The sequence below is a fragment of the Melospiza georgiana genome, chromosome Z (assembly GCF_028018845.1).
Source record: "Melospiza georgiana isolate bMelGeo1 chromosome Z, bMelGeo1.pri, whole genome shotgun sequence".
NCBI classification, from domain to species: domain Eukaryota; kingdom Metazoa; phylum Chordata; class Aves; order Passeriformes; family Passerellidae; genus Melospiza; species Melospiza georgiana.
In genome coordinates this window covers 49,959,144-50,024,491 of record NC_080465.1, presented here as the reverse complement: position 1 = coordinate 50,024,491, position 65,348 = coordinate 49,959,144, and the positions used below count along the sequence as shown (strand labels likewise).

Below are 65,348 nucleotides of genomic sequence, written 5' to 3'. Positions count from 1 at the left end.
CTCTGCTTTGTTACCAGGGAAAACATGTCTCTCACCACTTATTTAATCTTTGGGCAAGGAACAAGTACGTTGGCTAAGAAAAGAGTTACTATATTAAGAAAAATACTCAATAGAAAGGGATAACCAGCCTGAAGTCTGACATTCCTTAGAAGAAGTGGCACAGTTATCTTCTTCAAGAGCATCCTAAGATTGAATCCAGCCCAAATAGCTCCAGTGTAATTTCTGAGACCCCACAAGGGAGCTTTGATACAACAATGAGTTTTGAATAGAAGAAGATTCCTATGTGTGGACAAGTGAATTGAGCCCTTAGGCTTTTAAGTCATGTAAGTACTTTTGAAGAGTCATGGAAACGAGGCATAATGAGTCGCATCTTCTTATTTCTCATGCTCTATGCACATTTATTTCAATCTAAAATTATACTGTGCCAGGAATGCAGCTTTCACTGTGGAGCTGGGTAATATTTCTGACTTTCACCTAGAGAAGTATTCTGTAGTCAGTAACAGAACAATTGCGATATGCACCATGCCATTTCAGTAAGTGAAGAGGCATTAACAGATCATTTTTGGTAGCAACATGTCTCTCTTTCTTATTCATTAGTTACTTGTGTTGATTTATACCAGGATTAATTATTGATACAAATACTTCATCCATATTTTTTATGTCATGAGCAGGGAAAAAGGCATGGCTGTGAATAATCCATAGAATTGTTTATGAAGCACAAATTCCCACAAACTCCTCAGAGACTATCAGATATCCACCTGGTGCTGGTCCCTGAGTGCTGGATTTCACATTTAAATCTCTGAATTAACAGATGCGTACAGTCACAGAGAGGCAGAAAGACCCTTCTTAATACTACATCTGAGGAGGCTCATGGACACTGTTTATTTTCACAGAATGGTGGGGTATCTTGTGCTTGTGAAATTTATTCCAAATCTACACTTCTTGAAATGTTAATAACCAGTATCTGCACAAAATTCAACTGCCAAGTTTTAGTTTTTTAGTTTCCCAAAGCACATCTTAGAAAGACAAGTACACTTATGAAATCAGTTTCCAAAGAGAAAACAGCTACAATATTGAGCAGAAGTCTCCAAATCTGAAAACCATACTCTTCTAATGTATGCAACCCTATTAAAAATTACATTTTTAAGTTTTGTCTGAACATTTTGGCAACTGAGATCCAAACATCTGAAATTAACTGAGGCAAATAAAATTTATAGAAGCCATTCTAATTAAAACTAAAAATGGTAGATTTCAAAAAAAAAGGAACTTAATTTAAAGCTTACCATATTTTTAAAAAACTGCATTTCAGATCCTTCCATTTCCTTCACTAGAAGTGGAGATTGTATAATAATATTATATTTTCAAGCTTTTTCTCCACAACTACAGACAGTAGAAATATAGGCTTCTATGAAGCAATCATGTTATGCAAGAACTTGGGGATTTTAAGAAACAAAACAAAAACAAACATTGGAAAACATGATAAAGTCATTAAGAGTCAACAAGGCTGCTGCCAAGCAGAGAGGATTTTATTTATTCAGAACTATGTCCTACGAAACCAAAGTCTTATCTGCGTTTAACAATACCTCTTTTAATTAGTCCCACATAGGGCAAATCATCATCCTCACCTAGAAATGGTAATTCTAGCTTAAATGTGTTTTAAAGGTATATCCTGGTTTTGGCAGTGAAGCGAGAGTCGTATCTTCATCAAGAATGTCAGCATACCTGCATCTTTGGAAAGGTAATGTAAAGGACTGTACTCAAGACCAAAAAAACCATTAAATTCCATTGCTAGGAAATACAGTAATGTCAGTAAAATCTATCTATCTGTATAGACCAGACTGGAACACACCATTTTTGGAAGTACCACAGAAACCAAATTGTTATTTAGGATTTGCTTTTTGCAGGGACAAGTAGCCACAGCTGCTTATAAACAGTTTTAATAGCTGTTTTTCACTGCAGTAGCAAATCATATAAGAACATACCAAATAATTTTTATTACAGTCTTGTAAAATATTCAACAGCATATTTCAAGCCCAAAACCTATGTTCTCACTCTTTATTCTGATGATGCTAATAACAAAAAAAACCCCAAACACCACAATATTTTGACATATGTGATCCCCAGAAGGAGAGCTGAATATGTCTGTCACTGTGAAATCTTCATCTTTTCTAATGAAATTAAATTATTTAAAATCAGTTTTTCAGTAACTCATAGAAAAATGCTTGCACAAACTATCTGGATATTGAAACCAAATGAATGTCATTATTTGCACATACAATCACTTGCTGTGCTGTCTTGTCTCAGGCAGATTGTGCACTGAATCCTCAAAGGTTCTGTGGGTTCACAAACCCTGCAAATCACAGCTGAGATCTTTGTTTAAAGCCTCCAATGGGCGAACAAGTGGCTCAACAAAGCAGAGGGCGTGTAACAACTGCTGCTCATGAGGAAGGTCTGACAGATCCACCATTACATTTATTTTTTCCTCTCCCCAGGTTGCAAAGCAGCACTGCTGCCGCTAAGTAAATCTAGGCAGAGGAAGGAGGTGGGTTTTGCCCTTCCACCACTTATGTGAAGGCACATATCCCTAAGCCACTGAGTTCAGTACAAAGAGCTGTGCTGGGGCTTAAGAGCCAGAAAGGGACCCTGGATAGTATCCTAAGGCAGGCAGGGATACAACAGAACCTGGTAATACTGTATTGATAAGCTCAGCAGGGTCACAGCATAGATGTGAGAGTGTACCGTGAATTTATCAAGGATCCTGGCTTACTTTTGGCTCAGGCCAACCACCTCTCTTCCACAATCCAAAATTGCATTTCCAGGATCTGCACAGGCCAAGGATCATCCCCAATAAGAATACAGTTAATGCAGTCAGGAGGAAAAGCCAAATAGACACAGGCTTTGGCTTCAAAGAAGAGCCCATTTTATTCATTCACAGACATACAGCGTTCAGGTCAGGTTTACACACTGTCTGTGTGAAACACCTCATTTATATGGTTCTAGAAATTACTTGTATAACTTGCAACTGATGGAATGACATAAGACAAAGCCACAAATGAGCTGTGCATGATATTCATCTTAATTTTCCAGCAAAGGCAAGCGTGTACCAACCTGAATATGTTCCTTACTCCTTTAAAAGTACCACAGGGATTTCTCTTGGAGAATCAGGAAAGAGACAGCAGTTAAGTGAATATATTCAATTAATATCTTGATATGCAAACAGTATACAAGCAAAACACTAATAAACAGAAAATGTGCTTGTTATTAAAATAGTCAAAATTGATTGATTTCAGTAACTTCAGTGAACTTCACAATCTGTGTTTCTGAATAGGAGAAATGCCAGATTTGGAATAAGTAGTTGCCTTATGGAATCTTGGCGTTTTCTCCTGCTCAGAAATGCAAACTCTGAAGTTCAACTGAGCTATGTAAATCATCATGTCTTATGCTCCTCTTATTAGGCAATTCTGTCTTGATATTCTGAGTAATGAACAGTCTCAATGGTACGTGGAATCAACATGTTACTTCAAGAGCAAAGCACTTTCAGTAAAAAATTGCTTAGAATAATTTCTTTCATCCTTAAATTAAAGAGCCGCTGTCTGCACAAACATAGCTAGACAGACTGAAGCAAGGAATGAGAAGGAATGAAGTGCTACTGGACACACCTCATGGGTTCTTGATATTACTAGGAATATTCCAGGTGCATAGTTCAGTCTGAGATGCTATCTACACATTGGGATGTGGGCAGATAATTCACATTTCCTTTCTTGTGTGTCACTGATCTGTCTGCATGAAAACAGGTTATCCAACTTCCTGAGCAAAAATAAATCATGAAGCTCTATTTTAGAAAAGATTACAGAAATTTTGTCAAGGTTAAAGCAAATATCAAAATAGAAAAAGAAAGAAAAAAAAAAAAAGGAAGAATGCATGACAAAGTGAATTAAAATAGCTTTGGATAATGCTAAAATAGATGGACTACTAGTCTTAGGAAACAAATAAAAGGAGCTAAATCACAGATGCTTATGTGCCTTTTTTTTTTCCTTAATTCCATAAAGGTGGTTTTCCAGCACAGAATTGATTAAAAGCTACCTGCTTGGAGCATCCTTGTGGAAAAAAAAGCACTCTAGTTTTACACAAGTAGCTAAGCAGAGTCAAAGCTACTGCCTTGCTACTTCAGAGCAGTATGATAATTGCATTGTCTTCATTAGGATTTTGCAGGCTTAGTTAGCAGGAAGTAGTTGATTCACTGCGGTAGAAAGAACCCAAACAAAATAGAAATTAGTGAAGCTACAGCTTTGGAGTCTTCACTTCAATGCCAGCTGGAGAAATCTGCACCTGATTTGAGCATCTGGGTCAGCCCAGGAACTCTGTGCAGTATTAGTCCTCCACTTGTGAAAGATGTAGTCCCTTTGTGTGCACAAAGCCTGGTGTTCTACTGAAAATCCATTCTCTTGCAATAAGATAAGCTCTCTAATTTTTCTCTTGGAAGAACATTCTGTCTTGGGTAGAACTGTTTGAGAGTCTCAGCCACTACCACTTTGATGGCTTTAACTTAGGATTTGCACTGCAAAGGAAGTGGGCAATAGCCTCGGCAAAGGTGAAATCCCAACTTTAGAAATATAAAGGTCACCAATTAGAAAGGCACGAGAAAACTACAAAAGTTGCAAAATAGTTGCATTTCTGAGGCTAATTTTAGGAAGGCAGTTTGCTAAGATCCATTAATTAATCCAGTAGACTTAACTGCAACTGAAGAAATCTGTCAAGAAATTATCTTACCTGTCAAGAAAATATCTTACCTTAAAATTAAGCTTTGATCTAGCTTGCTTGGCCCATGCATGGACAAAGAGAAGACTGTTCCATTTTCCTGTAGACACAAGGATTTGTGGGCCAATTGCCTTTTTTAAACACCATCTTTATTTCCATCAACGTATCTAGACTGCTTGTATACCTTTAAAAGATACTGTCAAGAAGTACTTTACTATGGAAATCATATACATCCCTAGAAATTATGATCTTTAAATTAAAAAAAAAAAGTCACACAAATTTTAAAAAATATGTAGAAATTAAGACCAAATAGATGGAAGTTCTGAAAGCTTACTATAACCATCCTGCTAGTTAACAGTAGTAGTTTGAGTAGTGGTTGTAGTTTGCACTCAAAAACCATAATTCTGTAGCGTTTTAGCTGCTGTAAAGTTTTTAAGTGGTCTTCAAGTCCTTCTTGGACAGGTTACATGGCAATTGTATTCTAATTTTGGAAACTTATCATCAAGAAGTGGTGAATGGGACATCAAACACCTACAATACTACAAAGAAATACAATTTTCCTCCAAATATTTACATGGGATGATATGGAAATAAAAGGACCTTTTGTGATTCCTTTCTACTGACTCCTCTCCGCCTACTTTTGCTATAAAAAGGAGGATGCCAGAAAAAAGCATGACTTGGTGAATTGTGAAAAAGGGAATGACTAATACAAACCCAAGAAGTTGGATTAGACTAGAACCAACTTCCAATAAAAACATTCCCTAAAAAGTCTGTGTTTGGAGCTTATTTTTACATCAAAGCATTTAAACTTTCACTGGTACTTACAGCTTCAGAAATCCCAATGTCGCATTTTTCCATCAATAAGCAAATTTTAGTTTCTGACTTACAGCTTTCAGCTGGTTGACATAGCAAGGGAAGAAGTGAATGACATTCTGGAATATCTCTACCTTGTAATTCTTGGTCTTTAAGACCTGGGTGAAAAAGCTTTCATGAGGCTTCCCTATAGATAAAATTATTATTTATAATGACAACCTCTGATCAGACATAGCATTGCACACATTTTAAAATAAACAACTTATTTTCTCAAAAAGGAAATTAAAGAGATAATTCACTTGGGCATCAGCAAAAATCATGCCATGACTCCACAAGGGAAATTCGTAGTTTGCTAGAAGAAGGTGGGGATTACTGGAAAGATGATAAGGCAGGTAAGGAAAAAAAAAAAAGACAAATGGAGGGAAAATGAGATAGTCAAAAGTGGTACCAAGAAATAAAATATCCCATCTGAGTGCCTCTTATCCATCTTGTTTAATATATTTGTCGACTTTACCTTGAAACAAAATCCAAGTAAACAGATGCTGACAGTAAATGTTAGGATACATGCTAGTACTACAGATAGAGACATAGATACAACCCAGAAAGAATTACATGACCATGATTAATTGGCTAGTGAAAACAGACAAAAGAATGAGACTGCAGCTGAGGAACAACTAAAAGTGATACAAGACAATAGTGTGATATGAACAAACTTCAAGACAAACCCAATCGCAGAACAAGATACAAAGAGTAATGAAGATCTTGAACAGACTTTTGTAAGAAGCAAAATGCAAAATAAGTCCAGATCATCTTAAGACGGAAGTTTATCAAAAAAGTTATGGAATATAGTTGCCTGAAGTAGGAGGAGATTGGGTGTGCCAAAAGATTCTTTTTAATCCTATATACTCTTGGTTAAAATGACCAAAACATTTTGACACTATTTCCAAAAATGTGATTTACAAGGACAATAACCTGCATTAAACAACTTTATATTAAAATTTATTTTCTTGTTCCAGTTTTTCATGTTGAGAAGCTATCACTGCAAAACCTTTAAAGCATTCCAGGAAGAAGTTGAACACAGAAATCCAAGCAGTGATAGAAAGTTTTAACCTGATGAGACAATGGCCAAAACAGAATAAGTACGTGAAAGAAACCACTGGCTTGGCCTTTGCGGGGAGACCTTAAAGACTAAAAGGTGTGGTGATGAACAAGGTCATAAAGATAATTAATCAATGCAAAATTCAAAATAATTTATATAAGCATTCCTGAAATCCACCCTGCTCCTCTCCCCTCCATTCTGTAGCAAATTGGTAACAATTAAACAAAGGTCAGTACCAATATAGAAGGTTGTAGGGGTTTACCAGATATATAATTTTCCTTCTGGAAAATCAAACATTGCTCATTCTAAAACTACAGAAATTGTGAATGTGGCGTATGGACTTCATAAGTTGCAATTTTCCCAAGAATATCCCTAAAAATTGAAATTCAGAAACATGTGAAAGCATGCTTCCACATTGTCGTCTGTGTTCCTAAAGACAGAAAACTAAGAAAAGGGAAAACTCCTTCTCTGTTTTCACTGTACTTTAGGAATCTAATTGTTTTCTAAAGTGCAAATTGCAACTTTGTCAATAAAGGGGATATTTCAAGAGACTGAAAAAGTTTGCCTTTGTTTTTTCCAATATATAAAACATGGCAAGTTTTATTTATATTTTCTTCTGAAAGTTGTATTTATTTTTTTTGCAGTTGTTTCCTTGTGTTTTGAAGGGGTTTTTTAGGTCATTGGAATTAGAGGCCTCAATTCAGTGAAGTATATTAGCACATTCCAAGTTTATTTAGGGCTATGAATAGCTCAATTGAATGCATGAAGGACTCTATATAATATCAATGTCAAAAACAGATCTTGATTTTAAACATATATGAGGCAATATTACAAAGTATTTTACATTAATATCTGTTAAAATGCATTTGGTTTTCAACATGGTAATATAAAAAAGTTAATATAAATTAGGAATACATTGAAAAATCAAATATGAGGCTAAAGGACTTCCTTGAAATTTTTTGCTGTCAGATACTACTTAAACAGTTGTTACACATATCAACTAAAATAATCTTTGCGAACAGATATAATTTTTTTGCCATTTCTAAGAATCATGAGAATTGGAAATATGAGACATAAGATGAAATTTGAAAATTTTGCTAATGTCTTAATTTTTTTTCTGGGAGTCTTTGTTATCATTCAGAATGCCAGTGGTCCTCTCTAGACCACAGAGATTCAATGGAAAACCTTTATTATTACGTCCATTTTGTTCATAAATGTACTCTTTTATTTCATCTTGCACTCTCTTTTCAGAACAACTACCCTCCTCTTCAAAAAGGAAAACCCTAATAGCACTTTCCTCTAGTGAATTCCAGTAAAAGAAGGCAAGCAATAATAGTATGGATTAACAGGCATTAAAATGAAACCATATGGAAACATGGGCAGAGGATTTGAGCAGGAAAAGTACTGTTTAAAAATTAATCTTTATGTCTTAAAAGGGATTGTTAGGAGCATTGCAAAAGTTCTGAAAACTCTTAATTCAATGCTGCTACAAAACCCGTGTTATGAAAAAGTAAAACAATGTTTATGTTGTGAGACTGGCTCCTCTTAGAATGACAGCCTGGGAAATACACTTTGTGACCTAAATCTAAACTAACAAAAGACCCTGAAGAACACTTATTGTATCTGTCATTTAAGTCACAATTTCTGTGATCGCTGACACGTACATGTGAACAGGGAATTTATTACCTTCCTGTAATACTACTACTCTTTATCTTTTTATGAGGAAAACAGAAAATGAGGAAGAGTCTCCACTGTGTGACATGGTAAATAAAGTAATAAGAAAGAAATATGAGAGCTACAGTAGTATTTAGCCTGTTGTTTATCAGATGGGGAGAATATTTTACTTAAATCATAATTTTTAAATATTTAAAATTACAGCTTTCTCCCTGCTTTTCACAGCACTTCATTGATATAAAATGGAAAATACATGAGAAAAGAAGTCTGAAAGAAGGGGAGCTTTAATGATACTTCCCAAACTGACATGACGACTACAGAGGCACAAGAGGGATTACAAATCTTTTTGGTGAACTGTATCTCCTTTAAACTTGTTTCTGCTTTCCTCATGGAATTGGATAATCTCTCCAAAATGAATTTTTAAAAAATAATTACTCAAAGGAAGAAAATCGCTAGTGTAAGAGTTAGAGGCCAGAAAAAGCATGGGAAGAAAGGTAAGGAAAGTGATAATAAATAAATTGATACAGTAAGAAAAGAACTAGTAAGAGGTAAATTCACAAGCCAATTAACCTACTAAATGCTTAACTGTGTCAGTGGAGAGCAGGAAGAAAAAAAGTAATGATCATACCATTTTCATGAAAGAGCCTTGCTTTAACAACAAATGGATGAGTTCGAGCTCTCCAATTAAATCTTGACATGTTAATATCTGACTCAAAAGGCACAAGTATGACTGATTTTGCCATCCAGATCAGTTACAGCTAAACTCAACAGGGACACTGAATTGAGTTGAAAAGACCTATTTCTGTATAACAGTCTCTGTTTCAGATGAAATATGAATTTATTTCCGTGGGTTTTCCTTGTGTTGAATACAACTGGTTTTGGTGAAAACATTCAAAAGCCTCTTTTTTCAAAGCAGCTGGAGCTATTCAGCATCTACCTGTAGTTGATTCCATTCAATAAATAGGCAAGTTGAAGGGAGAGACTATCTGCAGTGATCAAATTTCTCACAGAGCAGTGGTGCTCTTAACAGTACTCTTGCAAAAAAGTGAGTATAAAATGAATTTATGCATCCAAATTAAGATCAGATCAGTAAGAGAATAGCTTTAAATTGCCCAGAGTAAAGGAAAGAAAATGAAGTCACAAACTAGATTAAAAATGTTGGTTTCAATACAATTCTGTACCTTTAAATAAATTAATAATTAACAAAGTAAAATTCCTCATAATTTATTTTCCTAAATTTTCAAACGCAGGTATTTATTTTGTTTACTTATGATTCCCATTTTTATAAAGAATCAAAATCCTTTACATAAAAATCTTATAGATATAAGTGATATACGAAATATAGAATGTATATTAATAGATACAAAACTAGATATAATATAGCTCTATAGTATATATTAATAGAATATATATCTCATAGATATAAATAAATTACTACTTTTCACCAATATATCAAGAAACATTTCCTAATTTTGCATGAAAGGGAAACAGAGCTCAGAAAAATGGGACTCTACACATTATTATAAAATATAGTGTTTCCAGCAATATTACAGAACAGTGATTTAAAATTCTTTTATTCCACATTAACCAGTTTAAGTCAGGATTTTTTTTTATACTAATACCATGTAGTATTTCAGAAAGCCTCTAAAATCTCATCATCTGAACTCAGCGTTCTATGCAAAATGTCAGGTAAAAACTTCTATAACACTTAGCAACAGAGAAATCTTTCTTGCAGCATGAACTACAAGGACAAGGGAAGTCATACTATGTCAAGACTGGAGGAAATAATTTCCTGAAGACTTAATTTTCCAGGAACCTCACAAAAAGCTAAGAAGGAAGAATGACTATCATTATCAGCGAAAGAATGTCTGATCTGGACAACTAAAAGGACTAGAATCTTTAACAACTGTCTTACTTTTATTATTCTAAGACTCTTCCACTAACAAATACCACCATACCTAGGATCTTTCAAAAATCATATGAGAAGGCAGATGGCTATAAAAATTCAAAGACTGATATCTGTTTTACCTCCAGTTAAAGAAAAAAAAAATGAAAAAAAAAAAAGAAAAGAAAGAAGACATAGAAATTACCCTACAGATGTTAATAATTGTCTGGGGTGGGAGTCGGGGAATGGGAAGGCTGGCTTCTAAGTAAACAATGCAAAAAAAGACAAAGAGGTCCCTGCTGATGTACAACAATAAAAGCAGTTTTCTCAGCAGTGTCAGCTTAGCAAGCCTGAGGGTCTGTATTTTAAACCCCAGTGGCCTGACGTCACTCACCCTGATGGTGTGTGTGAAGGAAGCTATCTCTCTGCAATGACCGACCTGAAAAGTGTTTTCAAAGCCCAGTGGGCCAATGTCACTCACACCGACGGTGGATGGTGGGATCTCTCAGGGTGGCAGCCTGGGGGAAGTGAGCTGCAACACCAGCAGCCGACCATCACTCACTCTGATGGCAGGGGGTCAGCTGGGATTCTTTGGTGGCCTCCCGGGCAATAGTTAAAAAGAAGATTTTGGTTCACATGTCAATGTCTAACTTGAAAGCAGCAAGTATAAAAAGTGATTTTTTTTTCTTTTCTCTTTTTTTTTTTTTTTTTTAAATTGTGTTTCACTAGTGGCAGCAGTGCAGCCAGGAAGGGGAGTTTCTCTGCAAGGACGTCTGATTGCATGTGAAGCTTACAATGGGGCTGGCTCTGCCTGGTTTTAATTTTTTTCTCCTGTATGAGCTGAGATATTTTATTCTCCCATACCAAAGGGGGAGAAAAATTAAATCCAGACAGCTCCAACTGCACTTTACATCTCATATGCAATCAAACAGACTTCGAGAATACCATCAGCTTTTTTACCAACCTGCCTGCCATATAGAGAATGTAAATAAATACTAAAATCCCAAAACATCATGTTCTTATGCTAACTCATCTTGTAATGCAGAAACTGACATTTGGCACAAATTCTGCCATTAAATTTACCCTGACACCTAAAGCGTTGTAAGCTTTGCAAAGGATTACATAGGAATAGTCTCTGTCCCACTGCAAATACTTAAAAAACCCTACAAGCATAAGTGCAGTTGATATTTCATCAGCAAAGTAAATTATTTGGGACAGAATGAAGCCAAAAGAGTCACTACTTACAGAGAAAGCTCTTTACAAAGATAATATTTTCAAAATAAAATTCTAAAACAAAACCATAGTATTTTAAAAACTAAACCTTAGTCCTATGAAAGTAAATTAATTATTTATTCTGTGTTAAACTGTCATGCTTAGTTGTCAGAAGGGTAGAATCTAGAGATATCCAACATTGAAATCATAGCTTCTGTATGTAAAATCAATGCAACCTACAAATAAAATGGAACAGGGAATTCATGCAGCTCTAGACAATATAATCAGCTTTCTTGCATTTTGGATCCCTTTACCACCAGTTCTTTGCCCCATTAGACTGTCGAGATTGAGACTGATGCTTTTGTTTCCTACATAGTTCCTCTCTGCCACCCAGTAGAAAACAAATTAATCCAAAGCAACAATACATTAAGGAATAGCTCATGAGTTGTGCTGATCACTGCTAACGGTATTTACTTGAGACTGTGAAATTATTTCTACCAGAACTGGTTTGTTTGAGCATGAAGTAAGGCTGTGCAATCTCAGCCTAGCAGAAAAAATACTAAAAAGTTAAATTTTGCTCCCCGATTTTCACAATGTGCGCAGCTTGTATATGTGAAGAGAAAACATGACTCTAACTCTCACAGTTAAGCTAATAAGCTTTCTCATAGAGTGAGACAATAGGAACTGTGAGCATACTGTACAGCACAATAAGTGCTGGCACATGAACTGTTTCAGTCTTGAGGGACAGTGCTTCAGAGTATATCAGTGACAGAAGATTAGCTTGCAGCCAGATTTATGAATGAAAAGTTTAAGCCTTCGTGAAAGTACTGACTTCAAGTGATAGTTCTGCAGTCACCTCAAAAAAATTGCACTGAACTGTTTTGAGGAACATGGCATTTAACACTCCATTTTCTAAGACTACTATGCACAAAAATTCACTAGTTTAACCTAAGACGTGGTGATTAAAAAAGGTGTTGTATAATATGTCTGAATACATTTACACAAATTTAAGCCAATCAGATAAAACAGTACACATTTAACCTGCGTAGGAGTATCTTATAGGTCTGCTGATAAACCTGGGCTAGTAGTGGGAGACAGAAAAATTCATGTCTCTCCCTTTCTCAGGCACCAGACTGCAAGGGACTGTTGGTGCATATTAATTTCACAGTAAACTGTGCTTGGAATTGCCACAAATGCTGTTTCTGGACAGCTATAGTTATTTGTTTTGAAATAGTCTCTCACCATTTTGTGACTACTATACAGAAATACTTCATCAACAACTGCTATGGTTACATTTAAATTAGTAAATAAACAGTCTAAGGATCCTTTTGTACCCCTGATGCGGCTCAGCTTTCACGGCACAGCTCACACCCGTGGAGCTAAACTCTTTCTCCTCTTCTCCCCTACTCAAAAAAAACAACCCAAAACCCAGAAAGGCCTCATCCACACGGCTTATTAGGAACAGTCCCAGGCCCATGCTCATTCCCAGACTGTGCTCAGACATTGTTTGGGATGGTGCTAATTAGTCAGGGTCAAAACGGTTCCAGGGGCTGTGCAAGCAATTAGCAGCACGTTCACTTGCACACATGCTCAAGCCCATCAGTTGTGATCTAACACAGGACCATCCTGTCCCTGCAGCTGCCAAAAGCAGCTCCTGAATTTGGCACCCTCCTTTGGCAGATTCAGTTCATAACGTGGCAACTTAAAGTTCCAGCTGCCATGTGCTACCTCTGTCCTTTCCCCAGCCAGAGGAGAGGCAGCAGGGAGGGCAGGAGTCTGGAGAACTGGGTTACACGAAACACAGGAGCCTTCACACAGTGCCCAAACCACTGGCTTCCTCCTTGGCAGGAAGAGAGGACACAAAGCTGGATCTACCCAAAAGGTCTTCAATTGAGCTATGATAATCTGTCAGCTGATAGTCAGACCCAGACAATTTACCTCAGTTCACAATAGAGCCCTCAAAGGCAACTGGCTTCACCAAACCACTGGTGCATTTATTAACAGCTATAAAATCTTCCTTAGCTTACAAAAATGACAGAACACTCTTCCTGGCTGAAGCACCATAAGAGAAAAAAGTTTGGATTAGATGAAGTAAATCTGAGTTGGTGTGAATGCTGCCATCATTCATGCACTGGACAAAGACTTTGGAAGAGAGAAAAACTAACAAATTTTGTGAGACGTAGATATTCTTGCTATGCTTCTCTGCAAGTGACTGAAGCTTTGATGTGAGAGACATGCATTATTAGGCTGATAACTAGTACAGCTGTGAAAAAACCATCTCATATAAATGTGGGAAGCAGTTTTTCAAGCCTTTCCTTCAAACTCATTGGACAAAAACTGCTAGGTTCAGAAGTTTGGGGTTTTCCCACCTGCATTAAACAAAAGACTCCAGTTCACCATGTCAATGACGTGTTCCAATTCACCATTACTACAAAATTACTCCTGTTATCTGTCTTACTACATCTGACTTTGAACATACTGACTAACAATTGAAAAAATAATTTTAAGTACTCACGTCTGTAAACCCACCAAATTTATAAATTGCTGGTGTTACTGTGTCTCTCTACTGGGCTGCCCAGACAGGTTTTTTGCTTTACTCCTTTTTCTGCAGCATTGTTTCTGTTTTATAAGGGAGAAAACAGCACACACTTTACATAAAACAAAAATATTTGATGGGAAGAAAGAATAGAAAATTATGCACTTTACAGTGGAAAGTTTGGATGACTTGCAACCGCCTAATACAAAGACTGAAATAATGGCTCTAGGTCTGACATTTCATTAGGACTATATAGTGTATGGGTGTTGCTCTGAAAATTAATGTTCTGTTGATTTGATACTGCAGAAGACATTTGCTGAAAGTTTGTTTAGCTTATCATTTGAACTATTTTTCAGTCTTCCTTCATTTAGAGCAAGAAAATGTTGAATTTACTCACTTGTGCAGAATTTTTGTACCTGACCCTGTCAAACTCTGCTGTCAAAATCAAGCACGAGGCTTGCTTCTCCTGGAGCAAAGCAGAAACAATTAGTCAAAACCAACATCCCCTTCTGTACAAATTTATTAGCTCTTTTTTTTTTTTTATTCTAAATATTTTCTCTTTTTAAAGTAAGATCAAAGCTGAAACATCATTTAAGTTTGTTTTTTTTTAAAGAGTTCATCAGATTTTTAATATAAAAATAGAGTAATTTCAAGAATACCATCTATTTTCACCATCAGAACCAGAAACTTTTCAGTTCTTCACAATGTTGCAGATCGTCCTCTAACACTGCTTCTGCACCATGTGTTTTTGGAAACTTTATGTCATTTGAGCTTTTGGCACCAAACAGAATCATATTTGACTTCTGATTTATAGCCATCTGTCTTCAGCCGCGTACACAGAACCCTCATTATTGTAGGGCATGAGTACTGTTATTTGCTTCCAGTTTACAGTTAATGCATTATAAATTCGACTCCACTTCAAGAGACCAGCAGTTGTGTCAGTCTTCCTTGCTATAGGAGGTAAGGCAGGAATTGGTTTAAAAACAGAAAAGAACTCCTAAAAGTGCCACAGTACCATTAGAGGCTTCCTTATCTCAGTGAACTAAGAATGTGAATCCATTTCAGACAGCAAATCTAAGAAGTATGCTTTTAGCAGGTGCAAGAAGATGTACCAACACTTTCAAGTCTTTGTACAGAGTGCACCACTTTGTCAGCAAAATTAACGGGAAAGAATGGGGCCAAAATTACCTGGTCCCACAGCTTCTGTGCCCAGGACGGAGGGCTCCAGGCACAGGGAACCAGCCAGCCCAGACACCTGCCCTCCCTGGGGCTTGTCCTGCCATCCATAGCCACAGAATCTGCAAGTTAAGGGTTGGAACAGATCTTAAAGATCATCTAGTCCCAATGCCCCTGCCATGGGGCAGGGAGACATCTCTGGTTCCATAGTCCAGGTTTCTGAAGGCTTTATATCCAACTCGGCTTTGAACACTGCAAGGATTAGGGAATCCACAATCTCCCTCGGCAACCTGTTCCAGTAACTCGCCACCCTCACAGTAAAGAATTTCCTTCTAATAGAGAACCTAAATTTCCTGTCTTTGAGCTTCTGCCCATAAAGAAGATGGTGTCACAACCAACGCTGCCAGAAAATGTTTCTGGGCCAAACATGTAACTGGGAAAAAGGAGGCCTGCACCCCAAACACCCGAGTGTCGCCTTCCCGGAGCTCCGGACATCACTTCTGCTTTCCCACCAGGCCAGCAGCGTACTTCCCTCCTGCCTCTCCCCGCCGAGCCCTTTCCCCACCGCTCCCCATCCCAGCCCCGTTCCCTGCCCGCCCTTCCCACCGCCTCTTCCCGCCGCCTCTTCCCGCCGCCTCGTTCCGCCCTCGCCTTCGCGTTTCCTGTCCGAGTGGAGGAGGTTTGGCCCTGCGGCGCCGCCGTCTCCCAGCGGCTGCGTTGAGCATCATGGCGGCGTCTCTCTCAATGTCAGCGGCGCTGAGGGGCCTCGTCGCCAGGAGCGGAGCGGCCGCGGTCCGCCCGCCGCCGCCCAGGTAACGGCACCGCGGGCTCCCCGCCGGCCGCCCGGGGGGCACCGCCGCACCCCGGCGCCCGCGGGGGCCCGAGGAGGCCGTCCCGGGCCTGTACCTCCGCCGCGGCCGCCCGGGGAGCTAGGTCGGGGGGGGGCCGCGTAGGCCTTGACGCGGGTGGGGGGCGGCCAGGCTAGCAGCAGGCGCGGGGCCGGGGCTTCCCTCGTGTCAGTCCGTGCGTGTCCTTGTCTGTCCCCGTGTGCCCGTGCGTGTCGTTGCCTGTTCCCGTCTGTCGGTGCGTGCCCTTGCCCGTCCTTGCTGTCTGCCTCGCCGTGACCGCCCGCCCGATGTCCTTGCCGTGCCCGGAGGTCGAGTTCTGCTCGTCACGGCCTCTCTGCTGGGGAGCGTCACCTCGCCAGCAGTCTTCCCAGAGATTTGCACCCCACTACATTCTTTTCTATCGTGTTGCATTTCCTCGCCATCCCTTTTCCGAAACAGTGTTACCTTTTTCATAGGCTGAATGTATCTGTTTTTTCGCCGATTTTCTAAAAATAATATTGGAAATGTCTTTATAATCTTAGGTGGCATTTTGTTATTTGTTTCTTTAATGCAGAGACCTGTGTTAGAAGTCCTGTACGTGACCCAACCACGAGTTGAAGATGCGTGCATGTTGTTACTGTTGTGCATCTCACAGGCCCAAGGCTTGTGTCAGTCTAGCCAGGACAAATAATGTAGCTCACTGCCTTTAGTTGTGTTTTGGAGGTTTTGCTCTTTGTGCTCCTTAAGTCTTTAGATATTAATAGATACAGGTTTGCTCTAGTAATTTAATTTTTTTTAATCTCTTGGGGTTTTTAAATATGTGTCTATAAATATGTGTCTGTGCCTATAGAAACACGCAGAGAAAACTATATGTACATGCAGAGCAAGAACTATAGATCTACTGTTTTTGCACGTTTTTATCCTCTGACTTTCCTATTAGATACTGCTGCCTTCTTCCTCCTAAAGTGGCACCTGTTTTATGGTGTTGAAGGTTAGTTGTCGGTCTCTTAAAAATGCTTTGAAATCTGTGGGTATGAATTAAGGAGTTGCTCTGCAGCAATCCAGAAACTTACTGTTCATGTTCAGCTGTTACCTTCTGCCCTTCTCCTCCTCTGGTATTGACAGAACGATTGCCTGTCCCATGTTGTGAATTGCATCAGTCAAGTAATTCCGGCTAAAAATAATTTTGTTTGTTGTAAAGTCTTACCATGCTATATTTCAAGTAATTATTTCAGAAAAAAAATAGTAGGATGTAGCAGGGCTGGGTATGAGAAGCGTATGGAAATGTGAGGTAGGTACACTTCAGTTGTGATTTCTTCTTTGAAACACTGAGTTAGATTCCTTGCTTGCCGCAGAGAGTGAAGCAAAATTAGTGTCCCTTAGCGTTTTCAGTAAGGGGGATGTTGAGGAGAGTGGCCTGAGTGGGACTGAAACTTATGCTTCACATTCTCTAGGATGGTGACCTGATCATAGGTGGGCAAGTTTCTTGAAGAAGAAGGAGGGCATTATGGGTTTCTCCCGAAGTTTTGTGCACAGTTTTGTAATCCCTGTTGTTAGAATGAGAAATTTTCCGTGGAATAAGGAAAAGACACTTCAGAATAAGATTGTTTTGGCAGTATGAGGGAATGTTTAGGACTGTCATTTATTGTATAAGTTTTGCAAAGTAATTATTCCCTGGTGAGGTAGGCACTGAAACTTAAATCTTTTTTCAATTACTGTTTGATATAAAATATCTTTATATGAAAAATATTTATATGAAATTTTATTCTTAACCAGCCTATGTAGTGTCTCTACTTGGGAGTGAGAATCAGCATACATAATTACAGAAAAGCATTTAGGGTTCTATGTTTTAAATTGAAAATGTCTTCCTACGGCTCATTGTGAGGTGATAAATCAGATAGAAGTAGACAGGAGAAAGTGTATCTCTTTCACTTTGTATTGCTTCTCATATGCAAGTGTTTGTCTTCCTTTGACACATACCCTATAATCTTTCATGCAGAGCATGTAATTCTTTGTATTTCATCAGAAACCTAAATAAATTTATGTATACAGATAGATGCCTCAAAATTTGCCATTGTACAAGTCTCATTTTTAGCTTTGGTGTCTCACATCTCCTGACCTCACAGAACTGAACATTTACCAAAGATCACTTAAGTTTATTTTCCAGCTGAAGTGATCGGCACCTATCCAAAAGACTACTTCTTGGAGAAGCCAGTAGTTTGCTGCATATCTTGCAATTGGATATATAAATCCTGTAATACTGGTTTCCTTTCAGAAAAGTATTTTGACAGATGCAATTTGGTACAAGGAGTCCCTTTGGAAGTATTTGTCCGTCTGATTTTTTAGGGGAGTAATCTCTGTCATTGTAAAACTGTACAAAGAGTGTGTCATAACCAGTGTGCTAGATGTGTATCTTTAAGTAAATACAGGTGTTACAATTACTAACAATAAAAATTATTGGTGTTCTTAGGAGATGACCTAAGAAGATTCTGGAACTGTCAACTGTGAGGGCATTTGAATGACTGTTATATCACTCCAGCCCTACACTTTTGTTTACTTAGATTCAGAGCAAAGTTTGACTGTTCGGTAAAACTTAATGCAAGTTTCATGTTACTTGCTTACATTAGGTTGTGAGAGTAATATATCTTATTGTTTGGACTGCAGGATTGAATTTTAAGCATTCAAGATGTATCTTTATTTGCAGTGCATTTTTCTGTAGATCTTTGCGTGTGAAACTTCTTATAGTGCTCCAGTTTTCAGAAGTTCAATTAAATTATAATGTGGTCACTTCCCAAGAGTTACAAGAGAGATTCTGTTCTGATTTCTGTTAGTGATATTTGGTTCTTAGAAATTTTATGACATCATCTAGCACAAATACTGCTTTTATTGGGACATACTTAGGCACTTTAATGTACACTTGCCCAAGCTGCCCAATGATTCTAAATTGGTACTGGCTTTTTCCACAATATGGACATAAGTGTTCAGTCTGAAATTAAGAGAACATGCAGCAACATTCCGCCTATCTTTATGAAATCCTGAGTGCTTGTTTTAAGTCACTTAAGCAGTAGTTACTGAGTCCCTAGATGATTGAGAAAGTAAAAGTGTCTCCTTTACCCAAAAACTGTTTTGAACCTTTCATGCTGTAAGATCTGTGAAGTTTTCAGGAGGCTTGAAATTATGTTGAACATGCTCTCACTAGTTTGACCTAAAAGATTGCCGTGTTTCCTTCCCTTAGAAATATGGACAGTTTTGAAGCTGGAAAAGAAAACGTCAAACAAATTCCTGCTGAACTGGGAATCAGATATTTGTTTCTAAGACCCTTCAGAGTGTTTTTTTGAGAAGCCCTTTCTGTCACAATATATTTGAGTCAGAATTAATTTCTGTTGCTATAGAAGAATGTTTTGTGTGTAGGTGTAGTATGGCCACATGCTCTCTGCATTTCATAATAATTTTTCATGTCACTTTTTAGTGGTTTTTTCAAAATGTGTTACCTTCCTCTTGTGATGCTATTGTAAAGACTCTGAGTATGACAGCAAAGGTTTTGCTGGTTCATCACTGTTAGGGGTTCAGGAGGGTGCCCATGCACAAAAAACTCAGGATGCAGTAGGAATTGCAAAGCAAGTCAATTTTGTTAGTCAATTTTGCATAAATACATACCAAGCCCTGAATGTTTGAGAAGCTGCCGAGTAGGAGGAGATGGAGCGTGGTGCTCAGTCAGGGCGGGTGGGTGGACTGTGCACCTTCAGGACATCCCCTGGATGAAAACGGCATGCATCATGTCCACCCCAGAACCACCCCTTGTATCACCTCCTCAGGAGTGGCCAGTTCCAGCATCATCTCATGCAGGGCCAGCGCATGAGAGGAGATCATAACAGCCCATGTTCACACCTCCATGCCAACAACAGTTTTATTGTGTGTTATCCCCATTTCTCGGGATGAATCCCACCAAGTGACTGATACACAGTTTCATTACTGAAGGTTAGTCTTACCAACTAATCATGACGTCTTTTACATTATCCTGTCTTCCCGTACCACAGCAGACAAATATGTCAGGCCTTAGACTTGTCTTCTGTCTCTGACACAATCATAAATGGATATCTGAGGTTATGAAAGTAAAGAATTATGGACACTTGTGTAGTACGAAGCCTATTATTCAATAATTTTCAAAAAAACTGAGGAAATCAGGGATGCCATTTATATCTCAGTTTTCAGTTACTGTCTTTATAAGCAGTCTTCCCCCTCAGGAAAAATAGGGAGTAGCCATTTTTGTGGCAAAATAAAGGACTTCTAAAACAGAAAAAAACTCCTGTCTTAATTTTTTATCCTGTCCTTCCATGAAAAATAGAGAAAATGCTTACTAACTTAAAAAAAATAATAGTTCTGCAAGATAATAGCTTACTCTCTTGTGTTATTGTTTGGTTCTTCTTCTTTAATGAAATAATATTGACATTTTTCTTGCATCTCAGTACCAAAGCACACGTTAAAATACGGCTTAGTAGACTTTGCGGAGCTAGGTGTGGGTAGAGACCAGCAGAGAGCCGTTTAAAGATGTACAAAGCCCTGACTGGCTAACAGAAACACTATTTCACCAGTGTTAGTGGTAGCCAGTGTGAAGTTTCTGTCAAGTCTGGAATAAGCAGCATGTTGCAGAAGTTGTATTATTTATTATTTCATCCATCTGTAATACATGTCTGCTGCTTCCTTTATACCACAAAGTATATAAAAGTATGTGTGGTGTTGTCAGGCTCAGACACATCAGAAGCTTTGGTTTTCATTAATAAAAAACATAGTTCTGTATCATTTATCATTGTTAAAATTACTTGCAGTGACTGATATGATCTACATAGAGAACCTGGAATAAAATTTAAAAACCAGGAGAAAAAGTAGTCTTTTTGCAGTCTTGCCTTAGCTGTATAAGAGATGTTTATAGATCGTTTCATTTTGGTTATTTACCAGGAAAAAAAGATGTATTTGGCTTTTAAAATATGTATTTGGCTAGAATTTTACAATTTTATCTTAAGTATGTATTTTGGTTGTAATGTGTATCAGAGCAAGTACAGTGAGTCTCAGTATCCTACTGAGATTCTTAATAGCACTGGAGTAAACTGAAATCTGGAATAAAATTCCCGCAGATTTTTTTTTTTTTTGCTTGTGAGATTGTGATGACATGGAGCATTGGAGAAGACTCAAGGTGAAAGATATGGAGAGACAAATAGACATAGACAAGGGGAGAAAAATGTGAAATCCACTACAGATCATACACATAATGAGCATGAGTTTAAAAACAAAACTCCAAGGCATCAGTGAGTGTTGTCTGGTCTTGCAGACACCCTGAAGCCATAGTTTGGGAGTAGGTATTTCATGTATCTGAAGTGTGTAATTCCTTTAAAAACTACTCCTTTTGACTCTTGTCCACACTGTTCAGATAGTGATTGTGTGGTTAAGAGAGGGTCTAGGAGCCGAGTCTTGCCTGTTCACTGTGACTGAAAGCAATATCAATTGTTATTTATTATAGTCACCGGTCCTTTGACAATGGCTTGTGTCTGGCTCTCGTGAAGGACAGCCCTCTTTCCACAACCATTTTGCATGCTTTGACGAAGAGAGGGGGAAATTTCTGATAAGGAGGATGACTTCAGTCCCTTTGCAGTATTTTATGTAGTATCTCAAAGCTGCTAATCCATCAGTACTTGAGCAGTTGCAACAGAATAATTTACTCAGGTCTGTCGTGTTCATGGGTTTGCACCATTATGGTGAACCAGAAGGGTGTCTTAGATTTCCTGCTTTTGCCTTCTCTGTTTGATTTTTTTGGAAGTAGGGTGTAGGAGTGCTCCTTGTTTCTTTTGGAGTGGAAAGAGTAAGCTTTGGAAGGCCCCCATGGAGTAATGAAGATGTTGGATTTAATGAAGCATGGGAGCAGTGGAACGGTGCTGTCAATGTGAACAATTCCATCACAGTGAAAAAGTGAAAAATACCATGTATTGTGTAGTTTGGTGGTTAGCTCACATTCATCTCATTTGAGTTCTTAAAGTGTCTGGGATTCCTGCAATGTTTGTGAAGGTTTGCATATTTTCAGTATTCGTCTGGAGGAGGAAGAGGACAGTTAGGAAGATGCGCAAGTAAGAGGGGCAGATAGGAAAAAAAGTTTGGGAGAGCCAAAGTTTGAGAAGGGGAAAAGGAGGAGATGTGTTGTTCTGGAAATGGCTGTTTTTCTAATGTACTTATGGAGAAGTAAGTAGAACTTGCGTCATGACAGCAAAATGTTCCTGATAAGGCTTCTTAGATTGTTCTTTCTTATTGATCATATGACTTGGGTGACTTGTATTAATTACATTCAGTTCCTTCAGTTTTGGAATTGGAAACCCAGAGGGGAGGAATAACATTTTTCAGAGAGTAAAGGTTAAACAGAGACAAACAGACAGATGTGTAAGTTATATTTTGTTGAAAGCTAATTAGTAAATAAGCAATGCTCTTCCTTCTCCACTAAAACAAGTGAATGCTCTTCTAATCAGTTTTGTGGCAACTAACTATTGTGGGATCAGAACTGTAGCTTGCTTACATAAAGTCTGGCATACTTTTTTAAAAGTGTTGTTACACGTGATAATAACTTCTTTCAAAAATTTACTGATTTGAGAACCTAATAATCTTCTCTCTACTTAAAATATTTGAAGTGGAGTAGAGATAGAATTTAACCCTCAAAACTGCACCAAAACAACAAACAAACAAACAAACAAACCCTCAAAAAAGCTTTGTAGGGTCGAGATGAAATTTGTTGGCAGTAGTATATTAAAACAGAAGGACGTAATACTTTCCTTCAGGGGCTAGACAATTTAAAATAGAATCTAACACTGCATTTGAAAAATGACCCTTTATTTTCAAGAAAATCCCTCAAACATTCTTACAGAAAAGACTTTCATGTTGGTATATCCTAATACCAAATATTTGATATCTCAGAGTCTGAGAAATGTAATTGTAGAACTTGTTGCACTAAGTTGAACCACATTTTTTGTCAAATAAATTAGTCAGTAGTAAGATTATGAAATACCAGATGGATACATGGGGAAGGGGAATAATTATGCCAACTGTCAATGGACAGTGTTTCAAATCTGTGTTACCAAAATAATAAAATTTGCTTTATTGATGTAGGCTTAATATAACATGTTCAACAGATTTAACTCACAGTGGAAAAATACGGCTATTTGGATTTTAAAAATTGCCTTGATTTTGCCTTACTATAGGTTTGAGCATTTTGACTCAATTGACCTTATTATTGTCCATCTTAGATGAAATTGACTGTTTTAAGAGACTGAAATGCTGAGAGTTTTGTAGTTAGCAGGGAAGCGTGAACCTACTCGCAACTAGTTTAAAAAGAACCCCAAATTTAACAACTCCTATTTCATACTAATAATTTTGGTAAATTTATATGATCCTTTATAGCTAAATGTTTTATATGTTTTACCCATGTGTAGGTTTTCATTCTTATGATAGTACAGTGGATTTTGCTATGTTTTTAAAATTCTTTTGGAAGCATTTGATTCTGACCATGTTAAAAAATATACCTCTGAAGTATCTTAAGATTGCATCCTTTTTTGTTTCTAAATAAAGAAATCTCTAAACTAGCAGGAGATAAGCTGAAGAGTTAACATTTTCTTCTTTATAATGTGTGTTTTCATATTTCCTAAGAAATTAATGGTATTATTTCTGTCTGAGTTTCAAAGGGCAGTTGTTCTCTCCTGGCAGTGTAATAGTATGTTTAGGTACTATTTGCTTAGCTCTTTCTGGCTGCAGTAGTTTGTGTCTGAATCTTCATTTGACCTATGATGGATGTTGAAGAAGTAAAGTAACTTTTGACTCAACAAGAGGGTCTGTAGGCAGCTCCAGAATGTGTGTGGGCAAACAGTTCTTGCAGCTGCCTATTACTGGGACCTTAACATGAAAGAGTTCATAAACAAGTCTGGTTCCTTTTTTTAAAGTCAGAATTTATGTATTTGATACAAATATTTTTAGACCTTTTATAAATGTTTATTTTATATGTGAACACCTCTGACATTGTCATTTGTGATCAGTTGAAGTAATCTTCTGCTAAATGTTAATGAAGTAATCCGCTAAGTGTTAGGGATGCTATTTATATTGAAATCCAAACTAAACTTCTGTTGCAGATGAGAGCTGTTGAGTTCTTCATATTTTTTTATAGATTTCAGTAAGTTTTAAGCTAAGATTTTTATGGATATTGCATTTTCAGAAGTTACAATGTACCATCTTTTTGCTGCATTTCAAATGAAGGAAAAAGGCAGAAAGCTCTTCATGCAGTAGCTTTGACCGTTCTGTCACATATTCAAGGAGTATTTGCATCTACTGTGGTAAGTTATTGGAAGGAAAATTCTGCAAGAGTGGTATATTTTCATATGCCAGTGTTCGTGCCTACCAGAGAAAGAGACAAATAATCTGCATGTTATTTGATCTGAAATTCAAGAATGAGGTTTGCTTCGAAAGCACCAGTGTTGCCTTAAGGCTTTATAAAAGCGTGAGTAATATCAGTACTTGCAGTCTCCTTTTAGAGAGTGAGCTAACAGCTGATTAGATAGTAAGAATATGAAAAGTAAGAAAGAATTGTACCAGTGGAGGAGGAGGGGATCAGTGCATGAGGATTGGTGCACAAGTGAACACACAAATAGGGTAGCTGATGAGGTTATTTTTATTCTCAAAGGTGAGTTCTCAAAAATGCTTCTGAAGTGTGCTTACATTAATAAATAATGACAGATGGAAATAAAATTAAATCAGATAATTATGGAAAAACAGAACAGTCAAGCTTTCTTTGAATGTAAACTTCATTTATGTAGCTTGGTCGTTTCATTATATTTCTCTTAAAGTGCCCAATAAATTGTCCATCAGTTTAAAGAATTATTGTTCCAAGATTGCAGATGCTGATGCAATATGCAAAAGAAGGAAGGGTATTTTTTTTCCTAGCTAGTGCCATTGTTGCTTGCACTTGTGTGTAGAATAGGAGTTAAAGTTTTGGTGTGATAATTTGTTTTTCAAAACTCCTGTGGGAGACACATAGGTTGCTTACACTGCAGCCAGCTGTTTGTTTTCATCTCAGATGTGTATTGTAGAAGGCAGTACCCACAACTAAAAGCTTGTGTGGTTAGTATAATTTTAAAACAAGGTAAGATTTAAAATCAGTCATTATATAGAGACTGCATAAAAATTAAGTCCTTTGCTTTGGTTGCAATATGAGGCTGAAAACCAAGTGCAGATTAATTGCATAGACTGGAAAAAACAGCATTATATTTTATTTGATAGGAATTAATGACAAGCAAAGTGTCGAGGAGCATCAAAGGCTGTCTACTCCAGAGGGTAAGGCAAGCTGGAAAGTGAGGGTGACCCCAGCAGGGACAGTGCTCTTACTGACCAGGGCAAGAGCCAGAACCAGGGCTGGAGGTGGGTGCACCTAATGATGCCACTTCAGCAAGGGCTGAAGACCCAAAGTTGATCTTTTAAATAGAGCTCCAGGGCCATAGGCAGGGGCTGTTCGTGGAGGTCCTGTGTGAGGCTGGTCATGGCCATTAAGACCTGCTGGTGCCCTTCGTGTCCTGATGCGTGGTCTGAGAGAGTTTGTCTTCAGACTGTCGATGTTAGAGCACTTGAAAACTCAGACTATGTTCTTGCACCTATGGTGGCACCATTGGTGTATCTTCTCTGAATATAACTCAGTAGTCAAAAATTTATTGAAGTATCATGAGATTTTTCTCCTCAGAGCTGTATAAGAACCATGTGGGCTTGACAGATCAAGTGGTGTGACTAAGGTGTATGACATGGAGTGTAGCTGAGGTACATGATAACTGAGGAACGACAAGAGTTCAAAGGGGAATTGAGGACAAAGGCTTAGTGTCAGAAAGGAAATTGAAGAGAAAGGTAGCTGAGACAAGGCGAAGTTCACAAAGCAAGTGTGAAATTAAATCATGCAGAATAATATTACCTAGATTATCCCATTCTCATCTAGAAATCCTAAGAGCGTACAGTTTTGAAAAGAAACCTGTATATCATGTTCCATTTGTAAGGCATTTGGCTTTCTCTAACTGGCTTGTACTACAAACATTAATATATAGCTCTTAAACACAGTTTGTCATAGCTGCCCAACAGCTAAGGCTTACTTGCCAAATAGCTTATTTGACATTCACGAACCATTATAAACCAAGATGTAATTTTCCAGTAACACTTTAAAGAATTCCTTTTTGTGTTGTTGTTTATGGTTCAAGTGTTTGAGAGCATTAAATAAGAAAGAAGTTGCCTTTTATGTGTGTGTGTGTGTATATATATCTATATATCTATATCTATGTATATGTATGTATACATGTATGTATGTATGTCTATACATAGATATGCATACAGATATATATATATATATCGATATATATACTGTGTTTTAAAGGCCTTGGATTATTAGAATAAGAATTAATTTAGCTAGTAAATGCAGTCAGATTGAAGGGCTAAATCAACAGGAGTGGATAGGGGTGAAATAGAGGACCATACTGTGCCATAAACCAGTTTACAAACACAGAGGAATCTTTACTCTGTTTTTCTGTTTAATGTTAACATGATTCAAAGGCTCTTTTTCAAAATGCACAAAATAAGACAGAGGTGGGATGTGGAACATTAGTTTCATTCCTCACAGTTTTGAAATTAAACCCTTTGACTTTTGTTGTTCCTTCTATAAAGAGAGCACAGTTTTTAGTTTTGTCAAGTTCTATGAATGCCTGAATGTGTGTGTGGGGAATTTGATATTTAGAAAGCACAAACAAAGCAAATGTGTCACCTGGGTATTTTGTCTTTACACCCTCCACAACTTTTCTCTCTTCTTTTTTTAACTTTATTAGGCTTTCTAACTAGAGAATGTAAATTTAGTTGATAGTTGTTATGGGCTGTGCGACATTTGTAGTATTATATGTCTTCCAAATAACTTGCCTATAAGAAGTTTCTGGTTCTCAACAGCCTGCTGCTTTCAGATTGTGAACTGAGGTTAATTCCTAAGATTAGGTGTTCCAGTTTGGAGAGTAGTGTGTAATGAAATGCTTTATTAGCAACTGTATGGGTGGCAGTAATTCAGAGTTCCTGTGACCTGATAGCTGTTGGACATCTTGCAAATTAGGTATTATATTGCTCTAATTGTAGTATATCTGGTCTCCTTTCATAATGAGTTCTTTTATTTCTAAAACAAAACTGTTTAAATAATTTTGAGTAATTTTGTTCTTAACATGTTAAGCCCCTCTCTCAAAAGCGTTTCTAATCTGTTTTCTGTGATATGTCAGAGACCACTGGTGTGCTCTGAGTCATGTGCATGTGAGGGTCAAGGAGCACTGACATGACATTTTTTAGAAGTTTAGTTGCAAGTAATGACTCAGTTTGTATCTAAGCACTTCAAGAAATGTTTTGATACCAGCCTGAGACTTGCAGAGAACTGTTTTAGGATGTGCAGCTGTTGCTTGTGAGTGCGCTGACTTGAACCTTCAGGCTAGCTCTGTGGATTTTTGGCTGAACTTTTCAACAACAGCTCAAGCTGTTTGCATTAAGCATAAGCTTATACTCAAAATCTCAAAAGACACCAGCTCTGCAGGAGTGGCAGAGGAGTGGCTGAGCTGGCCTGGACATACTGTCTGCTTCATGTGGAGCCTTCTGAAGGACTGGCCTTTGTTGTGCACCCAGTCATGTCACCTCAGTTAGCTGGCTGCTCAAATGGGCTCTGTTTGAGTCAGGGAAAGTGCAGGCATGGTGCTAGGCCAGAGCTAGCCTTTTTATTATGTCTTGACTGCAAGAAGTCTGATTAAATGAAGAAAACTGATGGTGGGCAGTTCATGTCTTCGCAGAACTGACTTGTGTCCTGAGGAATCCACTAGGCTGCAGGCATGGATATAGTGCTCTGATCCTGTGGTAGTTCTGGAAGGACCATTTCTTTACATTGTCAGTGGTTCAGCTGATACTTGTTTGAATATAGCAGGTCAACAGCATTTTCTCACCTGTGGGATAATTAAAGTAGAATCTAAAATAACTAAAATTTTATTATTTTCTATGTGATGACATATTCACTACTTGAAAATGTAGCTAATTTCAAAGAATTATAGAGTATTCTGGGTTGGAAGGAATCCACAAGTATCAGTGAGTCCAGCTCCTGGCCCTGTACAGGAGGGGTCATACCACATGTCTGAGTGCCTTGTCCAAACACCTCTTGAGCCCTGTCTCACTTGGTGCTGTGACCACTTCTGTGGCAGTGCCCAGCACTCCTCTGTGTGAGGAACCTTTTGCTGACATCCAGCCTAAACCTGACATGACACAGCTTCTTTTTGTTCCCTCAAGTACTGTCACCACAGAGAAGAGATCAGTGCCTGCCCTCCATGTCCTCTCAGAACGAAGTTGCACACTGCAATATGGTCTCTTCATTCTCCCTCAGGCTGAACAGACCAAACTGCTTCTCCTGTAGCTTCCCTTCAAGAGCCTTCAACAGTTCTTTTGCCCTCCTGTGGGCATTCTCTAGTAGCTTTATGACTTACTTATACCGTGGCACCCAGAAGTGCCCCCAGGGCAGAGCAGAGCAGGACAATCCCCTCCCTTGCCTGGCTGCTGATGCTGTCCCTGATGCCCCCAGGACACGCTTGGCCCTCCTGGCTGCCAGGGCACTGCTGGCTCATGTTCAGCTTGCCATGGACCAGAGCCCCAGGGCCCTTTCCATGGCACTGCTGCCCAGCCTCTCGTTCCCCAGCCTGTCTGTACATCCAGGGCTGCCCCATCCCAGGTGCAGGATCCAGGACTTGCCCATGTTAAATTTAATCTGGTTTGTGATTGTTAGTCCTTCTGATTGTCAAGATCCCTCTGTGCAGCTTCTCTGCCTTTAACAGCTCCTCCCAATTTAGTATCATTGTCAGATTTACTTGGTATCCCTTCCAGTCCTGCATCCAGGTTGTTAATGAAGATGTTGAAAGTCTTAGGGCCTAAGATGAAGTTCTGTGGGACCCCCCCAGTGACAGGTCCCCAGGCTGATACCACCCCATGCACTGTAACCCTTTGTGCCCAACCCATGAGCCAGCTCTCACCCATCCCGTGATGTGTTTGTCCAACTGTGAGCTGGACATTTTGTCCAGAAGGATCTTATGAGGGACAGTATTGAAAGCTTTGTTGAAATCCAGAAAGACCATATCAGCTGGCTTCTCTTGAGCAGCTGGGTGTATTACCTTGTCATAAAAGGAAATTGTCAAACAGAACTGTTCCTTCATGAAGCTGTGCTGGCTGTGACTGTTCTTCAGGTGTTTTTCAGTAATTCTCAGAATGGTCTTCTCCAGAACTTTACCAGGCACTGAAGTGAGACTGACAGGCCTGTAGTTTAGTATTTGTAAAGACAGGTTAACTTAATATTTAGCTTCAACGTTCCAAACCACAAGTCAAATGCTTATTTCCATGTTAATTTAGTACATTTATATAACCATTGCTTCTTTTTGTAAGTTTTGCCTGACAGGAAAGCATAGTCAGTTCTTGCCCTGTTTTCCAAACACGCAACTAGAAAAAAGTAATTTATTGCATATGAACTTATTAGCAAGTAAAGACAGTGTCTGTTTATTTATATTTTAATTTATATAATTTCAGCAACTTACTACAGAAATTTCAGTAGTTTAGATAAATTAATACTGCATTCATCCATTTAGAAACATAATTTACTCTGTTTAACATCATTTTCTAGGCAAAGGAAAAAGTATGATCAGCCAACTTCATCAGAGTATGAAAATATTATTTATTAATGAGGAACTTTGTTTTCCTCCCAACACGAAAGTTCATCCTGCAGTTCATACTACAAAATAGAGCTGCATGTTGCCATAGGCAGTGTTTGGCACTATGCTCCATATTTTACTTGTGTTGGAAAGTAGTAAGACTAGTAAATGAAACCAAGTAAAAATAAAATACCATTGACTCTGTTAAGTCATTATCACTTCAACTACAGTAGTGACTTTAATACCAAGGAAATATTATCCCACTGTGTTCAAATTAATCTCTCAGAAGTTTAACTTTGCAAGTTGTCTTTATAAAAATGCATTTTGTTGGAGCTAAAAAAATATATATATTATGTTGAATAGTGTGATCTGTATTGTATTTAACATTGCATCATTATTTCCTGTATTTTATGTGCCGGAACTTCATACTGATTTGTATTTAGTCTGTTTAATCACAGTGTATGACTAGGTTGCGTGCTGTGGAAGTTGTTAGCTGGTGGTGTTTCTTTTTGTTCTTTTTGTTCAGAATTTAATGTTTTTATGGTGGCTGCACATTATGAAGCTTGTAATATTAGAAATGCAATAATATTAAATGCAATAATATTTAAAAGGTTGGTTTTCTAAAAATTAATAATATTCAGTTTATTGCATTGTTCATCATGGCTTCTGCATATATGTATATTCACATCCACTGATGCCCTGGTTGTTCAGTGTCAAAATACTTAAAACATCCTTTAGACTTATTTCTTGATGACTGTCTTTATTTCTCATGTAGTACATAGGGCTTTCTTCAAGACTTTGTTTTACCTATACGTTATGATTTGATTACCTGTTTGGTGATACCTGGGGTTTTTTTACCACATCTCCAACAGCTGACCAAAAGGGGGTGCTAATAGATCAAACAGTCAGATGTGTTGCATAAAGAGGTTAAGGAAAAGTTTTTGTGCAATGGTTTCAAGTTCCATCTACTGAATTGTGTCAGGTAGATACAAGTTTTTACATCTGGATGTTGTGTAAACATTCCAATCAGAGCACTGCTCTCCATGGAAGGCAAATGCATGCCGTGTAAATATGGCATCTTCTTACTATGTAGGGGTTAAACGTAGGTTATTTAGCAGATATTTACGGTGGTAAAATTTGTTGAGTGTTAGCAGTTGAATACATATACCCAAAATAACCAAGTAATAGGTTCAAGTCAGATGCCTGAATTCAGATACCACAAAAGACCTCCACTGACCATTTTTTACTGTTTGGTTTCTTCTGTTCAACAGAAGTTAATGGCTTCAGCAGAGCTGGGGCCTATAACTTAAGAAGGGAAGACCTAAGAATCTTCCCTGCAGCAAGGAACTGCTATGTCCTTATCCCACAGTGGTAAAAGATGGTTGAGAGACCTGATACTGTTATGAATATTGTAGTTTTCCAGTAGACTGAAGAACTTCAGTAGCTTCTCACTGGACTCCTTCATTTGTGTAGCAGGGATGTGGAAACCATTTGTGACTTTGGTGTAACTACAGATAATGGTGGAAAGGGAATACATACTTATCATGGAAGACATGGTTAGTTGATCACAGCATTTGTTTCTTCCGGACACATGGTACCTACAGAAAGTTTTGAATTTTACAAAGACATATTTTTTCTGGTAGTTCTCATTTATTCATTCTGTGTTACTGAGCTGATATAAGAGTTACAAGTATTTAATAAGATCATGTAGTTTAGTCTTTGCCAAATATCTATTCCTGTCTTCTCTATACAGTGCAAAAACATTTTACATTTATTGTGAGACTCTAAAATAAAAAATGGTAGCCATAATTATTTCTAGATGCAATGTCCAGTTCTACTATGCCTCACTGAAGAACTGTTCACAGTGGAAGGAAAAGTTACTTTGGCCTTTTTAAAATTCCTAACACTGAGACCCTGAAATATCAATAAAGTATATTGTTTTGTAGCATATGTATATAACAAAGCCTATGCTGAAGTAATCAGATAGGTGGTAAAGACAAAATTTTGGTAAACAAGGTTACAGTTTAAATGAACTGTAGAAAGTAGTATAATGAAATTATCATAAACTACAGATAATCTTAACTTACAGTAGTGTAAAATAATGGTATAAGATTATATAGATCAAGATTGAGGAATTGAGATTCCCAACACAATGGCATAGGATAGGGAGAAAATCTTTTTGCCAATATGAATGAAATGACATTTAGATGGTGGACTCAAAAGATAAAGGAGCTCCTATACTGTTGGAAAGTATATGGACAATCATAAAGGAGAGAGGTGACTTTTTTAGTAAACCTTAATTTTTGTTTTACATCATTTTGAAGAGTTTTTGTTTTAAAAGGCGGGCTTTTACAATAAATCTAGATTTTTACATTTGAACGCCTGTTTATTCATCACTGACAAGCTCACTATAAGGAAAGCATTTGGGCATATTCACAACAGAGCTCTGGCCAGCTTGGAACCTTGTCACACTTTGTTTATTAGGTAGTAACCATGAAGGAAGTTCATTTGGTATGTGTTCTGAATTGGTCATTAATGAGCCTATAAGATAGCAAGATTTATTGTTGCTAGCTACATGTAAAGCTTTCTCTATAGTTTCTGAAATTCTGAATTATTTTAGCAGTCTATTTGTGTTTATTCTAAGTATTCTGTGTACAATAATTCTAAATCAGAGTTTGATTAGACTTGGAGCAGGGTAGAAGTAGAACTTCCTCTCATCCCAAGATATTTTAACAGGGGAAAAAAAGCATAAGCAGTCAAAAAGAAGCAAATGGGTAATATATACCCATATTATGCACAGAGAGAAAGGAAGAAAGCAGATTTCCTTTCCAGAGGTTAGTGATAGGAAAAAGCAATAGGATCTTGTGAGAATGGAATTGTAGTTGCAGTTGAGGTTGTAGTTGCAGTTAGGGCTGAGTTGTACTCAGTGAGCTTCAAGATCACTTCCAACCCAGTGATTGTGTGATTCCGTTTGCAAATGTGTATTCTAGACTTCTGCAAGATTATCCATCAGAAAAACTACCTAAAAGTCAAGGTGGATGTGGGCAAATATTAATAGGTAATTTTGTGAGAGTTACTGTACTGTTGAGGATGAAATATAAGGCTTAACTCAAGTGTTAACTTAAGTGGTTTAGATTGCAAATTCATTTAACTTGAAGGCATAATAGATATTATAAAGTTGCCATTGTCAGAGTTTGAGAAGAGAGCCTGGTGTGAAAGAGGTGCATTTCCTGGTTCTGTCCTCAGATTAGTGCCTGATATTAGCTACACACTTGCAATGAAGCCTGCTGAAAATTGAACAGGCATTCTGGGAATCAAGCTACACTTCCTATTAACTTTCAAATAGCAGTATTTAAGTTCACATGACATTTTAGAGTTGCTGGTTTTTCCAAACTTCAGATTACTTTCTGTGAGAGATGCAGCAAATAGAAATATCGTAAGCCAGTTATCTTTAACATGTAGCTGGTGTTTTATGTATTTTCACCTGGAGGTCTCTCCTCCACTGGCTTGAGATTCACTTTCCTAGTCCAAAAGCCAGTTTTCAACCACTCTTCAATTAGGAAGTTCTTAGAGAAAGTGTGTTCTGTCCAACTCATTGCAGTCTAGGGACAGACAGAAGGCAGCTCATTTAAGAAGTGTACGGGGTTGTAAATTCCAGTAACAGTTGTGTGTTTTCTAGAATTGTGTAGTCAACGGAAATGTCTTTGAAAAATAATGAAGAGGAGAAGTGGACCTAGGCTAGTAAGCTGTCCTTGTGCTTTTGAGGAATAGCCAGAATATCATGGAGAGCTATAAGGTAGGATGCCTTGGAAGTTTTCCCAGTTGACAGAGTCATCTCATGCTAAAAGCCAGCTCCCTCTGTGTAAAATGTTGAAGCATCTCAGAAGGAGATTCTGTCCACCTTTAATCTGGTGGGGTTTTTACCCTGCTCTTTATCATGGTGTTAGTAAAAACAATGTCTAATGATGTAATGCTGAGTGGAAATAATTTTCAAGGGCATGGCATTTGTACTTTTTAAAGCTGATAAATGCTTTTCCAGTTTAAAACAAAACAAGCCACTCTCAACCATTTTCAAACTAAATTGTGCTAGATTTTGTTCATAACTGAATTTGTATTACAAAAAAAAGTATCCTCCTGATCAGCCTTTTTACAACCTTTACATACCTGAATGTTTACATATTGATTAGACATTTCCACAGAACAAGCTTCAGAGAACTTCTTGATTCTTAGTCTAGATGAGTTTTCTTTAGAGAACAAAATAATTCAATTGCATAATCCTATGTCTTTCTTATGGACAGATGTTAAGTAATGTAGTGAACACTGTATCACATGAAATTCCAGGAATACCTGCAGAATATTACTTTGATAGTAAAGCTACTGTAGTGGAGAAGAAAATAATTTTCCTGTTGCAATGTTGGGGTTTTTTTTCCTTATTTAAGGTTGAATATTTTCTGGCTTTAGCTGCTTAAGTCTGGAACACAAGTGTAATGGTGCTGTTCAGCATGCTCTTAGGATAACATCTCTCTTGGTGTGTATTTGAATAAGGACCAAGTAACAGCCTGTTCTCCTAGTGCTCCAGTATCTCTCTATTCTGTTTTTATGATGTATTCTTTTACATGTCAGCTTAAAAAATACTGGCCTGTATTGAGCCAGAAGCATTCTGGTACAGAGATTTTGAGCTAGCAAAGTAGTTACCTTGAGTTTTTATGAAATAATTTGGCTTCCTTGCCCTGGAAAACTTCTGTGTTCTGAAATAAAGTAACTTTCCTGACAGATTTTGTCACTTTAAATAGGAATAGATCTGTCTGTCCATGCCACAGAGTTATGTGAGTATATAAACTTTGTGCTTTGGAGATGTTTTTGAAGTTGCTAAAGGCAGAGGGAAGATAATTAAATAGAATGTAATCTGTGTTGAAAGTATTGATTTATATTAGATATTTAACTGAACTTTGTTGCAGTTATTTAGTTTCAGAAGGTTTTTGTAGAGAAAACTGAATTCCTGCATTTTTGTTCCTCATTTCTTTAAAATGGCCTTTATCAAATATGGAGCACACTGTTGTCTACCTGGATTTCTCCGAGGGTTTTGATGTGCTTTGTCAAAGCCTCCTCCCAGAACAGCTGGTGCACCACAGTCTAGTGAAGTGGTCCATGCAGTGGGTGGGGAACTGGCCGACAGGCAGCACTCCGAGGGTGGTGGTGCCTCGCTCCTTTTCACATTGGCGACCTGTTGCAAGTGGGGTCCCCAGGGATCAGCTTTGGGCCCAGCACTGTTTGATTTCTTCATAAGTGATCCATGGTGGGATCCTGGCAAACCCTGATAAAAGTTTGCTGGTGATACCAAACTGAGTGGGGAAGTGGACACTTTGGAAAGGAAATTCATCCTGTAGGAAGATCTAAACAGGCTAGAAAAGTGGGCTAACAAGATCCTTATGAAGTTCATCAAGAGCAAATTGCTGTTCAGCCTGGGAAATCGTAATCCGGAACTGCAGCATAGTCTGGGATTTACCCGACTGGGGACTAACTTTGGGGTGAGGGACTGGGGGTCCTGAGGAAAACAGTCTCAGTGTTTGTAGACAGTTGCTTCTGAGCAAAGAGAGGAAACGGTTTGCTGGGTTGCATCAACAAAAACATAACCAGCAGAGATGAAGAAGTTATGATCCTACTTTTCTCAGTGCTTCTCAGGCCATACCTGTAATACTACATGGACAGGCTGGAGAGGATCCAAAGAAAGGCCACAAAGGTCATCAAAGGACAAGGAAGCCTGGCACATGAGGAAAGGCTGAAAGAATTGGATTGGTTTAGTCTTGAGCAAAGACTCAAGACCATCACCGTGTTCCAGTATTTTAAAAGGTGGTTACAGAGAAGGTGGACACTCCTTTTTACAGTGAGTCACATGCAAAAGAAGCTAATGGTAGAAGTTAATCCTGTTGAGATTTTGGTTAGACACGGGGAAAATTTTTCACAGTGCAGTTAAGTCAGTCAGCTATTGGAACAATCTCCCCTGGGTAGTGGTGGGTTCCTCAGAGTTGGACAATTCAAAGATTCAGCTGGACTGGGTGTTGGGCCATCTTGTCTAGACCATGCTTTTGCCAAGAAAGGTTGAAACAGATGGTCCTTGAGGTTCTCTTCCAACCTGGTATTCTATCATGAGGTCAGAGAACTAAGTTTCTTGGCTTGTTTCACCTGCTGTTGCATTATTTCACCAAAAGATGATTTGTACTCAAAGGGCCTAATCCTGTCATTAGTGACATAATGTAAGCAAAGTGCAAATCTAGTTAATTCAGTGGTGTGGAATTGTGTTCTCTGTTTCCATATGTATCTTACAGATTTAGCAATTATGCAAGAAGATAAATTGTATTTCTTGGAAATGAATAAGCTGACCCAAAATTATTTAGAAATTAAGCAAAATAGTTGTTTTGCCCACTCACAACCTGAAAACTATGTTTGCTGTATCAGCTTAGAGTTTGTTTAGTCATTTTTTTTTTATTGGTTTGGGTTTTTTGAATTTGTTAATGTCCTGTTATTGACATGTAGAATTGGAGCTTTACCATTGCAAATAGATTTAGGATTTTTTCCTCTGATGCCATCAGTTTAAGGATCAGAGTTCCAGAATGCTTGCAGCAGCCTTGTATTTTTCTGTCTGTTCGTGACAAATCAGCTACTGTACATTCATATAGAGCAGTACAGTCCTTGCCACTGGCAGTCTCTCTGTGACAGAGAGCCTGTAGGCTGACATAAAGTGCAGCCTGTTGTGAACTGCTAAGTGGGAGTCTGCCAAAAACTCAGCAGACAGAACTAATTGGGGAGAAAAAGGATTTTTGTGCCCTCATCTCTCCCTCTTCAATTTTTTTTACAAGACGGATATTGTTAAAGTAACTTGTTTATGTAAGATTTGTCTGCCTCTATTTTCTCATTGCATGAATCATTTTTTAACTTCAAGTCTTGCACTGCAGGTCACTGAGCACTTCCACATGGCGGCTGGCGCAGAACCAAACTCGAGACACGCAACTCATCACAGTTGATGAAAAATTGGTAAGAGTTTTCTACTGAATACTATGATACAGCCTTCAGGGTTATTTCTGCACAATAGGCATTCAGTATGGTATTCTGCGTTCTTCTAGGAAAGCCGTATAAATGTGAACTACAAAGCAACAGTCCTTTATACGCTTTTAAAAGTGGAACATCAGTAAAACATAAGTATGCAAATGAATATGGCATTCAAAGTGTTAAGCAATGTAAAATGATGAGTACCTTGTTTATTATTGTTATATTTTAGTCAAAGACCAATGTGAACTGTAATTGATAATGAGTTTATTCTTTTTGAAGTTTAGGTATATTTTCTGTGTAGTGAAATTATACGGAATTTGCCATCTTCCTGAAATTTTCTTCATTGGTGCCCAAGATACTGTGTAAAGATATATCATGGAAGATTATTGTTACTATGCACATACATTCTAGCTTTTGAATATGCATGAAAGTTAGATTACAACTGGAAACAAATGCATAACATTCTTCTGCTAATCAGTAGCAGATCAGAAATTTGGCAATCTTTTCTTGTAACTTTTTCCATAATGTGTGGTCTGTTACTCTAGATGCAACCTGACACTTATGTTTACATTATTCAATAGTATAATTTTTGTAAGACTTCTTGGGGGAATGCATCACAGCAGAAGCATGTCTTTCATTCGTTTTCATATCGCTTTTGAATCTCCAGGAAAAAAATGTTCCTATCCTATGTACCAGACAGTTCACATTGTATTTATCTTTTTTGTATCCCTGAAGCTATATGAACTACCTAAGAAATCTTTGGAATTTATATTTATAAATTGTGCGTTTGTGATGATATGTACAAGTTGAAACAGCTGAAGTTTAACAGACTGTTGGAAAAAAACACACTTTAACAGCTCTTTAGGGCTTTTTTCTCTTATGCTTTGTATATAGATGTAGCAATAATAATTACATGCGAGTAAAAAAATTATTCATTTACTTCATAAAAGTCTTTCTGAATTTGAGAAGTAACAGTATAATCTTGGATTTAAAAATTAAGGAAAAAATAGTACTTTATTCTGACAGATATGATTATATTGCTAGTCTAGTTGCATAAGTTGGGATCGGGAAATTTGTAGAGATCCTGAGTCACTGTGTAAGTAAGATTGAACAAGTCAGTAGACATACATTTTCCTAAATGACTTCTAAATGTACTGTTCTTTAATGTTAAAATACATATGTACATATATATATTTTAATACAGCTTTTATATCACCAGGAAAGTATCATGTTTCCCTGTTGTGGCCTTGGGTGTTGTACACATATGTCTGAAAAGACTACAATGCAAAGACAGACCCACAAAAAGAAATACTCTTCTATATTGAATTCAAATGTACATTATCCAAAGTTAGTGTTGTACGTTACCCTGTCTAGCTATGAGAGTTTATACTTCCGGTTGAGTTAAAGTGAAATTAGTTTGAAGTACAGCTATTGAGTTCCTTTAGTGTTATTGTAAATATACTGTACATGCAGTGCATATTTCTAACGTCATTATATGTTGTCATCAAGTTGAAAACTCTAATTTCCTGAGGTTTTTTGAGATCTCATATATCATCCATTTATAAGTTTTTTATGTTGATATATATAATGTATCTAAATTATTATTTTATCTTTATTTCTTTAAGTGTTAGGTTAAATGTCAATAGTGTTTTCTTACAATATTGTGCACATAGGCCCACATGCTAAATGTAAAAATCTTTTTTTTCTTTATTAAATTATTATAGGACCTGAAACAAAATGACAGAAAATTAGAAACTTCATTTGTAGATTTCATTAAAGTTTGGGAATAGTTTCCGTAATGTTGTAAATTCATGTTCTTTTAGTGGGCAAAAATTATATCACATTAGCAAGGAAAATTGTCTCAGGGTTTGATGTGGTTTTCAGCTCTTTCAGCATTAGAAGAAGTTCTATAGACACCTGTTAAATCTCATTTTAATGTAGAGTGCTATCTTACCTTATTTTAGGTTGCTGCAATATATTTCCTAAGTTTAAGTATGATTAATTACTACCAATTGAAATTAATTTAGCATATTACAGGTGTTCTCTGTTGATTAATGTTACAAAGCAGAAAACTGTTATTTCCAGGCAAGTTGTATTTGAACTGTACTGTGGAAATTGATGCATTACATTTAATTGAAAAGTACTTATTTTCTGTTACAGATTATTAAATCATATTTTGACAGATTTTTCATCTTTGCCATATTTTGAATTTTTTTACTTTTAAAGCTGGACATCACCTCATTACCTTTTACTTGCGTTTCAGAAGGAGCAAGAACAGGTGGAAGAGGGGATATGGTTATCCTTGTGAGCCACTCTCATCTTGTGATTTATTTTGAAACTGAATTCTTCTGTGACTTGGTGTTTACAAGGCTGGGAGAGTAATGCTAAAGTTGTTGAAAACTTTTAACTGCATATTGTAGTGAAATTAATCTGTATTTCCAGTGCTCTTGTAGACCCAGTATTCATATGTGTACATGCATATGCTAGAACTTGTTCAACAGAATGATTTGGTTCTAGCAGTGCTAAAATATTCCTTGTATTAAGAAACAATAATTAAATAGAAGATGTATGAGCATCCTGAGATTGAATAATTAGGCAGTAGTCAGTCACTTCGTTACTACAACCTAGACTCTGCTCTGTTGAATACGACAGAAAAATGAGTACTAATGAAATAGTAGGAGAACCAGTAGTTTAGCCACATTTGTCACACTAGAAAAAGGTGTGTCTCTTTAATGTAAAAGGAGTTAAATGCTGAGTCTATGTAGAACATATCCAAGAAATTATATCTTTGTCTCAGTTATTAGCTGTTTTCAGTGAATACTGAATAAAATAACGTTTAATGAACAGTAAAACCTGAATAAAATAACACACAAAATGAACAAAGCTCAACAGAAATACAGTTCTTGCATCCCATTTTGATTCTCTGGCCACCAATTAGGTCATATTCCAAGAGTCTGGGCAAATAGCTGTGTGAAAAGTAGTCTCTCGAGACCATGCTTGCATTAGGAAATCTGGGCTATAGAGGGCAAAGGCTGTCAGCAGCAAATCTCATTCAGGTAATATTCCAAATTATTTAACTGTGTGTATGGTATAACATACATCATTATATCATAATTATAAAAAGTTGAAATGGTCTTGCCTGAAAATGGGGATTTGAGCTATTCTAGTTCCTGTGATTTGTTTCAGTTGTTGTGAGTAGGGTGCACCAATACTGTGTGTAGCTAAAAGTCATCCAGTTCAGCATGTCTGGGAATGTTTAAGGAGGCTTCCCAGTCAGTACTTCCCAGTAGGCACTTTGGTGGAGGTTGCTGTTTGCAGCTGAAAGGTTCCCACCAATATCTGCCAATAAAAGGCCTTTTCAATTGGTTAAATGATGATATTTCAAGAATGTTTCTAGATTAGAACTACTGTCAGAAATTATCTGTTGCACTGCTAAAACAGAATATATATATATATATATATATATATATATATATATATATATATTAGGGCTTGGTCACTTGGGAGTTGTAGTTACCTCACAGATGTTTTTATTCTGTATTAGGCCAAAATAAAATGAGTTGCTGCACAGGGTTAAGCATTCCAGGGAGAGCTATACCGTGCAGTTTAAATGGTACTAAAGTAGTTTTTTCAGCATGGTGAGAACATCTAGGGGCAGACTATTACAAGCATGAAAGGCTAAACAGAATGATGCTATTAACATTTCATCGTGTGTCCTGAAGTTGTTTTGTCTATACTGCTAGTTAATCTTTTCTAAGTAATGGTTCAGAAGTCTTAGTACTGAACCTCAGTAAAGGATCATTTTCTGTCAGACTGTAGACAAACTGTGTAACTCACTGAAGATAACTTGTATAAACAAAACTGGGCACAGAAAATCTGACCCTTTATTTGAGGGTGAGCAGTTCACACTTTTGAAAGGGCACTCAAAATCAGCATATGCTGCTCAGCAGCCTAGGCCGGTGATGTAAGTCAGTGTGGATGAAGGAAAGGCCATGATGTCATCTACATGAATTTTAGTAAATCCTTTCCCACGTCTTCCTCCTGAAAAAAAAATACCTGCCCATGGCCCAGATGGGTGTACTTTTCACTCAGGGGAAGCCTGGATGGTCAAGAGTTAAGTACTGAAAGGCCAAGTCCAGAGTGTGGTGGTGGATGAAGTCCAGTTTGTACTGATCATAAATGTATATCCCCAGGGCTCAGTATCAGAGCCAGTCCTGTTTGATTTCTGTATTGATGATCTGGTCACGGGGATCAAGTGTACCCTGAGTCAGTTTGTAGACTCCACCAACTTGAACAGGAGTGGTTCCATCTGCTGGAAGGTAGGAGGGCTCTGTAGAGGCGTCTGAGCAGGCTGATTGGTGGGTCGAGGCCAGTGGTGTGAAGTTCAGCAAGGCCCAGTGCCAGGTCCTGCCCTTGGGTCACAACAGCCCCAGGCAGCTCCACAGGCTGGGGCAGAGTGGCTGGAAAGGAGCTGGGGGTGCTGGTGACAGCAGCTGGACATGAGCCAGGCTGTGCCCAGGGGGCCAAGAAGGCCAATGGCATCCTGGCCTGGATCAGCAATGCTGTGGCCAGCAGGGCCAGGGCAGGGATTGTCCCCCTGTGCTGGGCCCTGCTGAGGCCACACCTCCAGTGCTGTGTCCAATTCTGGACCCCTCCAGAAAGACTCCAGGACAGACATTGAGGGCTGGAGTGAGTGCCAAGAAGGGCAACAGAGCTGGGGAAGTGATGATATTTACTGAGGGAGCTGGGGGTGTTTAGCTTGGAGAAAAGGAGGCTCAGAGCACACATCATTGTTTCCTACAATTACTTGGAAGGAGGACATAGGTGAGATTGGTCTCTTCTCTTAAGCAGCAGTTGATAGGAGAAGAGGAAATGGGTTGGATATTAGGAAAAATTTCTTCACAGGAAAGGGTGTAAAGCATTGGAACAGGCTGCCTCAGGATGTGGTTGAGTCGCCATTCCTCGAGATGTATAAAAGATGTGTAGATGTGGCACTTCAGAACATCGTTTAGTGATGGGCTTGGCAGTCCTGAGTTAACAATTGGATTCAATTATCTTACAGGCCTTTGCAGTGATTTCTGTGACTCTTAAAACTATTGTGATATCTGTGTAAAGAATCTTAGCAGCTTCCTTTTCGCTGTGTAGAGGTATGATTTAGTGGCTGTCTTAAATCCTTACTGCTAGATAATTCAGGAGTAACAGTGTATTAATAGGATTCTCAGAATATGAACCTTTTACGCAAGAATGTTGTGAAAACACTCCAGTCCATTTTTTCTAGAAGACTGTGTTATTAGCAAACATCACACGGTGTTTTCAGGATTGAGTCATAGTTTGTTCACCATCCAAATCCCAATTTTGGCTAGGATTAAAAATTAGTGAAATTGTATAATCTTTGTTTGATTAAAGAACCCTAGACTTTACTATAATAAACAGTGATAATACTGCAGCTCAAAGTAAAATATACAAACAAGTGAAAAATAGTCTGGAATGATGAAACTTCTTCAAAACTCAGTCTGATACTCTACCATGCTATGAAACAAAGGACATAGCAAATCACACTTTAACATGCATTTTAAAGTGTAATCATTGCTTTCCCAAGACCTGAAAGTACATAATACACTACTCAGAAAACCAAAGCAGTAATGTGTCATAAAATTATGTGTGAGACAGCGTGACATTGCATTGAGGACTGTGTGTAGGAACTGTTTTTTCAGCTCAGTGAGGAGAAACACTTGGCAAAGTATGTATGTATTAAGGACAGGCTTGCTAGATTTTCTTTTATTGAAACTACTATTTCAGCCAAGAATTCTCCAAGCATTACCACTATGTTAAACAATAAGGATATAGTGGATGTTCTGTTTTGGTTTTTTAAATGCTGTTAACCCATTGTGGGTTAATTCCTTAAGGGTGAGTTGAAGCTGTTCCTAAGTTACCTTAATGGAATAAAAGAATTTACAATAATCTTTCATTTAATCCATTCTAGCTGTAGTATTTATTCAAGTGGCTACCATAAAGGATTCAATTCAGGACAGTGTTGCTCTGTAGATGAGGATCTAACTGACAAGTTCTTCTGTACTTTATATGTATAGCTCTGAAAAGGACTTGTCATATTCAAAGCATATACAGGACGAGGATGGTAATTTCTTTGGGGGCTTAGACTTACTCATTCCCTCCCCCTAGCCTCAAGTTTTCATCCTTTGGCTTGTCTTCCTTCTCTTTTTTTTTTTTTTCTCTAAATTAGATTAGCAGCCTGCTCCAGAATAGTAGAAAATTATTAAAAAATAATAAAGCTGCTATGTAAAATTAGGCTAATCAAGATTTTTTTTCCATCCTTTACTTTGCAAATATGTTTTGAGAAACAGTTTCTAGTTTTGCACAGAGGGGCTTTGCATATGAAGCCTTTGATATGGAGAAGTACTTTCTTCAGTCATGGTTGTGTCGAGTAAGCAGGTGATCAGCTTATTTGAACTGTGTTGTACTTGAGATTCAAAATTATAAAAAGTGTTTTGTTTGCCTTTGGTCATCTACAGTTCTGTGTTTAACTGCCCTGATGTTTGAAAGATGCTAGAGGCTGACTAAGGTATAAAACTACATTCTAGAATTATTTCAAACTTCAATTATTTCAATAAAAGTGAAATGTTCAAAAGAGAAGACCATTAGTAAGTGAAAATACACATCTACATTAATAAAACTGTCTAATTTAAGGGTGGACTTGCATAGGGTTAAATGTTTAAAGGCCTTTACTCTGCAGTCACTGATAGTTTATGTGTGAAACTGCATTTTTGCTGCAAAACATAATAGATAAAAAGTTGTTTTTCTATTTCTCTGTTATACCATGCCCACTCTCCCCTCACCCAGTGAAGATTAAGAAATACTGCTTTGGGGAGGAAAAAAACCTTGTTTAAGTTAAAAAAGCAGATTAAGTGAAGTGTAATATTTGAAGGGTTTAATGACTCTGGAGATGCTGATAACCTTTCTTACTTCATGTACACCATTCTGGTCTGCCAGAGTATATGTTTGTTTCTAAACATTATTTTTTTGTTTGTTTCTAATTGAAATAATTAGACATATTCTTCTTTATATTTATCGTTGGTAGTTGCATTTGGGCTTAATTACAGTACAAGTTCAGGTGTAGTTACCAGTTTATCTAGTTACGTACATATTTTAAATACTGCTTATTTATTATCTTTTGTTGTTTGGCAATTAAATCCCTTCTTAGTTGGAATATCCTAACTCAATTCAGTCTGTATTACTTGCTACAACTTGTTTTTCTAAGCAGCTGTAGTTCGATGAGGCTTGCAGTGGTTTAGAAAGCCCAATTGTGTGATAAAGTGCTTTCTGTAAGAATGTCTGTAGGCAACAAGTTACTCCCTGTGATAAAGAAGCTCTCTATAACTCTGACAGTCCAAGTAGAAATTGCCATCACCTTTATCTGTCTTCTAAGAGCAAAAATATTGCTATATGACTAAAATTCAGTTGAAGATACTTCTGATGTTCAGTTTAGAAGACTACATTTTGCAGGTAGCTCAGAACCCTGTATAAAGTGACAGGATCTTTGTATCCATGAGAGCAATTTCCCTCTCATCCCTATGTAGGTTTATTTTGGGTTTAGGCTGGGGTAAAGGAATTGTATTTCCTTGGTCTGAGAGTCTTTTCTTTTGGTGCACAGTAGTGCTCTCTCTGCTGGCTGTTGGAAGGAGGAATGTTTGCGATTGAGGTTACACAACCCTTCGGAGTGTCTGTTTTGTCTGGGCTTCCTTCATACAGCATTACTGTGCAAAAATTTCAAGGTTTCAATCTTGTCCACTTGGTCAAAGTATGTTTTTAGGGTTGGGTTTTTTTCATTTCATTGCATAGTATTTCATTTTCTGTGAACGAATAATGCTTTCGAAGAGTTTGCTGTGATGGCTGCTCAGAACAAATTAAAGGAGCATCATTGTGTTGTGTTTAGTTTGGATTCCAAAGGGTTATTCAACATCTAAACACCTACTTAAGTTTGGAAGTCTAAATATGCAAACCGTGTTTCTAACTGCTAGAAAGAATAAGACTAAGTCATTGGTACAACCAAGTAATCAACAGGAGTAAGAAGTAACTTCATTTTTAGAGCTGTTTTGTTCAATAGTTTTTGTTTTTAAAGGAGGATATGTCCATGTTCTCATAAAACAGTTCCATTATCTGAACCTTTTCTAAAAAACCCAAGTTAGTATCCCATGTTATGTTATTAATGTAGTTGACATGAATTCTTCTTGTGTTGCCAGGAATAGTGATTAAGTTCCCTGTACATTGCTAGTTTTTCTGTGCATTCAGGTGGGTCTTTCTGCATTTATGTAGTACTAAGTTGTAGAATTAAACCACAAATCCTAGCCTAAGAAAGGCTAGAAAACCACAAATCCTAAGTTTCTTGTACAGACATGAAACCTGGTTCTAGTCATGGAGGTCTAGGTGAACCATTTTATCAAGTCAGGAGGGAAAAGCTTTTCTTGTCTGGAAAGCCTGGTAGTTTCATGGGAATTCTTGAACATCTTGATCATGCTGCAAGAGAGCCTGGGGCTTCTTCAGTGCTTTCTGGCTGTACTCATATCATCAATGACAGAATCAAATGTTTTTCAAATTCTTTATGGCATATTTCTGAGGAATCTTTGAAGTACTTTCATGTGTCTTTTCTCAAACTGGCAAATTAACCTGTATTAATGGAGAGTGGGACCATGGAGAGAGCATCTGATGTTCAGAACCAGAGTTTTAATATGCCATTTAGTTCTTGTGCTGTGAAACATGCACCGTAGGGCAGTTGCTTAGTCTCTTATATATATTTTTGGCATACTCAGTTCTACTCACTCTAAGCTTAAAGCAAAAGGAAGTCTTTGCTGATAGGAAAATAACTTCTATCCTATTACCTGTTAGCCTGAAAACTTGGTTAACAGGTGGTAAGAAACTGAGCTACAAGGAATTTCTACAAAATACTAGTAAGACATATCAAAGACAGTATTTTTTAAAAGATGTTTCAGATAGTTCTGAAAAATTATGACTGGTAGTAATTCAGATTAAAATTTCTGCAGAAGTTGTTAATTTTACTTATCGGTTCATTTTCTGGATGTGCACATAAATTCATGTATGAAAATTAGTAACTGTTTTCCTATGTAGGCAAACATAATCCGTATACAAATCATGTATTTGAAGTTCTTACTGAGTATCATATTAACCAGGCAGAAGCTATTTTAAGATAAATATTGTAGGTTGCACTAGTGTTTTATTTTCTATTCTTCTGGTTTGTATTCTTTCTTAGGACCACATTTTTGTTGTTTTGTTTTGACTCTATTTGAAAGCATTTTTGAGTCAACTCATTCTGCCTCTGTTGAGTCAGAAGTTGTATATCTTCTCTCTAATGTCTGGTTCCAATAAAAATTCTTAATTTTTTATCACCATTTAGTAAACACAAATGTACATTGTACTCTCTCTTGATTCTTTTTCCCCCCACAGTAATGCAAAAGTGAAAGGAAACCTTAATGTTTCAAGTTAATTTTCTTTGATGATGGATTTCTTTCTATTTTATTAGAAAGTATAAGACCATAATTTCTTTCCTGTAAGTGAAGGCCAAGCATATAAAGGCCAAAGCACTAATTACACGAACGGATTTCTAGAGGTAACTAGCTATAAAACCTGTTGCGAAGTAATACAATATATTCTAGTTACACTTCAGCTTCTTTAGAGAGGGATTTTTGAAACCATCCATTTAAACTAGCTATATAGATAAATGTGAAAAAACCCCATTTTGTCCAATGGAGTTTAGGTGTATTTTATTGATAACATTGAAACAGTTGAAGCGCCATCAACTCTTTCGATCCCCACCAGGAAGTAATTAATGGCTGTGCTACTGCTAGAAAAGAACCTTCTAAAACACAGTTAAGGTTTGAAAGCTATATGCACTAATTAACAAAATGCAGAGAACATTTAAGCTGTTAATAGCCGCAACATCCCTGATGCATAGACCTTCAATATGCTAACACTGCATAACAGTTCTCTATTGTGCATCTCTTTAATGAGGGTAACTGTGTCAGTTCTTTTCTTGCTTCACTACCTGCTGTGTATGGAAATTATGTACACTATTTAGCACTTCCTTTCAACTTCTAAAGTGCATGCATATTACACAGAAGCATTACATCCTGCATTAGGGTAAGGGGCAGCTTTTAACAGGTCTGATTTCCTTGTAGTTTCTGAAGTGCAACTTTTCTTCTTCTAAGAAGCATGCACTAACAGGGATTTTGCTCTAAATTTGCATTTCTTGATTGGGGATTTGCTTCTGTTTTTGTCTCTTATGTCTCACACCACTTGTAACTATATGGGCAAAGATCTGTTACAGAAATCATTTTCTCTATAAAAGAGATGTGAAGAATAGAGAACAATTAAGGCAGGCATTGGTTGAATTTCCGATACTCTTCTTAGTAGAAGACCATAAAGTCAGAACTGTCAAGATAAACTTTAAAAACTACTTTTTGCCTTTTTTTTTACCCTCACCTTTGATGAGTATCTTTATCTTAATAAACAGAATCCTGAATTGTTTGCTAATTTTTAAACCTTAAAGTTAAATGCTGCTCCATAGCTACCATTCAATAGGAAATTAATTAATTGGTAGTTGTGAGGTGAAAGGAAAAGAACACTAGAAAATGCACAATAACAAGATTTGAATTTTAGTGTTCTTTGCTCTAGCTTCCAGCCTTAGGACATAGTTAGTTAAAACTGAATTCACAATTAGTGTTTCATACACTGTAGTGACAATCTTTCTTATGATTTCATCATAAAAAATCTTACCAGAGTTATCAGTTCCTAAGATGTTGCTGTACATCCAAATGGGTATTCAGTAGCTCAGACCTTAGAATATTTGCTGTCCAGGTTAAATTAGGAATTGATCAAGGTGTTCCTGCCTTGCAGCAGCAATTCCACTGCCTGTGTGTAAGTAATTTCCTAATTCCATGCAGTCTCCGAGTCTTTTTCTCCCTTGGGTCTTTTGCAGCTTCAGTGGATAAGGGAGCTTTGAGAAAGAGACACATATTTAACATCAACTGAAGCCCTTTCTGAAAGCTGAAGATTATGAAACAAGTGGTACCTGAATTTGGGAACTCTACTGAGGCCTTATTTGGAAATTTTTTTAATTGGTACTTCTAAGGAAGCATTGTAAGTTTTTCAGATGGGCATTAAGTAGATAATAATTTTTCATTTTCTTATTCCTGAAAAACCGTAACCTTAAAAAATTCATTTGAGTCATATGCTTATGGTTTATTTTGTAAATACACTTAACTTTTAGTGAAAGTTAAAAGTAAGTATTTTATTAAAATGGTATCAGAAACACACAAAAAATACACAAAATTATTTCCAGTGCACAAGAGTAGCCTGAATTTTGGCTTTCACCTCAGATATGAAGACCTCATCTTTAACTGCTGGTTAAGGCTCTTGGTGTCCATGATCAAAATTGCATTTTATAGACTATAAATCATTGGTAATGAATAATTCACCAAGATATTATTGAAATACTGTGTTTAGCTTTGCAAGACAATCTACTTTACTGTGACTTATCCTAGGATTGTATTATAAATACTTCAAACCGAATAAATTATGTTTGAAAAACATGCCATCACTGAGCTACAAGTAAACTACAATATGTTATTTATTTAATAGTATATAAAAAATTGAACTAACTGGGGGAATAGGTACAAAGTTCTTTATCCTAGGTAGTGTCTATCTGCTAGTACTTCTGTCTGCTTTCTTTCAAAGCTTTTCCTGCCTATTCTCTTGTTTTGCACTGAATAATAGTGTCTGTAAGAGCAGTTGCTTATGGTAGTACAGCAGGGAAGTGTTACCATAACGTAAATTATTCCAACATAAATCAGATTGTTTCAATTGTTTGGTTACCCTCTTACATTTTCTAAATGCAGGTAAATTAAGACTGCCTCTTCTTTGATTTGAGTCTGTCATCTAAAAATGTGGCTGTAGTCTTATTCTTCACTAATTGATTTTCTTGCACTTCCTTGTGAATTTATAGTAGAGTGCTTGAAATCCGTGTGCTGTAGAAAACTGTTTTTAAAAGGCCTCAGAAAAAGACCTAGCCTTTGCTTGCACACACTTGTCTGTGTGTGCAAGCAAAAACTTTGCTAACATATGGTTTAGATGAGTTCTAGAAAATATACTTTCTCTAAATATAGTTGGGTTAGAATAAAAAGTAATTTGCAAGATCTTCTGTAATTCAGACTTTTTTCCATCTTGTTGAAGATAATCATGCTGTTTGTCATTCTGTCACTTTGAAGAACATCACATCTACACTGAATTCTCTTATAAGTACTAGTAGCAATATCTATTTTTATGAAATATGCTCTTTGCCCCTGAGTGCCCCTGCTTTCCTCTATTTAATAGTGATTTTCTTAATAGAGATATATAGAGAAATCAAATTGTAAACCCAGGTATTTGATTTCCTTTCTTTTTAACATCTTTTTATTTACTCAGACAATATCTACGCAGTTAAGACATACTGTTACAGGAAAAAAATACGGTATTAATAAAAAATACATTTTTGTTTCTTGCAATTGTTTCTTGGCAGAAAAAATGATATGGAACAAGAAATAGCCTGTCGATGCTGAAAGTGGGACTTAGGTGTTTCAACTGTTTCATTTTTAAGTTTGTAAAATGTTGTTTACTTGTCTGTGAGAATGCAGACTAAATGGTTGGTATTTTTTGCAAGTGTGTCAAGAAAAATGCCTCTCTGTTTTGAGTCTTGTGAAGGTACTGAGAAGTGCAAATCATGGATTTTTGTTTTTCTTTTCAGTGTTTTAGTTTAAACTAACAAAAGCACAACTCAGCAGCTTTTTCTATAACTTACCAGTAATCACTTTTATAAATACCAATTTTCTGTGACTTTTGGAGGAGATGTGACTAGAAAATTTGGGGATGCGTTGCAAGCTTCAAGTGAAGTGTTTTAAAGACGTGAAAAAAGGGCAGGTGAGAAGGATGTTTTCTAGTTATTATTGTGAAGTCATGTTCTAGTCCTTATTCCTGTTTGCTCTTTCCTGGTGTTTTTCTCAAATCACAGATTCAAAGAGATGCTGGTTTAATGGTGTTTGAAATGTGTTATATCATTTTATTTGAAGTGTCTCATACCATCAAGTATAGAATAATATTAAGCATGTAAAGTATTGGGGAAGTGTAGTGAGCCATTGGAGCAGGGCAACAGGGAAGTTCTCAAGGAGTTTTTGCAACTGCAGTGAATGCTCAGACATGGTTGCTGTAGTATTGCCTCAGCTGTGAAACGCAAACTAATGAATAGAAGTGCTGAACCTACCAGTGCTTGTTTTGGATGCTGACACTTCCTTTGCATAATGGCAGTCAGCAACTTAAAAAGTAATATAGTGGACTTAGCTTGATTCCCGTAATGTGACGGTTTCTGTTTCTGTTAGACCTACTTTTCTGCATTTTGAGTTTCTCTTTAGATTTTTACAAAACTGCTTGTGAAAAGAGATTTTCTTTAAATGGAAACCTTCGTGAAATCTTTGTTATTATCAAATTCTGTTTCCTGCTTACAGTGTTTTGTTTTCTTTTTAAAAGCGCAGTTCTTTAGGTGCTTTTTTCAGCCTCTTTATTAATCATTCTGCAGGATGGCTACATGGAAGAATATGTTATGAATAATACCACGTTGTTCATCATTTACTGTGATAATGCAAAATGATTGTGAAGTCTGGAAGAAAACTGTATCCTGTGTGATACAAAGTTTCCTAAGGGCAAATATGCTTTTTCCCCTTGTTTTGTTGGTAGCTGTTAGATAAATGTTGTCTGACCATGTTTAGTTCATTCTGCTCCATTTTTCCGTTTGCAGTTTACATAGCAGATTCTATTCTCTTGCATTGCCTTCAAAAATATTGTTTTGAAATATAGAAACAAAAATGTTCTCATCCTGACGTACAGTTAAGCAGCTGAGCGCATTAAATAAAAAACTTTTTTCACAGCAGCTACTCTGTGGGTATTATGCAAGATGTTCTGTGCTTTGATATAACAACTTCTAAATAAAGTGAATTGCAACATGGACTTATAGCAAAACTTTACGTAGTTAGTCTGGTAAAACATGTTGGAGGTGGGGAAGAGAGCAAGCTGTTGTAAACTCTTATAAAGTACAGAAAACTTCTACTTTCCATTCTAACAAGTGTAAAACTATTGAGGTTAAGTAGGTGGGGCAACCGGAAGTAATTGCTAAGGCCAGTGGCATTTTTGTGGTTTAATAAAGGCAGAAACTAATTATTCAGTTTTTATTTAAGTGAAATGATGCCAAAAAGGAGGTTCCTGTGGAGCAGCTGCACTCCTTCAGTGTTACCCTAATTTACCACAGACACAACTGTCACAAATAGAACTTTTAAACTTGATATATAGCCACGAAAGTAAGGAGCCCTTTGTCTGGAATGCATGCAGAAGAACTGCTTTATACAAATCAACCGGCAGATGACGGACAATGATGAAAATTTGATTCTTTGAAGTCATAATGGTCATTGAAATGTGTGAAATTCTGGTATTGAAAAGAGAGCGGCTAGCAAGACTCTAAATCCTGGGTGGTTGCTGGAAGCTTGCTGGGAGGTTTTTCTGTGTTTTGACATCAACTTCCCATTGCTTGTTCCCTGTTTCCTTTATTAAAAAAAAAGAAAAAAAAAAGAAAAAAAAAAGGGGGAGTGCTAAACTGTAGGTAGTTAATAGTAGTTATGTACAGTTTCTGTCTTCATGGTGAAGGAAATGCCAAAGAAGAAACATAACACCTTTATGGACACCTGACCTATCTGTTCGAAAGCATTTGTTTTCAAAGCTACTTTCAATCATTTTGTCTCTCTCCTTTAATTAGAGAGTTCTATTTCTTGTCCCCTTTGGAATTTCTGCTATTAGTGGAATATTTAAAAGAAGGAAATTCTCATTCCCTTTAAAAGTCATCTTCGTGCTGAATAGTGCTTTCATTGACACTGCCTCTATGAATCAGTTTTCTTATTGCTGCATAGCACATTTTGTCTGTTACTACCCTTTCCAGAACAGCTTTAGCAGGCTTTCCACCATGACAAACATTCTTAAGTAATCTAAGTTGTAATAAAGAAAAACCCCTGTGTTTTTAAGAAATTTTATATGATTTCCACAGTTTAAAAAAAAAGGGGGGGTTGTCCCTTTGAGCTTATTCCAAAAAGAGACAAAATGCCTCAAAATTAGTATTAATTTTTTCTTGAGTTACAAAAAAAAAAAAAATCAGAATTTACTATTCAAATGGCATATATATTAAGAAAAACAGAGTGTCAGAATGCACTTTTTAGATGGCAGCCAGTTTTAAAAATCTGAAACAGGGTTATTAATTTTTAGTAAACCTATACAGTTCAATTCTCAAGTCTTTTTTACTGTCATCTAATATCTTTAAGATTTTGAATGCTAAACACCTCACTAGTATCTTAAATTGCTAATACAGCAAAATTAAGGAACACTTGAAAAAAAAAGATACTAATGTGAAACCAGCTGTCAAAAATATCTTTGTTTTGGAAAGTTGGTTCACAGGTAGTTTCAATGAGAACTTAAACTCAGAACAAAGCACTGAAGACCCAGCTAAGAGTTCAACCCAATGCAGCATAGTTCTTTTCAAGTATTATATTGTTTTAATGGCATCTTGGAGCGGGAGCTTTAGCCCATTGAAATGTCGTTTAAAGGACAGGTTCTTCTGTCACTAGCTGGAGCTGTGTGGATGAAATGATCACAATAGAGTGTTGTAATGCATTTTAAAACTGTGAGAAATCAGTTTGTCTAGACTAAGAGTGCGCCTACAGGGAATAGGAATCTTAGAGCTTCTGTGCTCTTTAGGTGTCAAGTATGTGATAGATGCCAAGCCTTTTTATTCCATATCTTTGGCAACAGCTCAGCTATGCTACAGTACCTTACATGTCTACAGCAAGCAAAAATCAGTGATTTTATGTCAGGACAACTTGAGCTTCAGCAACCAGAAACTCATTGTCCTAACAACTGTCTGTTCAATTGCCAGCTTTTAAAATGGGGAAGATATCAATAAATGATTGCTAGAAGGCACGGAAACTCTAGCTATAATGAGTGTAAGTATGGAGAGTTAGCAACACCAAGTAGATATTTCAATTTGGGAAAGCAGGCAGGTTTTAATTTTAAGTTTGAAAAGATTTTTATGGGATTAATCCTATATTATTGGTGAAATAACATTGATTTAGAGCCAACTGAGTGCCCGAAAAACATGGCTTGAAGGCTATGTCTGGGGTTTTCATTTTACTTTCATCCAGATAAACAAGTCTAGGCATTTCTTTACTATGGTAATCTCACAAATATAGCATTTGCTGATTTTAACCCTCTTTTTAGATTGCGTTCTGTATGCGCTGTATAACATTTTTATGATTTCTTTGTGGTAAGGTTTCAACAGAGAAAATAGTTTATGTCCATGATGTTGTATAATGTAGTATCTTTTTTTTTTAGTAGTTCCAGGTTATTCTGGAAGAATTCAAAAACTTCTAAAACTGAAGCATAAAATTCATAATGGACTTAAGAGTTGCTGAGAGTAATAATAGTAAAAAAATATAGTAATTTTGGGCTGGTTTGGATTTTACATGTCTGAAAGTGTTTGATGATAACAACCCCAGCATTTTTGCACATAGTATATTGTTAAAGAGCAGTAAAAGAAATTTTTTGTGAATATTACTACATTTTCTCATGTTTGTTATATACAGAAATAAAGGCTAATATTTCTACCTATTTGTATAAATAAGCAAGCTGAAACATTGAATCCTCACCAAACTTTACTGCAGGTGAAAACTCTTTTTTGTTAAACAAAGCACTTTGCCAATTCAAATCAGAAAAATTTAAGCAATTTCCTTCCTAAACTGCAGTTTAAGCTTCAGCAGTGAGAAGTGCCAGTCTTTCAGAAGGTATTTTTGCATAGGTGCTGCAACATTCCGGTAGCTGGTACTGCTTCTCTTTCATATCACTGCTAACTCATATTAAAATGACTTGGTCCTAATGAAGGCATTTATAATGGAATCATTAAGATACTTTGACAGTTTTTTGTGATCATTTGGGTAGATATGTCAGAAGTTGGAAAGCTAGAGTGTGGATGCTTGTTTGTTGCCCCTGCTGTCCTAATTGTAAATGCAAGTCAAATACTTTACACTTCTTCCCTTTTATAGTTTTAAGGGACTGATCTCCCAAATTGTGTAAAATAAAATTGGAAATGAGAACTGCTGCTTTTCAAAGGATGATCTGGTGGCTGCATCAGGAAGTTTCACGTTTGCCACAAAGGAAAATCCCATAATGTTAATAGGTACATTTATGTAAAATGACAGTGTTCTATTTAAGGTTCTCATTTTGTTCAAGTCATGGCAGTACTGTCAAGATAAGTTCAATATGCTGAAAGTTTTGCTGCAGCCTTCTGGAATTTGACCAGTTTACAACTTGTTCCTGGAGGGAGGGGAGGGGAAAAGGGAGACTAAGGAGCTCCCACTGGCCTTTTAAGTATGTAAGGAACAGGAGTAGTTTAACCTCCTTGGAGATGGATTTGATGTTTGATTTCAGTCTTTACTAGGGTGAACTGACAAGTTAATTTTGCATAATTACTGTTTAGTTTTTAGCAAAAATGTTCACTTTAATTATATCAGATGTTGCTGAGGGTAATTTTTCACAGCAATGCTTGTGAGGTTTTTCCCTATCTTATGCTTTGTTAAAGTCAGTTAATATTTTTAGGCTGGTTTGAAGGATTTATCTTTGTTACGTTTATTTTGAAGGCTTATCCCTCTAGAAGAGGAGGGCATCCTACTGTTGATTATATACAATGTTACAAATCTTTTTTTTTCTTTGAAGGTTGGAATCTCCTTAATCATTTTGTTCCTCACAAACACACTGAAGAAAGTTACCAGCATCAAATGTCCCTCTGTTGATCTTGAACGTCAACAGAAGAGCTGACTGTCAAATGCTGAGTCATAACTTGAAACATGACGAGGGGTCAACTTTATTTAATTACTTATGGCTAGAGAGATAAGAGCTGACTTTTAGCACCTTCTCTGCAGTCTCAAACAATCAGTAGCATATTGTGCAAAAGATACTAGCTTCTGCCTCTTCCTTCATGCAAAGGATAGCTTCTTGAGTCACCATAGGTGTTGCTGTCTCTGAACAATATACAGAGTTAAGCCCAAGGGAAAGTGCTTATACTGCAGTGCATACTTGGCTGGCAAATATTTTGGTGAATAGTCCTGTTCATGTTTTGGAATTTGTCAATGTTTCAGTCAACACTCTTAATATTTTCCTGAAGGAAGAAAGCATTTGCACTTTTCCTCATTTGGTTTAGCTGGTGCAAGTTGAAGCCATCCTGACTTTGCAGCTGTGGACAGAGAAGGATGGGGGAAATGTCCTGTCCCTCCTCTGGCTGTAGCCGTTTTGTACATGGGAGATGGGCAAGTTCAGGTAACTGGTCCGAGCAAAATCTAACCAGTCAGGGGAAGCAGTATAATAGCAGCCCTAGCATGTATCACCTTCCGTTGTGTTCTGTTGAAACTACAATTTAGTTTTCTAAGTTTTTTTCAGCTTTGTAACTTTAAATATAAAGCATGAACTTATGTAAAAAGCATAAGCAGTATTATCTTACACATTTCGGATGAACTCTTTTCTAAAAAGTCACATTATGTTTTTTCTAGGATATCTCGACTTTAACTGGTGTTCCGGATGAGCACATCAAAACCAGAAAAGTTCACATTTTTGTTCCAGCACGTAATGCAATGCAGTCAGGAGCTAACAATACAAAGAAATGGAAGATGGAATTTGATAACAGGGAGCGCTGGGAGAACCCTTTAATGGGCTGGGCATCTACGTGAGTACTTACTGAATTTGAAAGTACTTTTCTTCTATATTTGGCTCTCACTACTTATTAAATTTGAAATATCAAATATTTCTACCTAAATCTGATTGTATTATAACAGTACTTACAGAAAGTGGTTGGGTTTGTTTGTTGTATGACCCGTTAAGTTTAAAAACAGATTTTTAAAGCTCATTTCATCATCTGGAAGAGTTCAAAAAAGATGTTAACAACCACACATTTCAGTAATTACATTGGGATGATGTTATTGTGTGGCAGCATCAGGACCAGAAGGTCCATAAAGTAGTTAATCATTCTTAGCTCTCAGTTGCATCTTTTAAACAAAAACAACAATATTTCCAGATTTTTTTTTATCCTGAGGATCTAAAATGAGGAGTCATGACTAATAAAAAAACCACAAGAAGCCCAGCTATTTAAAATATTATTCTGTTTGTTACAGGATTGTCAGTATTAGCATTAAAATCTTTAAATACACGAAAAATCCAGAAAGGTACTAGTCTTAGCTAAATATGCTGTATTTTGGAAATGTAATTGCAACTTGTATGCATCTTATTCTTAATTTTTTTTCTTCATATGAATACAGTACCTACATTTCATGGTGTGATTAGAATTCCTGTTGACTCGGAGAACTATATCAGCAATTCCTCTGACAATATTGTAATCTCAGAGGCAATATTCAGAATAGTTAATGGTTAGACATAAACTGAAATCAACCACTCTAGTTATTTTTTCAAACTTCAGTAAAGAGTTCTATGTGTACTGAGAATATCTGCTTGCTACCATATTAGCACTTATCATCGAATATCACAAAATGTTATGAAAAAAACTGTAAAACCTTAAACATGAAATAATTTCAGGATGCGTTTTTTAAGATGTATTAACATTCCAAATCCAGTCACAGAATTTTTTTTTAATATATATATAACATAAATGTATCCAGAAATTTATTTCAAAGTAACTCTGAAATTAAGTCTTCCTGTTGCATTGATTTCTCATAAAAATTTGAGAAGGCTCTACATATGTTTTTATTTTGGGGTAGGGAAGGGAATTTCTCATGGGTAAGCAGGCTCCAGGTAAGATTAAAAAAAAGTGCGCCATTGAGAATCAATGCTAGTAGGTTAAAGGTTTTGTAAATTAGTTTGTATCCATTCATTTTTAAGGCATGCTTGTGAAAACTGTTAGTGTACTAACTCTAGTAATTCTGGTGTTACCATTCGACACCCAAAAATACCCAAGAAGAGTTTCTTCCATTGAGATTTAATTTCTGCAAAAAACATCTCACAGACAGTTTTCCATTTACTTTTGAATAATGTAATGGGATTAGTGGGTAAGAGCTCTCTAGGGTCTACGTGTTAAAGCCCTTTTTTGTCTGAACTCCATATACTTGAATATATTGGAAAGACCTGTAGGTCTTTTCTATATTTCTGTCATTTTGCAGTCTTATTTGGGGCTGGAGGTTTTTTGCACTTGTTTCTTGGCTATTCCAGCTTTTTTAAAGTGAAAATTATCCAGTTACAGATCTAAGTAAAATGGACCCATGGCATGTTTTTTTTTGTAATTGGGAGGTTTCATTATGAGAATGGCTAAATATATTTCTTGGGTACACCTTTTAATTTAAAACTGTAAACGAAAAAATGTGGGAAGTGTGAAGTTTTCGCTGTATGAGATCTCATAGAACAAAACATGGAATCCTAATTTTCAGTGATTGATAGAACAAATGGGGATAGGCATGGGAAATTCTGCAACACTGGTACTGCTGACACTATCAGGACGTCATGCTGGACATCCTGAAATCCAGTTTTCTCACACAGATAGCTAATTTATGGAAATAAATCAGAAACCTATTTAGATTGAATGAAAGATGATTGCACATTAAACAGAACTAATAATGTCTGCACAATTCTCATTTCCCAACTGCCTCTGTGCTGGAAGGCTTTTGCCATATTTGCTGTTCTGAACAGGCACTGGTCCCTCACCACACTTCAGACCTAAAGCTTCTTTGTTCCTTTTTAGCAGTGTTGAAAAGATTTTTCCAGCCCCAATTATGGAAGAGAATAACAATAAGCAGAAGTTGTCACAATATTGCAGTATACTGGGGCCACTTAGTTCTCCACTGGTCTTGTCATCAACTAATTCTTAGTTCTTAATTCACTTAGATGCTGTTATAAGAGAAATCTTTAAATATCTTTAAGAGAACCTATCCGCAGTGGCTTGCAAAAGTGTAATTTCTGTCTTTATCCTAGGTTTGTTTGTTTGTTCGTTTGTTGTGTGGTTTTTGTTTATTTGTTTCTGATTTTTTTATTGGGGAATATATTGGATATGTAGTGAACTCCATTTTTCCATGTGTACATGAGATAAAATTACACTGTTGTCTTTGCTGGAAGCGAGATTCCCCCTTTTCCCCTCCCCCTTCTCCAGTCACAGGCTGTGCCCTTTATTGTAGAGAGTTCAGTGTATCTTCAGTCTTTTCTCTTCATTTATCCTTCTAGCTTCAAAGAGAGAACAGTTGAGAGGCAGCTCCTTCAATAGTTTGTTGCAATTTGGTTGTCTTTCCAGTTGTCTCGCAGGCTCATAGGCAGTGTTGTCACAGGGAGGTTTTATCTGTCTTTGTTTTGCTACAACCGGTATCTAATTTCTTTAAGAGTTAGAACTCTTCTTCTTTTTTTCCCCCATTCTTTGTCATTGTTCGTAAATTGAGCTTTTATAGCAACAAATAAGGCAATTTTGTGTTTTCACTGAGAATTTAATTTGTTTCAAAAACCTTTATGGTACTTCATTCATGCAGTTGAGGAATAGCTGGTCATCTAAAACAAACTACTATGTAATTACTTAGCTAGCTGTTTGCATTTTGGAGCTTCATTTTCCGTTGTGGCCTGTGATCTGCTTGCTGTGTAGAAATGATTTGTGGGGGTCATGTGACCTCCGCTAAAGCAGTACTCTCAATATTTTTTTAATGTGCTTTTCAGTTTCTGGTTAGTTCCTTCTCTGCTCACTTCAGTATTCTGTTCTTTTCTGTCCAAGATTATTCTTCGCCTAACTAGTCTACAGACACTTGGTCTCCTTGAAATGTTCAGAATTACTTTAGACCTCCTGATCTTACAAAAAGAAAGGAATTTTGCAGATTTAAACTAAAGAGTCTCGCAGAGCACTTCCTATAACCTGAGCAAGTGGTTAGACGTGTGTGTCTAACAACCCAATTAATTTTTGCAAGTAGCTGTGAGGGAAGTCTAATGCACTGAAAGAGTAAAACAATACTTTGCCAAAAGTAAGTGTTGACCCTGAAGATAATTTTTAGAAGTCTGTTGAATAGTTTTATGAGTTGGCATACTACTGTGAGCTGCGTAATACAGTATTTGATTTAATATTTGAGATACAGATGCAATCTTTTTCTATTTCCAGTACACCTAAAAATTGTCATCTGTTTACTTACAGAGCTGACCCTTTATCCAACATGGTTCTTACTTTCTCTACTAAAGAAGATGCCATTGCTTTTGCTGAAAAAAATGGTATGTATTGTATGTATGGACCTTGAGAAGTTCATCCTTCCATAGGCAATCTTGATCTCAAAGTATTAACAATAGAATAAGTACAGGATACAGTACCTTCCCTCTTTTCTGCAGAGTTGGTAAACTAGTGTTCTACATGGGGAAGAGGAAAATGGGAAGGGAAGATATTTCCAGGGATGCTGAAGGCATTGACTTTAGACTTTCCACTGTTAGAAAGGTGTTTCAGCCATTATTATTATTATTATTATTATTATTATTATTATTGAAATGTAATATTAATGTTCTTTTGCACCTGTCTCTGTTTTAAATGAGAGCTGAATCAGACCTTGCTCAGGTCTTGGAGGAAAGTTAATACTTCAGGTGTATCCCAGGGTTGGTGTTCCAGCTGCATGGGGGTATGATCTTTGCCTGAAGGTTTAATATGAGCATCTCAGTTCTTACTTAGGAAAACTGTCAGAGGTCCTGTGAATGTGTGATGATAAAAAAAACAGAATTAAATTATTACCAAGTAAGCATCTTGGACTTCATTTTTGGCTATATTGTAGCATAGATTTATTGTAGAAGAAACCCAAGAGGATCATCAAATCCAACTCACTCCTCTTCACATGACTACCTAAAAGGAAACCATGTGACTAAAAGCGTCACCTCAATGTTGAGCTCTGAGAAACTTAGTGTTCTGGTCACTTCCCTGGGAAGCCTGTTCCCATGACCACACTCTCTCTGGGAATAAGGTTTTTCTGTTGTTGAGTCTGGGCTTGCCCAGAAGCAGTTTCATTCTATTCCTTGTGTCCTGTCTCTGGTCCCCAGAGGGGAGATGAGCACATCCCTTCGCTGCTCCCCATGAGGAACCTGTAGATTTAGGATGTTACACCTAACTCTGCCCAGCATTAGAGTCTAAACACATACACTTGGTGATTATTCTTATTTGTGAAAAAGACTGTAGAAAAGCCAGTATAATTACTTAATAGTTATTAAGGCAATGTTGTATCACAGGAAATTTATCTGTAAACTTAGTTAGGCTTGTATTTCCTGACAGAATGAAGGTACCACAAACCATACCCATAATCTCAGCCTTTTGAATATTCAGCAGTCCTTTTTTCTGTTAGCATGAATTTTTTGCTGCTCTCTTTTCTTTTTCTTTTTTTCTTCTTTTAAATCAACTTCATTTTCCTTAAAAAGGTTAGCTTGATGCTTAGTCCCTGTGGATGTGAAGGTGATTAATTACATTGAGATAAAGCCAGGAATAATGTACATGAAGTGTAAGGTTCTTCAGAAGTCTTCCCTGTGGTGTGCAGCTTTCAACTATATTTAGGCTGGGGTAAATAGTAAAGTTCCTTGGCCAGACCAAATTATGCAAAGTTGTTAGAGGTTGATATTATGCATCACAAACACGGTAAGTCCTTTAGCCTGTGCATCTAAGAAACTAAACAATTTAAGTTCAATTTACTTGCACTTTTTAGTAGTAATAGGTAGAATATAATTTGTCTGTTCCTCTTTAAATGGAAAATTTTTTGGCTTAGTAGTACTAATTTTATTGAAAAATAGGTTCTATTATCTAAGAAGTGCATAGGATCACATTTGCATTGGATAACCTGTGCAATTTTATTAGTGTATTTTACTGTTTTATGAACAAATGAAATTTGGGAGAATTTGGCACTATGTTTCTGTATAGTTCATATTATTTCTTGAACAATTCAGCATATAGGAGAAAAAAAATTATTGTAATGACCTGCTTATGTCATCTCTTTGTAGATGTTATGTTTTATCTTTTCAAAATGCAGACTATGTAAAATGCATTTGTTCAGTGTAGAAAGTTTATGCCTTCCCTGAGTTAGAAATTACTCCATTGTGCATGAAACCAACTAAACTAAGGCTATGACTTGGTATAAATATTAGTAGTTCAATATTCACTTAGCTTGCACTTCTAATTTTACCATAATTGAGATGCACTGTACTTTTCCGTGTACACTGACTTGCCTAACTTTTAATTTCATTTTTCATTTTTGTGTATGATATGTCCATAGTATTTTCTGTAGTGATAGCTTCAATATCATGTGTAGCTAGAAATACAAATTTTACATTATTTAGTTCTGCTTTTTAAGATACATTAGAAATTTAGGCAGACATTTACACTGGAAGTTAGCTTCATAACCAAGATAGTATTGAGACATAGCTATGTCTAGGACCACAAATAACTACCTCTCCCTGTGGCTCCTGTGTGAACCGCACACATTTTCCATGACAAAATTCCTTAAGAACCTGGAATGTAATTTCTGAAAATTCTAGATATTGCAGGTTATTTTGGTACAGTTAGTAAACTTAAACTTAAGAACTTAAGAGTTCTTTCTCACCTAACAACTTAAGGAGATTTCTTTCTGCCTGCCCCATCTGATGTGTTTTCTAATGTTGGAGTAGCAGCACTGGATACAGTAAAAGGAGATATTGCTGTCCAAAATTACAGCTGAGGATGGTCTGACTTCTAGGCAAGGAGGTAATATTTTTAATTGGAAGAAATGAAAAATTCTGACTGTTGACCAAATTTTTTTGCACTGTCTGAATCACTGAAGCAATTGTTTAAAAACATACAGCTTAAGTAACAAGGATGGAGAGTTTTTCTACTCCACAGTAACCTTTAGTCAGGTGGTGAGGAGGGTGTTCTTCCAGAGAAGGTGAAATCTGCTTTCTGTCTACTTGGTTTGTATAGCAGCGCTCTGGGCAAGAGTCACTTCCCCCAGCATTCTGGTATTTTTATAAAAGTGACCTCTGCTCTCTGTTGTGAACACCTCAAAACGCTGGTCTGAAGGAGTCTGTTCCAAAGAATGGTGGCCTCTTGCAGTCATTAGTTACATGTAACTGACTTTATGCATTTTGGCTATCTGTGGCAGTGCAAGTCATTGTGCTGGCAGTTGCAAATCTCTTTTAGAGGCACTCGGCCCCTCTCCATCTGGTGTGTAAAAAGATGAAGCAATACCTTGGGGCTGTAGATTCCATTCCAGCAGCCAAGTGTCTCAATGTTAGGTGTTACAATGTTGAATGTTGCAACACTGAAGTCTGTCTCTGGATCTAGTTCTGGCTGTTTACTCAAGCTTATATTTTTTAATCAGAACAGGAGGCAAAAGCCAGTGTTTTTACAGATGGAAAGAATATGTTTTTAAAGTCCCTGTTCAGTGTTTTTTACAGAGAATAGTTAACTTGGAAATTAACACTGATTGAGGCTGATAAACATGAAGAAACTGTTTATGTGACGTTTGTGAATACGCAAAATTGATGCAGTGACTTGACAACTTGTGTATCTTACAGAATATTTTGATGTGTAGCTGTATCTTGACTGTTTACTGCGAGCACCTTAAGTATAAAAATTCAGATATATGTTAAGAATTTTAGGGCTTGCAAGTTTCAGTTTTAAAACCAAGTAAAGTAGTGTCTTATGAGTATCACTTAAAACTGCATATTTAACCACTTCTGGCTTCAACAGAAGTATCTCAACTTTGAGTGAAATACTGCAGCTAAAGAGACCAAACTTCGGAATACTGAGTGCTGCCCTGGCAACTTTCCAGGCACCTGGAGACTGCAATCAATTTGCATTTTGATTTACATAAACACTAATGTCTCCACCTCCTCTTTTCTGACATTTTTAAGCATTTCTCTTGCTTAACTATCGCCTAATTTACTTGTCTTCTATCACTTAATTCACTTTTCTTTTTACTCCTAATTTTTTATGTTCTTATAAAAAATGTTAAGTATTAAAGTTCTTTAAAATGTTAAGTATTAAACTCCTTTCTAATGTTGAAGTTTTTTCTTTGCTTTTTAGTTTTTTTGGTCCTCCCTACCACCCTTCTTTTTTTATCAGCTTTCCAAGGTCTCCATTGTCTCCTAGCCTTTGAGAATGAGCTTTTGTATGTTATTTTATGGCATATGTTTTCTTACCTTCTTCTTTTCCTGTGCCAACATGCACAGAGCCTTAGTGCTCCTGTGTGCTGTAGAATAGTGGTGCCATGAACTTACAGGACAGTCAATCTTCCCTGTTGAGCTTTTCATTGAAAACTGTCAGGTTTTTTTGCATGGAGGTCTGGTCTGTAGTATGGTCAAGTCTTGCCATCTCACAGAATGGTCATTTGCCACATTTATGGCATTTTGTTATTCTCTATTGCCAACTAGAAAGGAACAGATTAGTGGGTGCCTACATTGAAAAAAACATATTAAAGTTAAAGCCTTTAAGTTGGATCTGCTGTATATTGTATGCGAGGATATAATTCTCGTTCTTTCTTGTCTCACCCTGCCATTACCCCATAACCTCTAGGCTGGAGTTATGATGTTGAAGAGAAGAAGATGCCAAAACCTAAATCCAAGTCTTATGGTGCAAATTTTTCTTGGAACAAAAGAACAAGAGTGTCTACGAAATAGGTTGGCATTGGATGTGTGACTGTGAATAAAGTCAGCTGTGCTGTATTTATAGTCCATGTATAATACATCTCTTAATCTCCTAATAAATTTGACCTTTAAACTGCAGATGCATCTTGTGATGTCTATTTAAAATGGTTTTCATATCTCCAATTGAACCTGTTACAAACTTCCCTATAAATAGAGGAGATTTGAAGTGTTCTTACTTCTAAAAACTTGCTGTACATTCCTATCAAAAGGAATGTTTGAAATCAGCTGCAACTTTAGAGGTTATGATTGATCTTTGATGGTAATTTTATATCTACTATCCTGTTTAAACTTCTGAAGTTTAACAAGTTCAGTAAGCTTTGCATAGACAAAGTCTTTCAATAAAAGCTGTGTTTTTTTCTTTCTGTGCAAGACAGTGTTGGCAGTTGAAGAGCAAAGGGTGGGTATAACTCAAGACTCTTCTGTATAGATGTGTATTATATAACTGCTTTCTGCTGAAATTAATACTGTCATTATTCCAGAAACATTCATGACTGGAATAGAAAGCACTGGGTTTTGTTTTGCTTATGGAGCAAAACAAAAGTTTAGTCTGAAAGATTAAGATTGTAGTTGTTTTTCTGTGATATTCTTGAGAAGTGAAACTAAGCCAGTTAAACATTCACAAATGAAGTCAGAATACTTGAGTGCCTCACACAGTATCAGCTTATACTAATTACATAATTACAGTTCTGGGTATTTTATTGCTGGTTACATGTTTATCTGAATTGAGGTTTCCTGTTGCTTAACAGGAGATGTGGATGATAGCATCTCAGCCTTAACAGCAAGTATATATTGTACACTCAATTTGTCTTCAATGGTATTAAATTATTCGTTTTAAAAGTGCATAATGTTATATTTGAAATCTTTGTTTACATATCTTTGGCTGTTGCTTTATCTGCTTTAACTTAACAAGTTATGGCATTGGCACATGATCAGTAAAACGTTTTAAAAATGGGGGATTGTACACCTTTTTGCTATGCAACTGAAAGTTTTATCCCAGCTGTCACAAAAGATACAGTTGAAACAGCTCTCTCCACATAGACCTAAGTAATGGTGTGAGTGCTGTGTTAGATTTTAATGAAAAGAAGGCATAAAACTATCTTGTATTGCCCAGGTTTTATTATTATATTGTGTATTCTTGTTTCAGTTTTAACCAGCTCCCTATATGCTGGCTAGCATTTGTGTAAGGCATTGGTTCTTACCCAGTTTCAGCATAATCAACCAGTTGGAGGAAGTTGCTATTTTCCTATCACAGACAAAAACTGTTATTCCAATTCATCTTCTGTTGAATTTTGAATGCTGTATTTTGCAGTGGAGCCTGAAGTCCTCCAGGAATGCCAAAGTGCACCAAACTGGAATCTTAACAGCCAGAATCTACTGCATCTTTTTGTATTCCAGCTCAGCTTAATATGCTTGTCTTACAAAGAAGACAGTAAAAGCAAAAGCCATTCATTGGAGTGTTTTTCTTCTGTTTTTTCCAAGTAAAGAGCAGCAAGTTCTTAATTTACTGATCTTCAAGCATGATCAGATTATCAAAGTAAGAAATCCACACAGCTTGGTTTTTGAAATTACATGGTCTGTGGAATTGACTGATAAGTGTTAGATACCTGACATTATCTTTGGACCCCTAATTAGTGAAATTGCTGCCTGTTAATTTAGACTTCTCGTAACTAAAACCAGTTTCACATAAAGCACAGTTTCTTATTTCTTTGTTTCTCCTGGAAAGATAATGTAAATACTTAAAAGGAGAATTTGATAGATCTCC

The 65,348-nt window shown here is 36.9% G+C and overlaps 1 protein-coding gene across 1 annotated transcript; it reads left to right on the top strand.

Annotated features, from left to right (window-relative positions):
- The first annotated feature begins 15,809 nt into the window (after positions 1-15,809).
- Positions 15,810-63,664, top strand: NDUFS4 (NADH:ubiquinone oxidoreductase subunit S4). Its single transcript, XM_058044269.1, has 5 exons — positions 15,810-15,965; positions 36,685-36,763; positions 55,471-55,643; positions 59,082-59,155; positions 63,456-63,664. The coding sequence occupies exons 1-5, from the start codon at positions 15,880-15,882 to the stop codon at positions 63,557-63,559; spliced, it is 516 nt and encodes a 171-aa protein (XP_057900252.1). The 5' UTR covers positions 15,810-15,879; the 3' UTR covers positions 63,560-63,664.
- Positions 63,665-65,348: the final 1,684 nt, after the last annotated feature.

Bases quoted from the DNA above. Each gene is read 5' to 3' on its own strand.
- NDUFS4 (XM_058044269.1), top strand. From the start codon at position 15,880: ATGGCGGCGTCTCTCTCAATGTCAGCGGCGCTGAGGGGCCTCGTCGCC. The intron at 15,966-36,684 runs GTAACGGCACCG...CTTGCACTGCAG, and splicing joins GTCCGCCCGCCGCCGCCCAG to GTCACTGAGCACTTCCACAT. The intron at 36,764-55,470 runs GTAAGAGTTTTC...TGTTTTTTCTAG, and splicing joins TCACAGTTGATGAAAAATTG to GATATCTCGACTTTAACTGG.